The sequence below is a fragment of the Nicotiana tabacum genome, chromosome 19, assembly GCF_000715075.1.
Source record: "Nicotiana tabacum cultivar K326 chromosome 19, ASM71507v2, whole genome shotgun sequence".
NCBI classification, from domain to species: Eukaryota; Viridiplantae; Streptophyta; class Magnoliopsida; order Solanales; family Solanaceae; genus Nicotiana; species Nicotiana tabacum.
In genome coordinates this window covers 91765856-91835874 of record NC_134098.1, presented here as the reverse complement: position 1 = coordinate 91835874, position 70019 = coordinate 91765856, and the positions used below count along the sequence as shown (strand labels likewise).

Below are 70019 nucleotides of genomic sequence, written 5' to 3'. Positions count from 1 at the left end.
TAAATGAGTTGCATTCGTTTTTTTTCCAATCATATGAAGAGTCTAATAACAACTACTCCTACTAGTTTTTTTTAAAGATTTGTGAGTAAAATAATAAATGTTATTTGAAGACACTTTTTGTTTCACAATAATATTGTTTCTAGCATTCAGAATCAAAGTAGGGATTCATTCACTTTATTATATAGCTCATTAAAGTTAGCTTGGTAAAGTTTTGACATTTCGAAAGGTAAGATTTCTTTTCTGGACGAAAGAAAATTATTGTTGTATTGGGTAAAATATGTTACGATACGTGGCCACCAAAGAAGGGGACACATGGGATCAAAGCAGAAAATCGGGCATATCTACCTCGTGTGTCATCGAAAAAGGCAAGTCCATAAAGACATTAAGTATGCATGATGCGCCCGGTAGCATTTAATGAAGAATATTCTACAACATTAAAGAATATTGACTCATTACAGGAATTTGGGCATTTATATTTATTGTTAGGTTTCCATTATCGCACTTTGATAATTATCATTAGTGGTGGGCCCGACAATTACGCCCACTGAGCTATAAATAATAGGCTCAACTATCATTGTAAGACAGAATTTCCTCAAGATCAAAGAACATATTCTAATACAGCATCTTGATATTATTTCTCTCTTTAACTTGTTGTTCTTATCATCATCGTGCCCGGAAACCCTGTTCCTAGGCTATCCAAATCTTTCATTTTATCTACATTTGAGCTAAGTATCTTGCACGAAAATTGATTAATTTATTATCTTTTGGGATTAAATTGATTCATTTGTCTAGAAACCACGAACAAATTCAACGATACCATTTTTCGGGTAAACCGTTTGGCGTCCACTGTGGGGCCTAGACAGTCGTGCGATTAAAATTGGTCCTTGCTTTTTCTCCATAGACAAGCTTTGATCATTTTCTATCTTAGCAAAAAATGGCAATCGATACCATTAATAACACTCGCGATCCTGAGGCTCACGGGGAACATCCCCATTTTGAGGACTCAATCAACGACACTCGCAATGAGGGGGAAGATGCCACGCTGGTGTATGACGGGCAGTACCTCAGGCAAGTACGAGAAGCGACTCCAGATGATGATGACTAGGGGCGCGTAGCAGACGTGGTAAGGATCCTGTAAGAGCAACATGCAATCATTCTAGGCCACCTCATGCGACAGGATCATGTTATGACGGAGTTAAAGCAAGCGCTATTAGGCGCTTTAAATAATGCAAACAGGCGAGATCCAGTTCCTCCCGTGTTTCTGCGAACCAAACAACGCAGAAAATTGTCACAACCCGAAATTTTCTACCGACGGGACCGTGATGGCGCCTAACATTTCACTTGCTAGGTAAACCAACGTTAGAGAATTATTAAACCAATTCCTTATTTTCATTCAGTAATTAACAATAATTAACTAAGATGAAATATAATAAGAGCGAAATATCATAAAAACTATATTCATTACTACCACCCGGATCTAGAGTCACAATTTACAAGCATTCTAGAATTTACTACAAGTAATAGTCTGAAGAAATACAACTGTCTGAATGAAAGAAACAGTAGAACAGAAAAGATAGACGGGGACTTTAAGGTCTGTGAACGTCGACAGATCTACCTTGAGTCTCCGGACAGCGGACCAATAGCAAAATCTCAATCAACCCGAGCCGGTATCAAAATCTACACATGAAGTGCAAAATCAGTACAACCGATCCCATGTACTGGTAAGTGTCGAGCCTAACCTCGACGAAGTAGTGACGAGGCTAAGGCAAGACACCTACAAATCAACCAGTACAATTTAACAGTGTATATACAAATAACAGAAATGAAGAACTAAACAGAAAATGTCGGGAGGGGAAACATACTGAGGGGAATATAAGATAAAGAACTACAACAGAATAATCACCGGAGCAGTCAATATACCATGAATCAACAGGAATAGTGAATACAGTAAGGAAAAATGCACGATATTACCCTTTGTGCTTTTACTCTCAATCTCACCATAAAATTAATAGAAACGGCACGACATCACCCTTCGTGCATTAATTCTCATATCATAGCACGACATTACCCTTCGTGCATTAACACTCACAATATGGCACGGCATCACCCTTCGTGCATTAACTCTCATAATATGGCATGGCATCACCCTTCATGCATTAACACTCACAATATGACACAGCATCACCCTTCATGCATTAATACTCACAATATGGCACGACATCACCCTTCGTGCATTAACACTCTCCCTTACCATAATGCAATGCATAAATGACAACAGGGAGATAGAATAACAAGTACAAACCTTACTTCAATATTTGGTTCCATAATATCAATCTCAACTTTGAATTGAAAACTCAATTATCACCAGAAAATCCGTAAACATGATAAGAACGATAGATTGAACAACACTAGTATAACACGTAGCAATTTGGCATAGGAAAGAGACAATATAAGAAAAACAGAAAAACATGAAAAACAGGTAAATTGGCAGCGCATAAGTACTCGTCACCTCACATATACGCCGCTCACATGAATTTCACTTAGCAAGTAATCTAAGGTTCTTAATTCCCTCAAGTCAGGGTTAGACACAACACTTACCTCGCTCCGAAGGCCACTTAATTCTCAATCACAGCTTTTTCTTTGGAATTTACCTCCAAACTACTCTTATCTATTCAAAAATGACTCAATAATATCAAATATTGCTTAATAAATCAATTATATTACATAAATTAAATAGGTTGTTTGTCTTGTTGTTTACTCAATGAAATACAGTTTGTCCTTTTGTGTCATTTCATGCTTAGTTCTTTTCCCGCTAGTTTTAGTGATATGACATGCATGCGGAATTTTTGGCCAGATCTTAGAAAACTGATTTTAAGCTTGAATTGGATAAATGAGAAAAGGAACTTTTGAGGATGAATAAAGAGTTGAAACACTTTGGAATTAAGCTCGAATAAAATGACCCGTGGAGGTTAATGATCTTTACCTTCAAATCATTGTGAAGGTCGGGTTTGAGGAAGAATCAATTGAAGTTTATTGAAAAGTTTGACATTAATGGGTGAAAAGTATCTTCCGACCACGACACACCAAGAAGATAGACATGCTCATCAATGTTGTGATCACGAAAGGATACTATAATTGGCATTCTCGAGGCTAGGAGGCTTTTTTTTGCTATCCAAATACTTTATTCCCTTTGTTACCCCTTTTGAGCGTGTGTTATTTTCTTTGACCACCCTCTTTTGAAATTAAGTTTAGAGTCAAAAGTTCAAAAAAAAATGAAAAAAAATGAAAAGAAAAGTCCATGCCCCAAGAGACCAAACTGGGGCAACTCTTAGAAAGTACAAGTGAAACAAAAAAAATAGAAGTCGAAAAATCGACTTCGGGGCCGCTTGGTCAAAACCCGAGGTTCAGACCAAAATCCTTTTACCCATTCAACCCCGAGCCCGAATATGTAATTAGTTTTGGAGTCCGACCTCAAATTGAGGTCTAAATCCTCAAATTTCGAAATTCCTAAGTTCTACCAAAAAATCCTAATTTCACCATAAAAATTCTAGATTCTAGGTTGAAATCTTGTTATAAGATGTAAAAGATTGAAAGAAAAGAGTTAAGAATCACTTACCTATGATTTGGGGAAGATTTGGTCTTTGAAAAATCACCTCTTAAGGTTTAGGGTTTTGAAAATATGAAAAATGGATGAAACATCCCGTCTAAGTCCCTTTTACTCAGTTGCAGGTGTCGCAATTGCGACCTGAGCTTCGCAAATGCGAAGGAACAATCGCAATTGCGATGCCCTTTACAGTCCCGCTGCCTTCGCAAATGCGAGGAAAGTGTCGCATTTGCGACCACTAATTCTTCGCAAATGCGACTAATTGATCGCATTTGCGATCACTGCCTCTTCCCCGACTCTCTTCGCAAATGCGAACAAAAACTCGCAAATGTGAAAACTATTGGCCCAGCTTCTCTTCACATTTGCGATGAGAAGCTCGCAAATGCGAACCTCTCAGAGGTCGCAATTATGATGCATGATCTCGCAAATGCGAGTTCAGAGGCCTGCAATAATATCATATGCCTAGTAGTGTTTTTCAAGCCAAATCTCACTCCGTAGCCTATCCGAAACTCACCCGAGCCTTCACGGCTCCAAACCAAACATGCACACAAGTCTGAAAATATCATACGAACTTGCTCGCACGATCAAATCGCCAAAATAATGCCTAGAACTACGAATTTAGTACCAAATAAAATAAAATTCTCAAAAATACTTTAAAATTTCTATTTTCTTAGCTGGACGTCCGAATCACGTCAAATCAACTTCGTTTCTCACCAAATTTCACAGACAAGTCTTAAATATCATAATGAACCTGTAGCGGGCTCCGGAATCAAAATACAGACTCGATACTAACAATGACAAATATCAATCAATTCTTAAAAACAAATAATTTTCAAACTTTTAATTTTTATCAAAAATTCATAACTCAAGCTAGGAATCTCCAAATTCGATTTCGGACATACTCCCAGGTCCCATAATTCGATACGGACCTACTGGGACCATCAAAGTACGGATCCGGTCCCGTTTACCAAAAATATTGACTGAAGTCAACTAAAATTAACTTTTAAGGCAAAAATTCTTATTTTCATTAGTTTTCAACATAAATGCTTTCCGAAAACCTGCCCGGACTGCGTATGTAAATCGAGAAGGGAAAAGATGAGGTTTTTAAATCTTGAGAGCGCAGATTCAAGTTTTAAAACATTAGATGACCTTTTGGGTCATCATAAAAATCGACAACAACACCCCCAGGGGCGAAGTCTGGCCTCAACAACGATAACAATCCATTCAAGGAGGAACTCTTGCAGTTCATGAAGGAAGTAAACGCCCGCATGGACCAAATCCTGGGCGCACCCCAAATATTGAAAGTCCCGAGCTCGAAGAAGTACATCCAATTACCGTACAAACTGAGTGCGGCCCCGGAATTAATCCTAAAACAATTCAGGATGCCCGAAGTGCCAAAATACGATGGGACCTCAGATCCACATGAGTACATCACCACCTACACAACGGCGGTAAAAGGAAATGATCTGGATCCTCACGAAATTGAGTCTGTGTTATTGAAGAAATTCGGTGAGACTCTCACGAGGAGAGCCTTGACATGATACTCATTATTGCCCGAGCATTCCATAGATTCCTTCGAAATGCTCGCGGATTCGTTCATTAAGGCCCATGCCGGTGCCAGAAAGGTACAAGCCCGAAAAGTCGACATATTCAGGATCGCGCAAGGAGAATCAGAATTATTACGAAGATTTGTTAGCCGGTTAAAGAAGGAAAGGATGTTGTTACCGGCCGTCCCGAATGAATGGGCAGCTGAAGTGTTCACTAAGGGTTTGAACCCGAGGAGTTCAGATGCTTCCCGGAAGTTGAAGGAAAGTCTGCTCGTGTTTCAAGCAACAACTTGTGCAGATGTCCACAACTGGTACGAGTCAAAGATAAGGATCGAAGACGATCAGGTTGACTTCCCGTCATAAGCAAAGGGACGGGAGAAGAACAAAGAAAAAATGAAGGATGATGTCGACTCACATAGACAAGTTTCAAGGGGCCGTTTTCTGCCCTACGAGTGGACGGAAGGTCGTGACAAGAGCTTCCGGATATCGGACAAGTTCACCATTGACAGGAGGACCGATCGTGGGCAGAACAATAGATCGCTACAGGATAGAGAAATCTCGGGACCACGAGGTTCTTCTTATCCAAAGTTATCAGAGTATAATTTCAACATCAGCGTGGTGGAGTTAGTGTCGGCCATGAGAGATATCAAAGATGCACGATTCTCGACACCTATGTGGTCCGATCCCAGCCAGAGGGACCCAAATCTATGGTATGAATACCATGACACTATTGGCCATCGGACTGGGGACTGCCAGCACCCCCGGGAAGAAGTGGCAACACTGTTAAAGAATGGTCACCTGAGAGAACTATTGAGTGACTGAGCATCAAGTCTCTGGATACAGGTTTCCACCTGAGACATCTTCAAGAAATGTTTGAAACCTTAAGGGAGCATAATATGAAGCTTAACCCCAAGAAGTGAGCGTTCGGGGTCGGTTCAGGTAAATGTTTAGGATTCCTGGTCTCACAAAGAGGAATTGAGGTGAATCCCGACAAAATCAAGGCCATAGAAGACATCCCGGATCAACTATTCAACGTAAAGGTAGTATAGAGACTCACAGGCAGATTAGCGACTTTGAGCAGATTCATTTCCCGGTCATCGAAAAAGTGTCATTGCTTCTTTGCACAGCTCAAAAAGAAAAATAACTTCAAGTGGACGCAAGAGTATCGGCAAGCCTTGAAGGAATTGAAGAAATACTTGTCAAGCCCTCCGTTGCTCTCGAAACCTAAAGAAGGAGAAACATTGCTGGTCTACCTGGCGGTCTCAGAAGTTGCGGTAAGTGCAGTTTTAGTCCGGGAGGAAAAAAGTACGCAATTCCCCACATATTACTTAGCAAAATTTTAACGGGAGCAGAAATCCGCTACCCACATCTGGAAAAATTGGCCTTAACTCTCGTGGTAGCTGCCCGGAAGTTGAGGCCCTACTTCCAATGCCACCCGAAAATGATGGTGACTGCTTTTCCTTTGAGGAATATACTTCATAAATCCTAACTTTCGAGCAGATTGGCCAAATGGGCCGTTCAAATGAGCGAGTTCGACATAGAGTATAAACCGAGGACATCGATTAAATCACAAGTCCTGGCTGACTTCGTGGCCGATTTCAGCCCTGGACTATTGCCTCTGGCTACCAAAAAGGCAACAATGGTGTCAGAACCGGCACTGGGAGTTTGGACCTTATTCACGGATGGAGCTTCGAACGTGAAAGGGTCCCAACTCAGAATAGTCTTGATCACGCCTTCGGGGGAAACCTTAAGACAAGACATCAGAACGATCCATCTAACTAACAATGAGGCAGAGTATGAAGTTTTGATTGCAGGACTCGAATTGGCTCGGGGACTTGACTCCGAAGCCATCAAAGTAAAATGTGATTCACAGTTAGTGGTAAATCAGGTCTACGGAATTTTTAACACCAAAGATGAGCGCATGCAACAATACGTAGTAAAAATTCAGGCTTTACTGACAAGATTCCGGTAGTGGTCAATAACCCACATCCCAAGGGAAGAAAACACGGAAGAAGATGCATTAGCAAATCTAGGCTCATCAACAGAAGTCCGAGGACCGTAATTAGGTACGGTAGTACAACTAATGAACTCAGCCTTGTACACAGAGGGTTATTACGAGGTAAATTCGACCAGTCTGGTCTGGGACTGGAAAAATAGGATAATCGATTATCTCGAGCATGGAAAATTTCCCGAGGACCCCAAAGCATCAAGATCATTGTGCACCAAAGTTGTGCGGTATAGCTTCAGGAAAGGCCAGTTGTACAGAGAATCCTTTCAAGGCTCGTTGGCCCGGTGCCTAGGAGCATCAGAAGCCAATTATGTCATGAGAGAAGTCTATGAAGGGATATACGAAAATCACTCGGGTGCAGATTCTCTGGTGTTGAAGTTAGTCCGAGCAAGATATTACTGGCCCCGTATGAAACAAGATGCCAAAAACTTTGAACGAAAATGTGATAAGTTCCAACGCCACGCACCACTAATACATTAACCGGCAGAACCCCTGCATTCAGTTCTGTCCCCGTGGTCATTCATGAAATGGGGAATGGACATCATTGGACCATTACCACAGGATCCTGGAAAGGTAAAGTTCTTTTGATTCTGACTGACTATTTTTCAAAATCGGTGGAAGCAGGTCCTTATCAAAAGATCGGAGAACGCGAAGTGGTTGACTTCCTGTGGGAAAACATAATTTGCAAGTTCGGAATACCGAAAGAGATTGCATGTGACAACGGGGTACAATTTATCGGCTTAAAAGTTACTAAATTCCTTGAAGATTTAAAGATAAAAAAGATTACCTCTTCACCTTACCATCCGAGCGCAAACGGACAAGTGAAATCAACAAACAAAATAATTGTGCAAAATCTAAAGAAAAGGCAAGAAGCAGCAAAAGGCCTCTGGCCCGAAGAGTTACCGGGAGTGCTATGGGCCTACCGGACAACGGCTAAGTCAAGCACAGGAGAAACCCATTTTTTCCTTGTGTACGTCGCAGAAGCTTTAATACCGGTGGAAGTAGGGAGCCAACCTTAAGGTATTTCAAGGCAGACGAAGAATCAAATAACGAGGCGATGCTAATCAACTTGGAACTGCTCGAGGAACGCAGGGAATTAGCGCATGTAAGACTGGCAGCCCAAAAGCAGAGAATGGAGCGATGTTATAATCAAAGAACCAACCTTCGTTACTTCAAAGTAGAAGACTTGGTCTTGAGGAAGGTGACTCAAAACACCCGAGAACTCAACGCCGACAAGTTAACCTCTACATTGGAAGGCCCTTACTGGGTATCAGCTATCACCGGTAAAGGGTCATATGAGTTGGAAAACCATAACGAAGACAAGTTTCCCAGCAACTGGAACGTGGCTCATCTAAAAAAATATTACTGCTGACAAACAACAGTCAAACAACAGTCAGACGAAAAGTATGTGTTGCACTCTTTTATCCTTCGTTCTGCTTTTTATCCCAATTGGGTTTTTTCAGGCTAGGTTTTTAATGAGGCAGCGACCATAAGCATACTACAAAAACAAGAGTAATAAGACCTTTGATGACAAGGCAAAACAAACAAGTTTCCACTCGAGGACGATAAGGTAATCTTTTCTTCGGTAGCAAATTCCCACCGGGAAGTTAAGTTTGCTACCGAACAAGGTTACATGATTGTTCACGAGCACAAAACACTAGGAGATTTTCAGGTATTCTTTCACTCGACATCATGAATTCCTAAGGGGAAAGCAAAATATGTTACCGAGCGAAGGGTTACGTAGCAATTCATCGGTGGAACCTTCGAAGATACAAGACTTCCAGTGTTCCAACTCGCATTCTTCACATTAGAACACTGAGGGGGGAGGGGGGTAATGATATGATTACAAGGCAACACTGAATGCCACGTCAACCGAGAACCAAAATCCAGTAAGGCAACTCTGAATGCCATGCCAACAGGGAACAAAAATTCAGTAAGGCAACTATGAATGCCACATCAACCGGGAACAAAAATCCATCAAGGAAATACTGAATGCCACGTCAATCGGGAACAAAAATCCATCAAGGCAACACTGAATGCCACACACCGTAGGGACCGGGGACTGCACAGACAGCCCCATAGAAACAAGTTGTAAGAGATAGCCACAAGTCATGGCAACTTATTTTCTACGTAGCAAAATGCCTATGAAAACAGAAGGAATGAAATGAAATCCTTTTGTTTTTATCTTGTTTCTTGTCTGAACGATGAGCTAATTTTGTCATTTGAAAGTTAAACAAGTACTTCAAATGTTAGTGCCGTAATGAACAGGAGACATCCTCTTCTAGAGCATCGTAAACATAAGAAGGCCCTCTCTTATTAAAACCCCCATGCCAAAGGGTTTGTTACGGAAGAATATATGCCCGGAACCGAAAATGCAATCGGGGAAAAATACACCCGAAGCCACATATGAAAAAGATGCAGAAACCAAACTTGCGCAAATACTTATTGAAACCCTCATATAAAGGGGATAATTCTCGATAACAAAAGTGCATAAAAGAAAATGCACCCCAGACCATATGCAGAAAAATAGGAAGACATGCACAAGGGTTAAAAACTTGCACAGATATCCAAGCAAGGGAAAGAAAGATCTAATCTACAAAATCACTGGAATTGGGATGAAGAGAAGTATCCATATCCCCGGGAGCAGTAGGTGGTGCCACCGATGACTCAACATCTTCTCCAACTGGGTCTTCGGCATCATCGCCTTCCGATTCCTCTTCAGTATCAGAAATATCAGAACCAGAGTCAGAAGAACCGGGAGTGTCAGATAGCCTCAGGAGTTCATTCTTTGCAGCTAACTCAAGCTCGCGTGCCTTTGCAATTTCGGCATTAATATCAATAATGCCAGCTTTGGCTGTTTCTAAGGCTTTTCTCCTCATGCTGTATATGGCATAAGTTTTTTTTAACAACGAGGGAAGCCTCTCGGCGCCTGAGTTCTTTTTTGAACTGAGTGATCTCGGTAGAAAGATTGTCCTGGGCGGACCTAGCAGATCAAAGACTAACATCGAGATCATGGACAGTTGAACTATAGAGTCTGTTGTGCTCGATAATTTTCTTATACTTCTCCTCCAATCGGGCATGTCTCGCCCCCGCGGCAGCAAGTGCTTCGACCTTAGATTTCAAGGTTGCTTCTAAATTAGTTACCCTTTCAACAACAACAGCCTCACGATCATTGGTAGCAAGAATGGCATTTTGGACCTCAGCCTATTTAGCCTTGACTTCATCAAAATCGACCCTTAGCGGCCCAACTTCCTAGCCGAGGGTTACCACTTCTTGCTCACTTTGCTGCAAATGGGCTTCCAAAACATCGACCTCAATGGCCCTGGTTTCCAGTTTCGAGAGGCGAATAACAGTCCGATCTCGTTCCGCCAAAAGCTGATCCCGTTCAGAAAAAAGTTCCTCCTTCTTGCGGATTAACCTTTGTAGGCCCTCAGAAGCAAGAAAATTGGCCTGCGAGATAAAAAGAGGTAAAACTTAAAATGCACTCATTTAGAAGCTGGACAAAATAGTAGAGAAAGAAAGAAGCATATCGCTGCAGGATTATGCATGGTATTGTTCAACAAACACTCTCCCGAGAGTGTCTGAATCTTTTCCCAATCCTTCTCTGAAGCCAAGGGCTTCATATAATTTGCAAGCTCCACCGGTCGGAAAAGAAGATTTCACCTGGTAGAGACCGAGAGGGTAACATTCCTCCTCCTATGAGGATCTTCAGAAGGAGCAGCATAATTTTGCCCCAAATTCCCATGAACAGGAGACTGGGGAAGAGGAATGCCTTCAGCACGGTCAGGTGCGGCCGTTGGAGATGATGTTGTTGGGAGAAGCGAGGATGAAGATGGAAAAGAGGTAGCAGCCGCTGGTAGCGAAGTAGGTGGTGATAAAGCTGGTAAAGGAGAAGAACGGGAAGCAGTTACACCGTAGGCAGTACTGATTGTTGGGTTCTCACCAACCGAGGACGGCAAAGACCCAGTACTCTGCCTGCAGTACCGGGCACAACGATTAGGGCTCGGGAACGGGAGTTGGCATTTTTCACCAAATCAAACTTTCCCCAAAGTGACGAGACATCATCATCGGCGGGTGTGATTGCAACAGGTTGAGCATCCTGTTGAGAGGATAAAGATCGTTGTCTTCTATGAAGATAAATTCCCTCATCACTAGCTTCTTCATCATCAATCACTACGGTGTCTATGACCAATCCGGAGGGTGGACCGGCCAACATTGCCACCTGGGATGATTCGGGGGCATCAACCTTTGCCCTCTTATTCTTCTCCCTGGATGCAGAGGAACACCTACTTTTTGGTTGTTTGTTCTCTGACCGGGGACTCTGTGAAGTAATATTTGTGCCCGGAGTTGACCCGAGGCACCCGTTCGAGCAAGAGCCTCCTGGAGCAACCTCACCGCATCAGCAGGGTCGACCAAAACATCCTCTTCGGGGATCTCGACTGAGCCCGGGGGTAGACCTAATTTGACAAACAAGTCAGGAGATTCAGCCAAAATCCACATATGCAAAAACTAAAGCAAAGTGAATTTATAGTTACCATGATTTTTGGTCTTCCACCCGTATTTGATGGATAGTTCTTTCCACAAACGGATTTAGGGCATGGTGATGTCCAAAATCTTTTGAACCCACCGGTCCAAGCCTTCTGCCACCGGTGGGGCCCATAAGGTCGCTATAACATACAGAAGTTGAAAGATCAATATGGGCGTAAAAAAGCACTTTGAAGGGGAGAACGTATTGAAAGAAACTCACGGGAACGGTTCCAAGCAACCGGAAAGGATGAGGCCGTTGTTGGAATAATGTCACCGGAGGCAACTGCAACAAACCGTTCCATCCACCCTCGGTCATTGTCATCGTCCATGCTGGATATCAAAGCATGGTGACTACGCTTGCAAAGATTTATCATCACCCCTCCCACGCAGAAGATCTTGGGGGAATATAGATTCATCATGTGAGCCAGGGTCAGCTCTTCTCTGGTTTCAAAGCACAGGCGTCGAAGGCAGGCAACCGTCCTCCACACAGAGGGGCTTACCTGTGCCAAACATACATGGTAGCGGAGACAAAATTCCGATATCACGGAATCAAGCTCCCCACTCAAAGTAAACGTACCCAAGGTAAAAGGGTACATGCAAAAATATGTGAAACCCTCTCTCGGAAGGGTCACTCGCTCCGATAGGTCGGGAGAGATGATGTCCAAATTTGGGCAGCAACAGTCTTCTTTCACAGTAGGGATACTGGAAGGACGAATGGAAGATGGGTACCTGCTAACCACCCATGTATAGGGGTTATCAGTGAGAAATTTCTCCTCCAAATACTTCAAAGTACTGAGCCTTTTGGGGATTATGGAACTTACTGTTGGAGGAACAAAATCTTCGTTTTTGTTCTTATTCTTCGAAGAACCAGAACATATAGATGAAGAAGCCATTTGAAGAGGGGAAGAAAAAGTTACGTGCTTGGAAAAATTTAGAGAAAAGATGTAGAACAGAAATTCAGGTTGGAAGATCAAGCAACTGGTGAAACCCGAAGGAAAAGGGAGTTGATACGTATAGGTAAAATTTTGGGGCTGTTAAAATACTTGGCTCCAATTACCTCGATAACCGGTAAAAACGTGCTAAATCACAGGAGGACGCATGTTCTAGGCATTAAATGCGGAGGGACAAGCGTCTAATCAACCGTCAGTAACCTTCAAAAGGAATTATAGTAATTCCCGCCAAAAGAAGATTCTCACCAACTTCCCGGTAACACAAAGTTATGTCACCGGAAAGTAGAGGGACTATTTGTATTGGATAAAATATGTTACGATACGTGGCCACCAAAGAAGGGGACACATGATATCAAAGCCGAGAGGATAGAAAATCGGGCACGTCTACCTCGTGTGTCACCGAGAAAGGCAAGTCCATAAAGGCATTAAGCATGCTGCGCCCGGTAGCATTTAATGAAGAATATTCTACATTATTAAAGAATATTGGCCCATTACAGGAATTTGGGCATTTATGTTTACCGTTAGGTTTTCATTATCGCACTTCGATAATTGTCATTAGTGGTGGGCCCGACCATTACGCCTACTGAGCTATAAATAAAAGGTTCAACTATCATTGTAAGACAAGATTTTCTGGAGATCAAAGAACATATTTTAATACAGCATCTTGATACTATTTCTCTCTCTAGCTTGTTGTTCTTATTAACATCGTGCCCGAAAATCTTATTTCTGGACTCTCCAAATCTATCGTTTTATCTACATTTGAGCTAAGTATCTTGCACGAAAATTGATTAATTTATTATCTTTTGAGATCAAATTGATTCATCTGTCTAAAAACCACGAACAAATTCAACTGTAGTATTTTTCGGGTAAACAATTGTTTGATTTGATATTACATAATACCAAGCCGCTAAAAGAATCAAAACGAAAACGGAAATAGAAGAAAAATCAGAATTATTTTTCTCTTTGTAATTACTAGTATGATTGAAGACAAGGGTCAATGATAAAGAAGGATTAAAACAAAAAGTGCTAGAATACAAAACAAGACTAATTTTTTAAAAATTTATAATTGCTAGTATGATTAAAGGCAAAGGTCAATGATTTTTGATTTGACCTCCTCCAGACCCCACCCATTCAAAAGATTGACATAGTCCGATAAAAAAATTTAAAAACATTTAATTAACATAGGTAGATTGAGAAGGGCTAAATTGCAAGAACGCTGGAAATCATGGGACCCAAGTATAATAAAAACAACATTTGTCAAATTATAAATATTGGAGCCCATATATGAGCTGGATCAGACACAAGGTATTGGCACCTTTCTAATGAATGCCCCTCTGCCCCTTCACATTATTTCAACTTCAATGTGCTTTTGCTACTTGCACCTGCTACTTCTACTGGAAATTACCCCATTTTTAGGTAAAATAATTTCTTTAATCTTAGCTTCCTTGTTCTAATATTAGTAAGAATTGTAGATAGTCTAAATTTATGAACGAATAATAGATACGTTTGGATTTCGAGACAAATTGGAATTAATGTGTGTATTTGAATTTAGTTTTGGAAAACAACCATTTAGTTGTTTCTCCAAAAGAGAAAATCAAATTATTTTTCTTTTAAGAGCATGTTTGTTATAAATAATAAAACAGAAGTTAACTCTTTTATTTTTGTAAACAAATAGGAAGCAAGAATTTATTATATGAGTATTACAATCTCGAATTTTGAACGTTGGATATGACAAGGTAGCCCTGGAATTTTCATTACTTTATTTCTGATTAGTCGCATATCACAGGTTTAAATCTTATCACGAACAACACTTTTAATTTATGTTGGAAGGAAAGTTAGAGGGACAAGTTCATATTCTTCAAAGTTACAAAACTGTGCACCAACTAGTATATCTCCAATATTAAAAAGGAAAATTGAACATGACAAGGTGCATTGGCAAATTTACAGTTCAAAACACATCTTAAATCAGAGTACTTATCTGATTTCTATTTTTATATATTTGTGTTCAAGGTTTAGTCTTAATATTGACGAGTGATCCAAGAGGAAGAGCACATGATTTTGGGGCAGTGGTGGTGTCTGTGTGTGAGAAGTGAACTTTGAAAGCTTTGACTAAGACCAAGAAAAGAAACCAAATCCTCAAGCTAAGCAGAGGCCACCACATAAGCAAATTAATAGTAGAGCACACAGTCACAGAGGTTGCTCACGTTGGCCAAGTACACTGTTAGGGGTCGTTGGGTAGGGCGTATAAGAATAATGCTAAATAAGGTGTATTAGTAATGCATGGGTTAGTAATGCAATCATTAGTTATACAAAGATTATTTCTTATGCATTATTTGGTGTGGTGTATTAAAAATTAAAATACATTGCATAATTTTTAAGAAATTTAATTGTTTATAAAAATGCCCTCCATATTCTTTAACTTAAGGGACTTTAAGGATAATTTTATCTTTAACCATGCTAATGCATGCAATAATAGCCTTTGTATTGCTAATGCCATTTTTTTCTATGCATTAGCTATACATAGGATAATACCAAATAGAGTATATAACTAATATTTGTATTAATTATACATAAATTAAAAAGATGTACCAAACAAAGCATTACCAATACACAAAGTTAATGCATGCATTATTTTCTCTAATACACTCTACCAAACGACCTCTTACAGTAAATATTACTACCACAAAATCAGTATTTCATGTGCGCATTGACGCATTCTAATACTTCTGCTCATGTGTGCGTGGTTTGCACTATTCCCTAAGATACTTTCATGTGTCTTCTCGTTCCATTAAAATTATTTTCATTTTCTTTCCCTACTTTTGAACGTCATTTGATATTACAAATGATTTACTATGCATATCATAGTTGCATTCTTCACGTTTGTTTATTAACAGAGATGTTCCGGTTAACTTGTGATCAGCTTAACTATTTTATTTGTTATCTTCCGCTGTCTAGAGGATAGTTGCATTCTTGATAGTAGTATTGTCGATTTCTCTTGTATATTTTCTACTGAAATGGAATGGAGAGGAAGTAGGAATGTGGCCTAAAAGAGTGGTGGGAAAAGCCCTTTTTGTTGGTCCACACCTTTTGTTAAAAGAAGGGGAGTCTTGGAGCTAACGCTAATAAAGTTATTTCTCTGTGACCTATAGGTCAGAGGTTCGAGCCGTGGAATCAATCACTGATACCTGTATCAGACTAGGCTTTCTACATCACACATCTTGGGTGCAGTCCTTCCCCGAACCCTGCTTGAACGCAGAATGATTTGTGTATCGAGTTGACCTTTTATACTCTTTTTTTTAAGAAATCTATTTTTTAAAAGAGGTGATCTAATTCTCTTATTGAATTATCCCTATTTAAGCCAGAAAAGTTCCACTGCTATAACTGTGAAAGAGTTCACGAAGTGTTCTATAAAGAAAATTTCCTTTCCTATAAAATGTTCATAACTTTGCTTACTAGAATTTTAAGAGTTGTCATTTTAGCCGAGTATTTAACTTTGAAATGAAAGAAAAAAGTTAAGTTTGGGCTAGGGAAGAATCTTGTCCAATTTTTTGAAGTTGAGGGATGAGAATAAACAAGAAGTCAACATTGGAATGAGTAACAGAGAGCACACTCAACTTAACAGTATATTTAAACAAGCCAAGATTAAAGATTGAAGTGTGTGCGCACGTGCATACATGTGTGTATATCTGTTGGAAGCTCTCAAATAGCCATATGCACACGTGCGTACATGTGTGTGAGAGTTCGTGTAAAAATAAAAAGGAGGGCATGTGAATTCTTTGATACTAACACAGTCAAATGTCTAAGAGGACTTGTGAATTCTTTGATAAAAACAGTCATTTTAAGAAGAAAAAATCTATTCACGCTCAATGTTTATACTATCAATTTAATAAATATATAATATTTATTTTCACTAAGACTTTACGTATATTATTATCATTAAATCATAGTTAATTGATATATATATTATTTTATTATTTAATCATGTTAAATTAATATAGTTTGATGTAAACTTGAGATGTTGGTAAACTTTTACCGCTGACTAAGTGGCGTTTGGACATAAGATTTGTAAAATTTAAAAAAAAACTGATTTTTTTTTCAACTGAAAATAGTATTTGAAAATTAGAGTTGTGTTTGGACATGAATATAATTTTGGGTTTTTTTTGAATTTTTATGAGTGATCTGAGTGAAAATTTTGAAATAATGCTTTTTTGGAGTTTTTCAAATATTCGATAAATTTCAAAATTCATTAAATTCAAGTGAAAATTAAAAATTTTATGCCCAAACATTGATTTCGAAAAAAATAAAAAAATTCTTATGTCCAAACGGGCTCTAAGTCATCCCCAGAGCCCTCTTCAGACACTTCAGTCTTCAGTCTAAGAGTTTAAATTAAATTAGTTAATATATATAGTACTAAAGTGCAAACATAGAGTTAAAACCATGTTTACAGACATAATCTGATGTCTTAAGCATTCCACGTCAGATTCTTGTCTGATCATATGACCATTTGAACTTTTCAACACATTAATACTATTTATAAAATACACACTTGATTCAAGTTCCACTTGCTTTTTAAATACGAAGTGTACAAATTTTAATTACTTTTTCTGTCAAAAGAGCACGATACATTTCTGGAAAAACTAGTCAAATGTGGTACCTTAATTTTGACTTGACTAAACTGACCGCCAAGTTTTTTGATCCTATCCTTCTTTCTCTTAAACACTAGTTAATCACAACCCCACAGCTTCACCATATTGGATCCACATTTCTATTCATCCTAAGGTACCACTATACAAGATATTTCTGACCTAAATTAATATGGCACAAGATATTTTTGGCAAGTAAGTAACTCCTTAATACAATCCAGAATAAAAATACGTATCATTTCTCCATCGATCTAATAGTTCTCAGTAATTAGGGATTATTCATCTGTACAAGAAGAATTTAACAAGAATCTCTCCTTGGCCATAGCCAGCCCAACAATTGACATTCTTTATTTCTTTTCTTTTCGATTGTCCCACCAATTGCCATTTAACTAATAAGTCCGTGAAAAATGATATTCCACAAGTAGTATGTCCAGTTATTGGACCTTCACTTTATGTCAATATACAGAATTTTAAGTTAACTACTCTTATAATACGCGTGTTGCGCGTGAACCCATAATAATGAAGATAAATTTTTAAAATCAGATAAATTATTTTTAAAAATATATTTAAAATATAAAATAAAATTAAAATGTCATGAAAAAGATGAATATATTATCCGAAAATGACTAATAGTGAGTCAGTGTTCTAGACAAATTACTAAAAATTTATATTGATTAAATAAATTAAAGTAGATTACTATCTCCTTTAAGTTTCATTCGACTTCTCAACGTGAAAGTCAAGCTATTTAATTTTAATCTTAAGTTTTGAAAATGAAAATTTAATTTATGAATTTTAGATATTATACAAACAATATTTCTATAATTACGAGTATTTAAAAGAAGCAATTGAAAATCCTTAGCAAAAATATATTAAATTCGTCATCTTTTTTAACTATAAAATACATAAAATAAGAATTAGTAAGAAATAAATAAACACTATCAAATTTTAAATTTCATTCTTCCTGCTTTTATGGAAGAAATAACTAATTGGTAGATAACTAAAGAATAAATTAAAATTTCATAAAACTCAATTTGAATTAATCCGGGCAAAGTCAATTAATAATACACAAATAAGAACCTTTTTGTTTTATCAAGTTGTTGAAGATACATGCCACAAGAGAATACATTCAAGGTAGCAAATCTTAGAAAAACAATATATATTATAATTTTGAATGTATATAGTTCAATAAGAAAAGTACATTTATGTTACCTAAGATTTATGTGTAGTTTTTGCGTGCATATTATGTATATTTACACAAAATTACACAATATTTGTCATGGAGTTTCGTTGTTTGATAAGAATCTTACCTTTTACTTCTTTATTTTCTCTTCTATTTTTGTAATATTTTTTGTCCTTATTTAGTTGATTTGAACTCTTAAATATTAGGTAATAATTAAAATTTTACTTGATTTCAAAACCCTAAATATTAGGAAAGTAACTTAAATTACATATTCATCCAATGCAAAACTTATTTTAAAGGGTAAAAAAGGCGAACGATATTTCGCTAAGGGCCTTCGTACTTTTAATATACTACTAGTTTTAGGATATGCGCATTGCGCGTGTACCCTATCTCAACGAATACAAAATTTTAGAAAATTACATAAATATTATATTAAAATTTGTGTTTGAGTTATAAAATAAAAATTAATAAAAGATTAAGTTTCTAAAAATTATTGATCCTAATTAGCTAACTTCAATGAAGAAGGAAACTCTCAAGACCAAAATACAATTATTCTATTTCTATGATCAATAAGAAATATCATATCAATTGTTTTCAACATATTAGAAAATACTAAATTATTATTGCAAAATGTATTATTTAACTGGTACATTTTGATTAATCTACTATTTCTTCATTTTGGAGTGAGTTTTCTTTAGTTGTCCAAGCACATAATCATGCATCCGATATTTTCTTTTATGGAAGTAAGAGTCTAAGATTGTAATAGATTAATTACCGTTTATGAATTCTAGAAGGACCATGTTAATCTATGAGCCAAAAATATGGAGGTTATGTTAAAAAAAATCCTCTAAACTTTGCACGAAATCAGTTACACCCCTAAACAAATTGTAGTCTTAAGTACCACCGAAGTTGGCTATTTGATTGTTGTTACTCCTGACGTTAACGTGGTAAAGAGCGTAGATACATACACTCTCCTTTAGGCGCGTGAAAGTGAAAAAAAATAAAAAATTAACTTTGATAAGATGTAATATTTTTCAATCGTTAATATAATTCTTTATTTATTACAATATAATTATGTATTTTTCTTGCTTCATGTTAATATACAAACGTATATTTTATCCAATTTTATATTTTTAATTTCTTCTTTAGATATAATGTCTATTTGATCTAATGGTATATTTTATCTTTTCAGATCTAATTTATAAAAATTTTAGCTAGATAAAAATAGTTTTAGCTAAAATAATAAAGTACCAATTGTGTATTATTTGTTATTTTTTAGATGAAAATAACTATCTATTTTTATTATGTATTTTTATTTTGGGGTCAAATTAATAAAAAAAATTGGCTAGAACTTTATTATTTTCTTACTTAATTTAAAAGGTACAGCCAACATAGGAGTTGTAATTATTTTCAAAAATCCACAATATTTTTGAAATGCTACCTACTATGTTGTTTAAGTAAATAAAATAACTATTATAGTATATATATTTTTTTATTTCTTTGACAAGCCTACACGTTTTGTTTCCCATTCAAAAAAAAATTCTCAAAACTTGGATAACGACTTCTAAAGTCACCTAATTACTATTGTTTTAGAAGATATCGAAAAACTTAACTAATAATTCTTTTTTAAAAAATAATTTAAATAAGGAAAGAATCTTATATATAATTTCTACTAAGTATTGGGAGTTTTTACCTAACTCAAATAAAGAAAGATTTCATAGTCAAACTTTAAATTAATGTGAAAAGTCCAAATATTAGGAAAATAGTTAATGACTATTTTGTCTAGTGTGAACTCTATGTTAAAAGGGTAAAAAAGGCGAACGACATTTCGCTAAGAGCCTTCATGCTTTTAATATAGTATATAGATGTGTACGTCGACACTCATATATCTATATTGCGAATATAAATCAGTTGATACAATCATAAACGTTATCTGATTACATAATAATAAAAATTAACTAAACAAATGATCAACTTTTATAACCGAGTATAATGATATGAATCAAATATGAATACTAGATTGGAGTTTTACAAAGTTCCTTGTCGAATTTGAACTGATGACTTATGCCTAACCATGGCGTTACTCTACCCCGACACTATGCAAACTATTAATATTCTGTATTCAAAGCCAGAAAATCAGAGGACGTTAGTTTAAATAAACAAAAACAGAAAATTCTGAGCCCACAGTTTCTTGTGTGTCCTTAAGGAATTTAACCCCCTCATAGTTGTCCAAGGTTTGGGATTAATTCCTCTCAGCATAGAACGGAATAACTATTCCGTGATAGCGGCACTTCAAATCACGAAACTTCGGCGAACTCAAATGGCGGAGCAAATCACACAAAATGCTTACGTTTTTGCTTTGAACAAATGGGGAGAGATTTTCAGATTCGGTAGTGAAAAATGAGGTTAAGCCTCTAAATTTATAGATAATGAAAGGGTGAGATGAAGATGTGCAATTCAAAATGTGTCTTTTCCATTTCTCATTCACACCCTTTCGAAAAAACCCAACACAAACTAGTGACATTTGAAGTACAAACAATTTACTAAAATAAATGTTTCAGGAATAACACTCCTAACCTCGCAGCTTCAAACAAACATAATTTAGAAATGAGATATTTGGTTGTGTTTACTTTAATTGCTTAGGAGTAGGGTTGTCCGAATATTAAAAAATCGGCTAAATCGACCGTACCGTACCGTACCGAAACCGAACCGATTTTTAGGTTTCTTTTAATAAAACCGTAGGTTTTTATATAAATTTATAATCGTACCGATAATTAGGGTAAGTTTTTTATTTTATAAAAATAAACCGAAAAATACCGAAACGTACCGAATAAATTTACAATGTGAAAAATATATTTTTATGTTAAGTTTAAAAATAATAAAGCATTAAATTTTTTCTTAGGCTTTGGAATTATGAAGCAGTTACAAGTCAACAAGTAACTAAACTCAAAATCATAACTCACAGACCTATTATGCTACTCCTATTGAAATTAAATTATTTCTAGCATATTCACAAGTAAGTAACAATGTATTGTAGCGATTATGAATAGCAAACTACAATGTATTGAATATATTTCCTTTCGTATGCTTTAGATTTATCTTATTGAATTTTTGATCTTCTATAGACTTTATTCTTGAATCCTAGCTTGGTTAATATCTTTCCACTCGTGTGATTTACATTTTCTCTGTATTTGTTTAGTTTCTTTTACGTTGATGTAGAACAGTTGATGGATCTATACTCTATCCATCTTTCGTATTTTCTTAATTCATCGCCTTTTAAACTGTAAAAAATGTCTATAGAATTTTTTAAGCCCTATAAAAGTACGTATGTTATTGCATTTTACTACTACTAGTGATTTTTATATGACATTTTAAAAAATTACCGAACCGCACCGATATCAAAAAGAATTGACATAATTGAGACAGTTTCGAAAAACCTAAATTTAGTTATATATAATAGAATAATGAAAAATTAATATGATATAAATTTTATAAAATAATTGATCGAATCAAACCATTAACATTACTGTAATTGCTTAGGAGTATAGCCAAAAGTGCTAGTGGGAAGAAATTAAAAGAAAGGTGTCCAAATACTGAGGAAGTTGTACCTTGTTCTGTTACGACTTAAGAACGTACGCAGTGCCTCGCTGTCCAGCATGTGATAACGTTGTGGCTCCGTTCCCATCCATTCCATCAATTTCTTCTTTTCCCTCTCTTACAAATACGGCCATATTTACTTAATCCCCACAACACCTCCACCCCCCTTAACCCCCTACCCCTATAGAGCTCGATAGACCAATTAAACCCGTCATTTTCGACATAGAACATAGATATAGACGTAAAATATTTATAAATATTAAATTTTGAATTCATAATATAAAAAATACGATAGGCTTAGTATCCATCAAATTTAAATAATGAATCGGCTTTTGTACAACTCTCTCTCTCAATGCCCAACTGGCATTATCTGATTCATTCATATAGATAGTAGAATTGAGTGCTTGAGGACAAAACAGGTCTAGGATTTTCAGCCTTGATTCTCCTTTGGTCTTTTCCTATCTCCACTCTCATTTTGGCTTTTTCCTCTTAAAAAACCCCACTTTGTAAAAGGACTAAATAGATAGAGCTAGAGGGGTACAACTGTGACATATTCTTGGACTATTTAGTAAGAAGTTTGTGTCACTACTCACTACAATAGTTTTGTGCAGTGCTTTGGTCATCATTCCAAACTCAACTCCTATTCTTCTTAGCATACCCAAAAAAAAACCTCCCCATTTATTTTTCTTGGTTTTTAGACATACAAAAAATAAAATAAAAAATCAGAAAAAATGGATTATGGAATGTTGGCAGCTGATTCAGAATGTAGTAGTGGATGTGAGTCTGGTTGGACTTTGTACTTAGAAAATTCTTTTCTAACTCATGCTTCTTGTAAAGGCAAAAACTTTGAAGCTGACAAGAGTTTAAAGCAAAATCAAGAAGAGGAAGAAGAAGAGGAGGATTTGTCAATGGTTTCTGATGCATCTTCAGGACCTCCACATTTTCATCAAGAAGAAGAAGAATATGGACATAATATTAATGGTTGTCATTATTATGCACCCATTAATCCTACATTCCCTAAAAGCAATTCCAAAAGGCAGAAAGCTAAAGAAAAACAACATCTTTCTGTACTGGATGATACAGCTAGCTCACCTTTCTTCGACTTCTCCAATGTAAGTTTTAAGTACTATTGCATTAATTGAAGAATGTGACATTTTTTACCATTTGCGTGTTTACTTGTTACAGTGTTTCTACAAAATGATTCAATTAATTCTTTATTTTATTTTTACTTTGGTATTGTTAATAGAACAATTTCACTATGAACAAGAACACAAAGTCAGTGGAAAATGTGTTGGATTTTTCACAAGGTTACTCTACTACACACTTTCAGGTACTTGAGCAATTTGTTTTTGTGCATGTATGTCTAGTTATGACTTCGATTAATATTCCATAATATAAAATCTTAAAAAGAGATAAAACTAATGTGCTTATTATTTAATATGCAGGGGAGATCTGCTTACCAGGAACACTATGGTTATTTCCAGTCATCTCTGTTACCTGGAAACAAATTGCAAGAAAACCAGTTAAGTTCTTTTTTGGTTCTTTTTTTGTACTATTAATAAATTATTTGATGATTTAACTAACTAATTTTTTGTTTTAATTTGTTTTTGGACAGATGGTTTGAAGAGAAGAGGTGGGGATAAAAGCCAGCCATCAGTTTTAACTTTTAAACATGCTGATGGTGTCTGTTGCTAAGTGAATGTTTAGAGAGTGAGAATAAGTTAAAATTGTCCAAGCAAAAGGAATTGGATCTCTAAAGGGATTCTTGTTCCTTATCTCTTTTAGTTCTTTTCTGTTTTCTTTTTTTCTTTTCTTTTAGCTGTCAATGCATTTTGAAACAACTTGAAAAGAAAAAATGGGAATTCATTTCCTCTCTCTCAGAGAATTATCTTGTTGTCAATGAATGGTGCCTGCATTTAGTTTGCCTTTTTTTTTGTCGAGTTCTTGTCTATCTATTTCTAAAAATTTATTGGCTCGACTAATTCGAATAGTATCGGATAGACCATTACTATTGTATTATGTTTTTCTAATTTAATTATCTATTTTTAAAATTCACTGGTCAACTAATTCGAACCGCTTCGGATTGGTCATTGATGAAGGTGAATCACTCCTTATTAAGAAAATTAAATCTTAATGCTCTGTTGACTAGCTATTTATGAAGTAGTATTATTAATTGGACATGTCATCAGTTCTTAATTAAGTACATAAAGACTTCTAGAGAGGGAATTGGGACAAATAATCCTAGTCATTTAGGCCAACCAAATTTAGTTCTATTCCAAAAAACTGTTTCTAAACTATATATTCGCAATTTGCAAGACTTTAGTGGAGAAACTGGAAAATTAAGGACCTGTTTGGCAATAGATTTTTTTAAAGTTCTTCTAAATTTTTTTTGGTAAATACATATTTGTTCATAAATTTTATTCATATTTTGGCAAATTCCCAAAATTCAAATCCCCGCCCAAAATATTACTATTATATTTTTAAAAATTGCCCAAACTTTTGTATTTTATAAAAGAGCCCACCATTTATTATTTTGTAACAATGTAGTTTCGTCTTCTCAGTCATCTGATAGTATATTATGTAGTTCATTATAAAAATGATAATTTTATACCAAATTTATTTATGTTCGGGACTATAGCTTGTGATAATGATAATTAATGTTATTAATGAATGTATTGTTAGGTATTTGTAACAGCTGTTAGTACTTGTGGGTATAAGTCATGTTTCATGTTTTTTTAAAAAAAGGTGAAATATGTTTTGCAAACTGATGTCCAAACACATTTTTATCTTAAAACCAAATTTCACCCAAATTAGATTTTTCAAAAAAAAAAATAAAAATTTATGACAAAACACTAGCGAAGTAGCTAGAAGATAAAATCATAAGAACTTGTTATACTAAAAAAATGTATATCTGATTAGGTAGGATTTTGCTGAAATTCATTTTGAAAAGCAGTGGAAGCTGACCAAATCTTGGAAAAGGCTTGGCTATAATGTGGACAAGACCTTATTGTCTCTTAGTGTCCAGACAAGAGTACATTCTGATCATTCTTGTTCTCATATTGATTCAAAGATCTTACCATGTTAATATTAGGAAGGGAGGAAAAATCAATATGATTATCCTTTTTTTAATACAATAATGCAATTACTAAATAATTTTCTTTTTGTCAATACGGATGTAAAATTATCTTTCATTCAATAGAAAGTTCTTTCAATTCATTGTTCATTTACTCTAGATTTTATTACCGAGGTCTGTTTTAATTTAATTTGAGAAGTCAAGGAGACACAAAAAGCTAATACTAGTAGTGAATATGTTACAAGGGTAATGGGATAGTAAGAGAAAAAGTACAGAGATGAGGTGGGAAATGCCAAAATTAATATTTGGAATATTTCATAGGCAAAATTCATGATCCTTTTTCAAGTGCAGAGATCCTGCCTGAGATCTTCCTGAACCAGTTTTTACATGCCATCTTTAATTTAATAGGTGCCTCTTTATCTCTTTTAGAAGTTTCCTCAATATTCAAATGTTCTATATAAAATTGTTTATGGACTTAGTATGTTTACAATGATCTTTTAAGAAAAAGAAAGTAAAAAGAGTTAACATATTTGCATTCAAGATCGTATACATGAGTTTTCCTAGTCCAACAGCTGCTTTTTCGGGTTCTTTTTTCACTTTTTCCTACAAATATTTCATCTCCTTAAAATGATTTAAATGGAGCGACATGAAAAGATATACCCAACCTTAGATACGTTCAAGATCTTGGATATAATAATTTTCTTATTCCAACAGTTGTTTTTCATGAGGGGTTTTCTTTTTTCTTTTTTTTCAAATTTTCCTACAAAAGTTTCACATCCATCCAAAGCTAAGATAAGTTTAAATAGAGCAACATGAACAATGAAAATTCATATAACTGATCTTGACTTATTTGAGATTAAGGTATAGTTATTATTGTTATGTTTCACGTCCAACGGCGTCATCTAAGTAGCCAAAAAAGAAGGCAATAGAAAGTGTAACACTAAGAGAATAGTGAATTCACTTTCTGCTACATTGAATCATTGATGATATCACTATTGTTTGGCATACACAAGATCAATATTTGATTTCACCAGCTTCCAATTGTACACTTAATGTTCATTAGGGTCCTTTCAAAAAGATAAATAAATAAATAAGATAGTGAATTGGAGCTAAAGACAAAACAAAAATGGGCAGAAAAAGGAAATGATTAGGGGTTTGGTTCTTTAAGTAGATTATGGTAGATAGGAATCAAGAAAGTATGGGGCAAAATATTTTTGTCCTACCAACTACCATCAAAATAAAGCCTTAGAATTCAATCTTCTAAAAAGGCACAGAAATAGTACTAATATTAAAATTTTAAACATAAACTTAGATGGTCCTGAATTTAATTTTCACCTTGGACTGTTCCCAATTCTCATGACAACACTCTTCTCGTCCCAAGAAAAACCGTAAATGGCATCTAGCCCCCTTATCTTTCTGCCATTTTTCACTTTTGGTCAGGCCCACAGGCATGTGTTATATATCAGTGAGAGTGAACATGCACAAAACTGTACTTGAGATTCAGCCTTAGATCACAATTCTACAGCCCCGTACCAATACCATACACCACAAAATTACAAAAGCTGGTAACTTAAGTTGGCTGTAACAGGGCATGGATCTATCTCCTGCAAAAACTTTACTGTTTTTTTCTCAAGGTCCCCATTATTTTCCAGAGTTTAATCCAAGATGGAAGTGAATTTTGTTTGTCCAGTTTTTTCTTTTAGTAAATTTACAAAGAAGATAAGAAAAGAGATGGTTCAAGATTTTTCATTTTGCATGTATTGTCTGGACAGAAAATGAATATGGACATAATGGAGTAGGAATGGCTGTACTAAATAGAAAGATGTTGATGTGGAATATATTTCTGTTTTATATGGATTTATATATCTCAAAGTAAATGGAATGTGGTGTAATAGATAAGATTCTCGCACCTTTAATTAAATGAAAAACTCCTAATAAAGAGCGCTTCCATCATTAATTAGTCCTACGTATGAGGCGCGAATCTAAATTAGTCCGTCCAATGAATTTTGAATAACAGAATAGAAACAACTGGCATTACCATCATAAATATGAGGTAGTTACGAGGTCATGACATGAGTCCAAACAGGACCACAAGAAAGATCAGATCTGATTATTACTATCAGATCATTTAGGAAAAAGGTGAACTGAATCCAGCGCAGCTCCAATCTATAGTGGACTTGGCTTTAACTCTCACTGCCAACACTGCAATCTTTCATGTAAACATACAGCATTGGGGTTCACCAAACGATTTACTGCAACTTTTTACTAGTTTTTCTTCACCATTCAATACTAACTTTTGGCACAAGGTTTTTGACAAACAGTTTCTCAAGTTGCTGATGCATAAGGGCTATAATGGAGAGCCGAGAAGAATAATAGCAACAAAAAAGAGTGAAAGAAAAGAAATTGTGATTTTTGATGATCATTATGAACTTTATTAGTTTCAGTTGCAAGCACCAAATGAGAGAAGACAACCTAAATAATGAGAAACACAATTTCACATTCTTTTCTGAAATTCCGAGTCCAGTTTCTATCTTACGAGTTAAAACTACATTCATTTATTTGAGTATCTGGTATTTTCTTTTAACTCGTAATCATACTATCGTTCTAATTGAGGCACAATTGACTGGTAGACCCTTTCGGTTTTTATAGAAAACTGAAGCGCCTTTTGTCTTTCAACTCTTCTATGTAAATCTCCGGTTCCATCTCTTCTAAGTTCTAAATTTGCACCATGTACAATTAGCCTCATTTCCCATTTGTATAAATCCAAGATTTTGATTAGACAAGCAGAAGAAAGGAGCCAAGATAGATCCAAGCTTACTGTTTTTTTTTTTTTACCATTCTAAGGATGTATTTCGTCCCCTTTTCCTTTGAAATGTGGTCTCCAAATAGTAATGGTGCTCATGTTTTTTCCTTTTCATGCTGTCATACACTTGCAAAATGGTGAGATAAAGCTAGTGAATTTTGTTAAATTGCACAAAGAATCCATCAGTATGCTTGCGCGTAAAACAATTCCACAAGCTATTATCACTTGAAACAAATCATCCAACACGCTTGAGCTAAATACCTTTTCAAGTTGAATCATTACTTCGAAGCAACAGTGATGCTTGTAATATATAAAAACTATAGGGTATACTAGTGAATTCAGTTAGTACTTGGTTTTCATAGGTCATATTTAACTCTCCGCCAATATATTCACAATACTCGGCACTCACTCCAGCAATTGCTTGTGCTTACACCAGGCAATTGCAATCACATATAAGAAGAGACTGCCAGTGGCACCACCACCAATTGTCCATAAGAATTCTGGCATCCCAGCTTTAGCTTCGTCGAATAGTTCAATGGTAATATTCATGCCGAAAATTCCAGCCACAACAACAAAGGCGCTCACCACAAGAGTTGCTGTTGTTAACATGACGCCCATTTGTAAAAGATGGTTCTGCTTGTCATCCAGCATGATGTTGATGTAGTCCTCCGTGTCATCCACATACTCCCGCAGCTTTAAAGAAATGAAAATAGATTCATAAGAGAGATCATAACAGCGGAACAAACTAAACTCCAGCATAACTGTGTTATCCACGTTGCTACAAAATTAGATTAAATTTAAATCTGGAAAAGGTAAAAACAGAGACATTTATACAATAGTGAATGTAAAATTTTGACTTGTGCAGTCAATAATTCAATGAAGCAACAACTGGTACCAAAGAGAAACAGCCATAAACTAGAGGCTTGACATATTTGAAATATCATTTAATGGGCTGTTCGATCAAGTAAAGGTTCATCTCTGATAATACTATTTCAAAATCAATGTAGTTATTTGCAATTACAATCTATTCTAAATGCAATATTTTTAACCAATGGTAGTTTCATCTAGAATCTGAACTTTGAAAAGTCAAATAAAATATACTCCAAGTGAGAAGGGTTAGATTGAAGAGAAAGTCAAACTAGGATACGGCAATATCAAGAGATGACAAATTAGAAGAATGTTTGTGCATCATCTAGGTTGGATCATTACTAATGCACATGCGAAATATTTGTGCATCATCTAGGTTGTACCATTACAAATTATGAACGATAATATATCTGAAATGGTGTACCTGATGCTACTGTCATATAGGCTTAAATCTCTACGGAGCAGCATATCTGGGGTCTTCTCCTCCCTCTAAATATAGCTAAGTTTTTTTTCAAATGTAATTATAACTAGGTATTGATGCAGCTTTTAGTGGACTGGTCTTTCTAATTGGAAAGCTCATATCACAGAAAGAAATTAGAATACATAAAGCTTACTCATGTGATTTCTTCATCTGGTAAATATAACAGAATCAAAATGTTATTTGGATGTAAGGTAATTGTCTGAATTCCGAAACTTCGACGACTGTCAGGGTCTTAGTTTCTCCGCCTGCTACTCTTTATTAAAGATTGAATTTGAGAACAAACATCCGGTTCTAAAATTAACCATCAAAATCCTCTTTTTCGATAGGAGAGTTAGCCACAGTTGAATAAACATATGGCGCAAATCCTTACAGAAGTGCACAAGTATGGGGATATAATTTCGTAACTAACTGTCGGTCACCAGAGGGCAAAAATATTCTCAAAAGAGAGAGCTTCATACACTTAAAAAGTTCTTAGATAGGAGAGTGTTCTACAATTCAATCCATCTCAAGATCTGACCCTCTATTTCCTGTTTATCAGGGCATCACAATCACTGCCTATATTTGTTTCCTTTTCTTTTTCCTTTTCTTTAATCCTCTTTGAAGAAGTATTATCTACCTTCTTGAGCATCCCATCTCTATAAACCAATAGTTCATTTGAAGTAGACTCGCATCCTTCTAAAGCTTGGGTGATACCATTTTTGTTTCTGTCATTTGTCCTTCTCCATTCCTCAATATTACTGTAGCATCCTTCCCTATAAATGAATAGTTGATTTTGCAGTAGAGACTCATCCTTCTGAAGCTTGGCTGACCCCATTGTTCTGTTTCTGATCCATTCCTCAGTAGCACCATTGAGTTTGGGAACTATTGCCTTCTTTTGCTCTTTTACCATACTCTCAATTACTTAAACTTTGGAGCTAATTACCAATAATCCAAGTTGAATATGAGATGATCGATTGACAGCATTAATTTATTTATATGATCACGAAAATTCTTTCTGGATACTGCAGATTTAAAAGTAGTACCTACATATTTGCATAGATGTCCAGTCTTAGGTGGCTTATAGGAGATTTATTCAACTTCCAAGCCTTCTCTTTTTCTCCTCCCATCATATCATCCAAAATCCTTCACTTCTTCTCTCTGAAAAAATACCACTCAGGCGACATGCCATCAACTATATGAGCATCCTAGTTCGGTTCTAATTATTTTTAAGTTGATTAGACGAGTGTACCTCTAATTATAAAGCCTCCCTGGCATGGACCAAAAATAACAAGAACCTCCATATTTCTAAGTTTTTTTCTGACAAAGATAGTCTCTTTAGATGATCTAACCTATTTCCTGTTAAGAAATAAAAGTACAGCAATTAAAGTTGAAAAAAAATTGTACCTTCAAGGCCCGTTTGGTACGAGGGATAAGGGATAACCAGGATTAAATTTAAGATGAATTTATCCTATGTTTAGTTGGGATAAAATTGCGGTATAACTAATCCCGGGATTAGTTATCCCGGGATTGTAGTATTTTTTTATCCCTATGTGAGGGTAGAATAACTAATCCCGGAATAACTAATCCTAGAATAATTAATCCCGGGATAACTTGTTTCCAACCAAATGACCCCTCAATGTCTCTGGAAATCCTTAAGTGCTAATCATTAAGCGAAAAAAGAGACGGGCTTGGGGACTATGTCCCTTAAAACTATTAGACAACTTGAAGAAACATTAGATCGAAGAGTCCCTAAGGGACGGAAAACTCTTCTGTACAAATTTGGGGAAGATTCTTGGGTTTTTTTCTTCTTTTTGTGAACTTTCAGTCTAACCATGAGATTCTCATTAGCATAGATGATGGGTGAGATCCGTAAAGAATAAAATATATTTGTCTAAATTCTCTACTTTTTGTAGACAGCGATTCTCCCCCATATCAATAAAGTAATTACTTTATTTTAAAAAAAGTGGCTTATAGAGAAAATTGGAAAATGAAGTTTGAAGCAGCTAATGAAAGTTCCATGCAATCAGCAGTTCAAAATAAAAACTATAGGTTGTGGACAGAAGTAGTCAAATTTACATACTTTTACATAATAGTAGAAAGACAAGTCCAATAACATGGCAGTTGAATTTTAAGAAGTCTTAATGTGAAAAATTAGATTGTCTGAGTTTTTACCTTGGTAAATCGGGTACTAGATAGTTATGTGTAAATAGTCCTAGTCTCATATGTTATAGGGGTAGAATATGTCCTAGTCTCATATGTAATAGGAGTAGAATATGTCCTAGTCCCGTAGAATATGTATTATATATAGGTCTCATTATATCATTGTTAATAAAATATGTTTTACTCCCGTGCATTCTCACATGGTACCAGAGCTTCAATGAGAAAATCATCGTTGTGCGTCATTCCAGCGACATCCGGGAAGAAAGATCTCGTTGCCGTGCAATTTTCCGGCAACTTCGTCTTGTTCCCAGGGTTCATCACTGCTACATTGGTACTGTGCATATACCAGTACCACCATCAGATCCGAAACCCTTGTGCGACCAAACCCCAGAAATCTCAGTCCCATCGGAACAAAAAAGTCGGTCACCGTGGGTCTTTCCGGTTGATGACTAGCGTTATCTCCTCATCGCCAAGTGTTGTACGAAAACCAACACTACCATCTTGTTCGGAAAAGGCGACAAAACCCCAGACAATCGCTCCGGCAGAAAGTTCCTCATGCGCCTCCACGCGCTGCCAGAACTAGGGTTCCGGCGAGATACAGTAACTTTTTCCGGCGCGAGTGAGCTATACCAGCCACTTTTTGACAAAACTTCTTCAGGACAACTTACTTGTCCAGTGATTCCGTGCCTACCCATTTAAATTACATCAAATTCTGACTACTTCTAGTTTTGCTATGTGAACAGTAATTTCCGACGTAAACAGTAATTTCTAGAAAAGTTTATGGTGGTGTTTTAGAACCTATTTTGTAGTGTGGAATTTGGCTTAGTCTCACTATTTTCAAATTTTTCCGAAGACTTTTCGGCCAACTTCTGTTTATCAGCAACCACCTGGTTTTCTAGTGGCCTTGTATGTCAAATGATCAGCTTGCAGATATTTTCACCAAGTCCCTCACTGGCCCTCGTATTAGTTAGATATGTAACAAGCTTGATACATATGATTTGTATGCACTGGCTTGAAGGAGAGTGTTAGAATTTAGATAGTTATGTGTAAATAGTCCTAGTCCCATATGTAATAGGAGTGGAATATGTTCTACTCCCATATGTAATAGGAGTAGAATATGTCCTAGTCCCGTATGTAGTAGAAGTAGAGTATGTATTATATATATGACTCATTGTATCAATGTTAATAAAATAGATTTTTCTCCCGTGCATTCTCACAGATGCAATGATAATGGGCAACTCATGCACCTTTTCAAAAGAGGGTCAAGCATCCATATGAACATTTATTGCATCAACTACGCACCCGATTATCATTGTTAGCTAGAAACAACAAGGTACCGGTTCCAAAGTATGACATTAGATACCAAGTTCAGATCAAATTACTTTTCATAAAGCATTCTTTTCATAGAAAAACACGAATGAACCATATATTAATGATTTATATACTAGTGAAAGTAATTCAAGCATCTGGGAACATCACTCACCGTGTTCAATTTGTTCAATGTACCATCGATTTGAACAAAATATGCTTCTAAGAGCATTTCAAGCTCCTCCACGTCAAGATGTTTGCTTATAGCACTTCGAGTCGTACTAGTATGTGTCCCACGACTACCTCGGCTAAGAGCATTTGGACCACCAAACAACCGTTCCTGCTGGTTGTCAATATGTGGAATGTCCGCATCATAACTGGTGGAACCTGCATTTGCGTCCATTGAGATTTCCGCAGGAACCCTGAAATATCAAATAGCTTGAAATTTAGGAATAACATTGAAACAATGCATTGACATCAGCACCACCTCTCAGGGTCATGCAACTGCAATTTTAAAAGAAATAGCATTGATCAGCAGATGTCTCAGTATTCAGGACCAGATTTGAGGAAAAGCTTGTCGTAAGTTTAATCTAGGCATTGTTTTGAAAGTCAAGAAAATCCTCCACAGAAACCCATTTTCCCAGACTCTGGGATCCATTCGGTTTGATAGAAGTCTATAGAAGAGTTATAAGGCAGTAATATGCTGCAGGGACACTCATTTCAGGGAGAAGACATGATACATTGCTTCACAAGCTCAATGTGGTCAAATGTGGATGATGAAACAACAGAACAAAGAGAAATACAAGCACATTTAAGGACCAACAATATCTCAGTTTTTTCCCTCAGAAAATAAAGGACCAATAATATCTCTGCAGGTGGAAGCAGCATTAACACTATCATATGTACATGCTCTTCCGGCACATAAGATCAGCTAGAAATAGTAATGCGAATCATGATTATGTAAGCATCAAGGTAACTGACTCGATTGGAGAAGAAATTTTATTTAGTTACTCATACAAATCTGAAAAAACTCTGGAAGTAAAAGAAGCAGGGAAAAAGACTACAGACTGGAGATCCAGATCAGTGGTGAATGTGTAGATTCAGCTCCTCCGAAGATCTTTTATCATCTGTCAAGGCTATTTTTACTTGTTTACTTTTTGAATAGAAGAGAAGATGTGGATAAAGTAGCTCTTTGGTCAATTTATTGTAATGACTTGGCCATCCTGGCCTCTCCCCGGTGCATTTTAGTTATCTAATATCTACTAATGCAACAGCAGTTTTCCAGGAACAGTTTTGAAATTAGGAAAAGACTGCTCAGGCTCTCAACATGTTGATGACAGACTAATAGCCTGTTTGGCCAAGCCTCTAGAATCGGCTTATTTTGAAAAGCGTTTTTCTAAATAGTGCTTTTCAAAAAGAACTTTTGGTGAGAAGCAGTTTGGGTTTAGTTAATTAATTTAAAAAGGACTTTTGAACAACAATTAGTGTTTGGCCAAGTTTTTAAAACTGATTCTATGTGTATCTTCTCAAAAGTGCTTTTAGAAAAGTGCTTCGAGGGAGAAACTACTTTTTTTTGCTTCTCAAAAGTTATTTCTGCTTCTACCCAAAAATACTTTTTTCCTTCTAAAAGCTTGGCGAAACACCTTAACTTTAGGAAGATCCGTCTAGTTTTCAAATATGAGGAGGTTCTGAAACACAAAGGAAAGGGAAAAATATCAAGGCAAAACATCAAGGTATCATCAATATATAACATACCTATCATCCATGTTCAACTGAATAACTTCCTCATTGATGCCATCTTGCCCACTTATAGAGGAAACAGAAGAATTTTCAAGTTGTTCCATCAGCTTGTCAGTCAAATACATCTCAGCCATATCCTCATCATCATCCAGTAGATGCTCCAGTTCATCTCTGACCTACCAATGAACAAATGCCAATTTGAGTGCCAAAAAATGCGTAGATAGTACATTTCATAGCAACCACTCAAACAGAATGAATACAGTAGTTCATTTTGCAACCATTTGTCTATCAAAGTACCTGACGACATTGTAAGGAAAAAGAAACAAACTACAGCATTTCCTTAATTTTCTGAAATCAGCAAATGAGATTCTCTATGAGTGGCGCTGGAAATCAATTATGAGGCTTTGATGGTAGTGCATGTTGACCTTCTAACAGGAAAAATATTTTCTCAGTATCAGCCTTCCTAAAGAAATATACACATGGATAAACCTTGACATATACCTTGCAAATTTCCATGCCTTGAGGTTCGTTGGAATTATAGAAGAAGTATAGAATGAATAGACCGTCACAATATCAAAAGCATAAAATATACAGATAAAACTAGCATCTAAACTATTTGACTCCACTACAAATTTTCTCATGCCGTTATTCAGTAATAGTTAACCAACACCCCTAGTCTACCGAGAAATGCAGATTCTTTATCCACTTTATACCTTCTGAACACGTCCTGTAATAGCAACCAAGCGGCTTTTGATTTGACGAACACGTTCCAAGTTGAGAGTACTAATCTTTGATGTCAGCTTATCTAAAGCAGGATGAGCTTCTTGCTCCAATGTTCTAGCCTGCTTGAAATAGAAGCACACAAACAAAGACCAGAAAGAGAGAAGAAACTAAAAGTGAGCAACAACGAAAGTGGGAAAATAACCAAATCCAACAGAGCAATTAAGATCTAATGTGTTTAGCACATTCGAATAAATCAATAGAATTGTTCTTCACCTCATTATCCAAACAACTGCAAGCAGCCTCCAGGCATGCCTCCAAAGCAACAAACTCAAATGGGAGAAGCTTTGGCCCATCTCGGTTCTCACCAGCTTGCTGCTTCCCATCAGCCTTGTTCTCATCCTTTGCTCGGAAGCTAGCAGACAAGTTTGGAGGAGAAACTGCTCCGGATTGTGGCTCTTCCAGGTCATACAGATTTGTCCAGTCTGCATTATCACAACCCCCTCCAGCTTCCTTATTCACAATTACCACATTTTATCAGATCTACAGAGAACTAAAATCATGCGGATAAGTCCCCTCCCCTTCCCCCGGGGATCAAAGCAGCTATAAGCACAATGTTTTAATTTGAGCCCACATAAGTTATCCCAATTGAGATAGGTCATAATAACTAAAACTCTAAGCATCAAAAACCTGATGTTGCAAAAAACAGTCCACTATAAAATAGAATGAGAAGGCACTTAAAGCTTCTAGTTAGATGGTCTAGATACATATAGTTAGAGTCCCCAAGGGCATGATTGAGTGGTTGAATCATTGAGATCCCAGCTCATCTGCTACAGTCATGATTAACAGGTTTACCCAGCACATGTGCTTGTAGGCGATAATAGACTGCCCCGGTGGATTAGTTGGGGGCATAAGCTGGGCCGGACACCACAATCATAAAAAAGGTATACATACATACATTTTTCCATAGAAAGGAGGATAACTTCTTTACACCAATAAGCAACAATCGCGAAACTGGAAAACCGGAAATTCCAAATAGACAACTTCAAACATGACACTATCCAATAAAACTGCAGCAGTAACACGAGCAACGTACAAACTAGTAATAAAAGCTAAAAATTGGACATATTACAATATCATCAAATCATCAACTAAAGACCAAGAAGAGTAACAAATTTTATTCATTGATCTCTAAGTTGGACTCAGTAATATGGATCCTCTATATCCACTCCGCTTTGTTAGGTTTAAAGCACAGAAAAATATAAAATATCTAATAAATTCTTAGGGATAAATTTCTCATAGTATATAATCCGACGACAGAAAAACCTGGGACTTGGTAGCTTGATAATGGCGCAAAATTCTCCGTTGAAGCTCTTCAACGAAAGGAGAAACAGAGGGATCCCTAGCGTTGAGCAAGAGGACCTCCTGGCCCGTAATAATAGCCTTGATATGCTCCAAATTGATGACGATAGCCCGTTCACGGCCCAATACAGTAGACGGATACGATAGAAGCGGGTCCAATATGCGAAGATCACGGGCCGGAAGTCCAGTTCGGCGCATAATAGCATGTTTTCCGACTTCCACAACTTGAGTCTGCCCAGTTGAATCCAATAGAAGCCATGACCGTATTCCCGTCCCCTTCTTTCGCAACCCAGGGCCGACGTTTATGCCGCCGGGGATGGCGGTGTTTGGTCGGAGTATATCGGCTGCGTCATCTTCCGGCGACGGAACCGTGAACTTCGGCGGCGGAGTGATCCCTCTCATTATTTTCGTCGAATCTTCGAAAAGAAAAATATCCTCTTAATAAGTGATCCTCAAGGAATCTGTGTTGTGGCCACTTTTGTTCCGTCTTATTGTTTCGTCCTCTACATTTTGACCTTTTTTAAAAAAAATGTTTTTGTGGTCCATTGCAAATTTATTTTTTATTTTATAATTCTATTTTTTTTATATATAATGGGAAACTTGTTTTTAAACATAAAAATCTATTTTTTATACATAGGAGATTTAAAAAAAGATACTTTATTAAGTTCAACGTTGCAAAATAGTTCTAATTTTCCTTTTTTTTTACTTTCAAGTGATAATGATATAGTTCTAATTTTCCTTTTTCATGATATAATAATTAGATTTAGGTCATTTTCTTAATTTGAAATTTATAAAGGGGCATGATGTATAAATAGCACTTCTTAGACAATGGGGTTTGTGGCTTTTTACAGTTTATTTTAGTTTTATAACTCTACCTCTTTTTGACAAATGGAAAATTTATTTTTATACGTAAGATATAATGTCTTTTACACATAATATATCTAAAAAGGATATTTTCTTAATTTTAAAATTATAAAGAGGCACTTCTTATTTACAATAATGACAATTCAGATAGTTTTATAGCTTTTACAAACTTATTTTTAGTTTTATTACCCTTTTTTTTTAATAAAGAGGGGATTTACTATTACACATAAAATATCTCTCTCTTACATATAGCGATCTAAAAAGGGCATTCTTAATTTTAACATTGTAAATGGCGACGAAGGTTCGTTTTTTGCCTATATAATTGAGTTGGCAAATACCGTTAAATGCAAATTTTTCCCTTTTTTTTGTTCCTCTCTCGTGTACCATTCATTTCACGTTTGGTCGTTCAAATTTGTTCTATTTTTACTAAAAGATAAGGGTGGGCGTCCGGACAAATCGGATTGCATATGAAAATTTCGGTTTAGATTTTCAATTTTCGAATTGAAGAAATGACAATTCAAATCTAATCCAAATAAGTTCGAATTGGATCGGATTTTTTAAGTTCAGTTTCAGATTAATCGGTTTGGATATTTTGGATTTTTCGGTTTTGAATTTATAAGTTGCGATATTTCTTCTTTCTACAAAAATAAATATTCAAATGAAGTACTCATGTTAAATTACCTAAAAAGTTCCTCATTATCACCGCAATCATCCAAATGAAGTATTCTAGTAATGAAATTATTATATAAAAAAGTACATTAGAGATATTAATATGGCCGAGAAGTAGAAATAGTAAAACCATGTACAAATGAAAAGTATTTTCACAATAACTTAGTAATTAATATTGAATATATGAGATAATATTTAATGAGTAGGGTATTGAACTTATTACTATTGACATATAGATAATGAACTAAATATAAAGTATAAGAATTTCGGATTTTTGGATATCCAAAAATTCGAAGTACCAAATCCAATATCCAAAATTTTTAAAAATTAAATCTAAAATCCAATCCGTAATCCGAAAATCCAAACCAAAAATTCAAAAATTTCGAATTTCGGTTTGAATTTCGGGTTTGCCCAAACTATACCAATCCCTATTAAAAGATTTCCGTTTGTTTAAAGTTTTTTGTGCTTATTCTTCACTTTTATTTTACAGTTAATTAATTGTTTATCTTTTTTTATTAAGAAATGATTTTTCTAGTACCATTTTCGCAAGATGAATAAAAATAATATCTCCTAATGAATAATTTCCTTTAGTATATTATTGATGATACTAAGATCTTAAGTGATGATATAATTAGTACGTCTAAATGAACCAAATAATAGACGTATATTTACTTTGGTCTTGGGGCACCATGTTAGTTGACAGTCAGCCTTGCAAAAATACCAGTCAAAACAGATTAATCGAAAGAAAATAAGAATTTTAAATTAGATAAAGAAATTTGATATTTACTCTTTTAACGTTGCTTCCTAGTTCCTACCTTCTCTTTATTTGCCCATCAAGATATTTCTTACCATTGTCAGTCAATCTAGCTTGTAGTCAATACATTTACAAGCTTTTGGTTAATACTTTGAAAATGCTGCTAATCAGAAAAGCACAACTGCTGGAACATTAAAATAGTTAAGTTACTGTAACGACCCGGCCGGTCGTTTCGAGAGTTGTAGCCCTGTTCCCCCATTTTTCGCTCCTTTTGTGTTCTATAGCTGTTATATGACTTATCGGGTTAGTTGGTTCGGGTCCGGAGAGATTTCAGAGTGAATTGAGACACTTAGTCTCATAATGGAAAGTTTAAGTTGGAAAAGTTGATCGGATATTGATTTATGTATAAACGATCTCAGATTTGAATTTTGATGGTTCCGTTAGCTCCGTTAGGTGATTTTGAACTTAGGAGTGTGTCCAGATTGTGATTTGGAGGTCCGTAGTAGAATTAGGCTTGAAATGACGAAAGTTGAAATTTTAAAAAGTTTGACCGGGAGTGGACTTTTTGATATCGGGGTCGGATTAGATTTTCAGAAGCTGGAGTAGGTTCGCGGTGTCATTTCTTGTGTGCAAAATTTGAGATCAATCAGACATGATTTGATAGGCTTTGGTGTCGTTTGTAGAATTTAGAAATTTTAAAGTTCATTAGGCTTGAATCCGTGTGCAATTAGTGCTTTTGATGTTGTTTGAGGTGATTTGAGAGTTCGACTAAGTTTGTATCGTGTTTTAGGACTTGTTGGTATGTTTGGTTGAAGTTCCGGGGGCCTCAGGTGAGTTTCAGGTGGTTAACGAATTATTTTTGAACTTAGCTTGTTAGCTGAAGTTTTCTGGTTTTTGCTGGTTTTGATTTCCTCTTATGCGATCGCATGGGAAAGTCCGCGATCCCGTAAGCTTAGTTGTGCAGTAGAGGAATTTGTTCTACGTGATCGCAAGAAGTAGGCTGCGATCGCGTAGTTGTGGAATGCTGTGAACCGTGAACGCGTGGCCAGGATCGCGCTCGCGTAGAGTATTGGGTCAGGAGTTGAGATCATGTAATTTCCCTATGCGATCGCATAGGTATGGACGTGATCGCGTAACTTTGGGGAGTCAACTGTACGCGATCGAGGAGGCTGTTACGCGTTTGCGTAGTGTAAGTTGTGGGACAATTTGGTTTGTTTTATGCGAACGCAAAGATTCTTCCGCATTCGCGATTTAAGGCTTATCTGGGCAAAATATAAGATTCAAAAATGAGGGTTTTGAGTTCATAACATAAAATTTATTTGGGAGCTCGGTAGAAGGCGATTTTTGGAGAGATTCTTGCGTGGGTGTTTGAGGTAAGTGATTCCTATCTAATTTTGGTCAGATTCCATAATTTTGCCTTTAATTCCATCATCTAATTTGTGATTTGGGGTGGAAAATTGGGGAAAAAGAGGAAGAGTTTTTGTGCTAGATTTTTGAAGTTTTGAATGAGATTTTGTTATGGGATATGAGTAAATTTGGTATGGTTAGACTCGTGAGTGAATGAGCTTTCGGGTTTTGTGACTTTTATTGGATTTCGAAATGTGGGCCCAGGAGCCGGATTTTGGCTAATTTTCGGATTTTGGCTTATAAATTCGTATTTTTATTATGGAATTGATTCCTTTAGCCTATATTGATTGTATTGTACTGATTGTGGCTAGATTCGGGACGTTTGGAGACCTATTTTAGAGGCAAAGGCGTGTTGGAGTAGAGTTTTGTCCGGATTGAGGTAAGTAACACTTTCAAGCTTGGTTTTGAGGGTTCGAAACCCCGAATTATGTGTTATATGATTTGTATTGAGGTGACGCATATGCCAAGTGACGAGCGTGCGGGCGTGCACCGTGAGAATTATGACCTGGTCGATTCCATGGCATTGTATAGTGGCTCTATCTTGTTGATATCCGTGTTTTCATCATGTGATAAAGTACTTGAGCTGTCGATCATGCTAGATATCATGTTTAGGCTTTATGCCGGTACTGTGGGGACCCATAATGGTCGTTTCTTGTTGTTGTCTTACTGACTTCATTGATTTTTCGTACTCAGTCATATTCATGCATTTCATATCATATCTCAGTCTCTATGGTTATTTATTGATACATCATATCATTGTTTTCGGGATAGTTTCATGACATTGTGAGCCCGTGAGTGAGACTGGAGAGATTGATGACTGAGTAAGGCCAAGAGCCTGATTATGAGTAACAGTTATGGGATCGGGTTGCACGCCGCAGTGGTTATACTGATTTATGATAGCGCTTGGGCTGAAGGAGCCCCCCGGAGTCTACACACGCCCCTAGTGAACGCGGTTGATATTATTGAGGGATGGATCTTCCCTGGACATGGATCTTGTCCGAAGCATTATATACCTTGAGATGGATCTTCTCCACGGGCTGGATTGGCCCTACTCGGTACTGGGTGACTGATGGTCGGTGATATATATATTCCGGGATGGATCCTCCCTAGGCCCTTTGGGCCATATACAGTACTGAGTGATTGAGCATTTGAGAGTGTGAGCACATGAGACTGTCAGCATGGTGCATCACATACAATATGTGCATTGGCATGTAGAAGTAGAAGAGTTATATTCTCCCTTTCATTCAGATGTGATCTATTTTACTGTTTTGACCTATCTATTGAACTTGAAAGCATGCCTACATTTCTCCACTGTTATTTCTATATTGAATTGTGCCGGTTGAGTTTGTCACTACCTTTCAGTCCAAAGGTTGGATTTGTTACTTATTGAGTTGGTTGTACTCACGCTACACCTTGCACCTCGTGTGTAGATCCAGGTGCTTCTGGTCACGGCGACTGTTGATTGAGGAGTCGGATCTCGGAGACTATCGAGGTAGCTGCATGGCGTCCGCAGGCCTTGACTCTCCTTCATTATCTTTATCTGTATTTCAGTTCTTACTCCTTAGACATTATAGTAGACTGTATTCTGGCATAGATGGTCATGTACTCGGTGGCACCCCTGTTTTAGGATAGATTGTATTATGTTACAGATTTATTTCTGTTTCAAAACGGTTTTTCTTAAATATTAGTTGCTTCCGTCTATATTTTCAAAGCTTTTACTGTGTTAAGATGGTTGAGTAGTGGCTTGCCTAGTTTCACGATAGGCACCATCACGACGGTTGGTTTTGGGTCGTGACAAGTTGATATCAGAGCGTAGGTTACATAGGTCTCACGAGTCATGAGCAGGTTTAGTAGATGCTTGCGGATCGGTACAGAGACGTCTGTACTTATCTTCGAGAGACTGCCGAACCCTTAGGAAACTTTGTTGATACCCGATTTTGTCCTCATATATTTTTAAATAAGTGTATATACTTTCAAAATATCATTTTGCATCATTATTTAATTTACAAGATTTATGCAAACATTTTCTATAATTTTTTATAATTTTAAAGCTTTAAAATAAATTTTCTTGCATTTAAATTGTTCAAATATTTATTAATTACCCTTTAAATTATTTTGTGATGACTCAATCATCCAAATTTATTATCTTGCATCCATTAATATGCTTCATAATATTTTACTTTGTTTTATATAATTATATTTTGTATTTTTAGGCTATTTACATAATTTTGCAATAATAGCATATGCGCTATGCATAATTACATTTTTTACATTATTTGGGCTAAAATCACATTTTTATATTTTTATAATATTAAGTTATTATTTTTCAATCATTTTATTGCACAAGTAGTATTTTATTATCTATTAATTATTTTATAAATAATTTTTAAATAATTTTCGTGTATTTAATTACTGGCCCAATATAGGGCTAATTTTCGGACCAAAACCTTGGCCCAATGCCTTTAGCCCAGCATCAACAGCCCAAACCAAACAACCCCTTTAATTAACTCGGTCGGTACCCATTTCAAATGACCCGCCCCGCTTATCCCTTAATCTCGACCGTTGATCTTTCAAGATCAACGGTCTACAATCACCCCACCCTTATTTTATAACCCAAACCCCTGAAACCCTAACCCATTCCCCTTAACCCATCGTCCCTAAACGCTCTCAACCACCCATTATCTCTTCTGAAGAACCCTAGTCGCCTCTCCTAATCCCCTCTCCTAATCCCACTGGTAATGGGATTCGACCATTATTTGTTTACCATCTTTGGATCCCTTTGGTACTGGTCACACGGTTTTGGTATTACTTAGGTATTTGCCCAATTTTGGCAAATACCACCTCTATATCGGATGAGAATCAACTCAATCTTGGAGATTTGGACAATATCCCGTCCATATACACAAAGAGGAACTTGATTCTTCATACCAGTTGGCCGATTTTGAGTTTAAAACCCTAACTTGGGTTTGGGGTTTGATATTTTTTCCTTTCCTGTTACTCTACTGACTTGCATGCGAGATTTTACCTTTTTTTGTCCATGTTTATTTGATTTCTTTCCTTATTTTATGTTTAATCGGTTATTTCCCTTGTTTATTCATTCAATTTCAACACTATATAAATCCCTCTCTATTCCCCTTATGTACAGACTTTTCAATTACGAGATTCACTCAAAACTAAGGCCTGTCACTTTATTGTTCTCTCATTCTATTGTTCTATACTTTGGCTCTTGGCCGGCTGAAAGCCAAGGCCACCAGAATTTGATTTTTTAATTCTTCTTAGTGCGAGCACTACTCGGGGTTCATTTGAAGCTCTTGGGAACTCTGACGCATTAAGATCCTGTGTTTTATTGCTCTTTGTCGACATTCGGAGTATTGGGGAGTTTGTTCTTTCTTATTTGTCTATTTTTCAATCGATAACTGGTAAGTTCCTTAGCTTTTGCAATTCATTCTCCTGTGTTCATGATTTGCATATTCATACCTCTAAAATTTCATAACCTAATGTGTTTCTAGACCATCTCTATGTGCAACCTTGTTGGCATCGAATTTGTTTTGCGATTTGAACCTCTTTAGCATTTGATTATACCTAAACTGCTAGCTCTAAGATATGTTTATTCTTAACTTGAACAATTTAGACTCTCTTAAGTTCGTTTAGCCTAATGTGTTGGTACTTTGAATGTTTACATTGGTTGTTTGGCATGGGTTTGTTTCCTGCTTTGTCCTGGGTCCCTATAGTGATTGACTTGTATCTATAATGTGTCCTAATCTATGTTAAGACCTTCACTCTAGCTGTGACATGCTCATATGATTATTTTCATCACTCAGTATGTTTTTATTTTGCCCAATTCTGTATTCCCTAGTAATTAGTTGGGACCTTTAGAGTAGTTTCTTAACTTGTGTTTCCTTATAATGATTGACACTGTTTTGTCTTATTGATGTAAGTTGGCTTGTCTACTTTTTGGTGTTCAACATAATTTGGACCCTTAGGCTTTAAACCTTTTAAGTTAGTGCTCTATTTTTAATCTCGTTTGGCATAATGTACCTTTGTGTATTAATCTTGTAATCTCAGAAGACATGATTCCCCTGCTTCCTATAAAGTGTTTTCTGCCCTAATATGCTAAGTGTTTGAGCTTATGATATCAACCTGTCCTTTGAGTTTTTGTTGATTCCCTTTGCTTGTATGTTCATTATTTAATCACCCCTGCTATATCTGTTTCTAGAATACAAATGCACCTCTTCAAACTCCATCATTTGATCATTGTTCTCTCACTCTTATTTGTTACCTACACTATTCTGAACCTATCACTCTTGGCCGGCTGAAAGCCAAGGCCACCCAAACTCTCTATTGACTTCCCTAGTGTGAGCACTGCTCGAGGTCCATTTGAGACCCTTTTGAACTCTGATATACTACGATTTGGGATTCTTTGGTCACTCTCTTTGCTGCTGGAATTTGAGTTTGTCTCTGGCATTTAGTTTTTCCTCATATTGTTTGTGTAATCTGCCAACTGGGTGGTCATATGGTCAATTTGTGGTTGTTTGGTTTGGCTTGAGTTCCTCTATGACTTTTGGGATGTGCTGATGGGCATAGTCCCCTGTTTGGATCTGGGCATGCCATTCGCGAAGAAGGAGTTTATGAAGGCCCAGGTAATACTGAGTATCTCTTTTGGGCCTGCTGTAGGCCTACTATAGTTTCTTATGTAATATTTATACTTGTATCCCTCATCTTGTCTGTAATAATTTTGTAATAAACAATTGGGGTGTTAGTGAAATGGAGGAAACATGTATATTCTAAAGTCTGCATAAAAGGATAGAAAATATGCCTATTGGGTTCGTATGACTTTTTTGTTATTTTATCTAACCTTTCATGTATGCTAATCAAATTTCCATGCACACTAGTGGAAATCATGCCATTAGGGGAATCACACACTCACACAACTTGTTTATTGTCAAAGCATGAGCTTAAGTAATCTATTTATTCCCATATCTACTGCTATGTGTTATTAGACAACATTCCTATAGGAAGCAAATGCCATTAACTGCCCTTCAATTTGCATAACTGTAGCATATTCATTAGATGTCATGCCTACAGGGTTATACTAGCTTCTGTTCTACTGGTCCTCATCTAGATATCATGTCCACAGGTTCCTAATTGATTCACCAGCTACTGTTATATCTATCGCTCGCCTAGAAAACATGCTTATAGGGACGAAGTGTAATAAAATCGGTTTCCAACTGCCAATTATTAGAATTTAGCTATAAAATATAGCTACTCGCTTAGAAAGCATGCCAATAGGATCAAACACAAGTAATTCTGAGCGTTTCCAATGGTTTTCACTCCCCTTTATTACGTAGATCACTTAGAGATCATGTCTATAGGCTTTAATAACTTATAATTTGTAACCTCAACAAACAGCATTGCAGCATCAGATATTTTTAAACTGTGTAGCTGTTTAGAAATCATGTTTATAGGTTTAAAGTGGCGCCTTGCATTTAAAACTGTCTGAACGTTTGAAATTAGATCATATAGAAACCATGTCTATAGGGATTAATGACTCCAATTTGCGTAAATTCTGAACTGTCTAACGTAGAAACCTGTCTGCGTGCATTAGTTGTCTAATTGTGGAGGCTAACTTGAGCCTTTAACTATCCTTAGGTGCAATCCTATTTGTTTTGAATGTCGTTTAGTTTTTATCATTTTGAGCAGCCTAGGTAACATGTAGAACCACCCAAATAAAGGTCCAATGCCTCCCGGACCATAGGTATGGGACAGGTAGTACACACATAGGGTATGACTTATAATTGAATTAGAGCGCCTTTAGGTAAACAACTTTAACATAGTAATCGGGTAGCAGGAGATGATAGTCTGTGCCCGCTGAATAATATGAGCAACTCCCTATCTCAAGGAAGTTGCGAAGTACTATTTATGTTGCACGAGGTGATCTTTTAGGCTAAAAAACTTAGGACCCCCCCTCTTTTCTCTTTATACACTAAGTCATCTAGTATAGACTGTTATAACTATGCCCTTGTAGATTTGTATCAATTCTCCTTGTGTCATAATAAAATTCTTTGCCCTTTTTCTTTTGCATTTATTTGATCATCTTTGCCTAATTATAATCCACATAGTTTAAAGTTCGCCCGGGACCCATAGTTGTGGACCTCGAAGAGTGTCTAACACCTTCTCTTTGAGGTAATTTGAGCCCTTACCTGATCTTTGGTGGCGTTGACTAGTCAAACAGAGTTATTTGCAAATAGGTGCCCTAACGCACCTTAAAAATCGTTAGGTGGAGACTCTTCTCTTTTAATACCCATTTAAAAGAGTTGTCACATGTCGAAACCGGGTTTCACGAGAAAAAGGGGTGCGACAGCATGGCGACCATCCTGGGGAAATACTTAGGCTCTTACCGTAACGAATTTTGCTTGTGTGGATTATTGGATTGCTTGTTTGACTTCTTTCATGCACATCCCTTCCCTTCTCCAACTTTATTTGTTTAAATTTGCTATTATATGTACACCCTTTTCCCTATTCATCCTTATTCGTCTAAATCTGGCATGACATGCACTTCCCTTCCCCGTTCACCTCTATTTGCTATGACTGCTTTTCGTTGCTCTTCATTTTGTTTAAGACTGATATATCATGCCTCTCCCATCCCTACTCCCTTGCCTGCTTTATCACATTCTTGCACGTATTCCACGGATTAAACTTTGTCTTTCTTTTATGTTTTTCATGTTTTACCTTAATACTGTATTTACTGCTTTTTACATATTTATCATGCAAATACTTGGCAACGTGTTATTATCTCTGCATAAAGCATGCTCCACATCATACTCCACTCGTGCCAATTATCAACATAGCGGCACTTGATGAGTGCCCGCGCTCTTCCAAAATTACCCTTTTTAAATCAGAAAGGCTTATTTGCGGTAGACTAGTCGATCAGCGGTGCAGTCGACGGTCCCGTGCCTTTCCCTCCCAAGTTGCCCACTTGGGAGTACCAGTCTAGACCTTTCTAGAAATATTACTCCCATATCAAATGTACATGCATCATGTTGAACCTAGTACGGGTTAAAACGTCGTTAACGTAATAGCCCGCTAAGATAAGCCTTGTCCAAAGCCCGACGGGATTTCCATAATCCCAATGGGCACCGTCATGTTATGTGCATTACTTGGAGAAAATATGCCAATATGTTAATCGTTATTGTGTAAATGGTTGATTCTGGAGGAGGAAAGGGCTAACCTTTATTTGTTTGCAGAAAATGAAGCACGAAGTCCCCAGGTTCGGTATGGTCCAAAACATCCCACCTCTGCTACTTGACTGGTGGAAAGACCTTGCGCCTTGCGATAAGAATCATGTGAGAAGAGTACTTGGCAACCTGTCGTCTTTGCTCAATATCCAACTGAATAGAGCTTTGATCGAGGCTGCTACCATGTTCTGGGACGAGAAAAGAGCGGTATTGCTCTTTGTCGACATTCAGAGTATTGGGGAGTTTGTTCTTTATTGTTTGTCTATTTGTCAATCGATAACTCGTAAGTTCCTTAGCTTTTGCAATATTCATTCTCATGTGTTCCTGATTTGCATATTCATACCTCTAAAATTTCTTAACCTAATGTGCTTCTAGACCATCTCTATGTGCAACCTTGTTGGCATCGAATTTGTTTTGCGATTTGAACCTCTTTAGCATTTGATTATACCTAAACTGCAAGCTCTAAGATATGTTTATGCTTAACTTGAATAATTTAGACTCTCTTAAGTTCGTTTAGCCTAATGTGTTGGTACTTTGAATGTTTACATTGGCTGTTTGGCATGAGTTTATTTCCTGCTTTGTCCTGGGTCCCTATAGTGATTGACTCGTATCTATAATGTGTCCTAATCTATGTTAAGACCTTCACTCTAGCTGTGACATGCTCATATGATTATTTTCATCACTCAGTATGTTTTTATTTTGCCCAATTCTGTATTCCCTAGTAATTAGTTGGGACCTTTAGAGTAGTTTCTTAACTTGTGTTTCCTTATAATGTTTGACACTGTTTTGTCTTATTGATGTAAGTTGGCTTGTCTACTTTTTGGTGTTCAACATAGTTTGGACCCTTAGGCTTTAAACCTTTTAAGTTAGCGCTCTATTTTTAATCTCGTTTGGCATAGTGTACCTTTGTGTATTAATCTTGTAATCTCAGAAGACATGATTCCCCTGCTTCCTATAAAGTGTTTTCTGCCCTAATATGCTAAGTGTTTGAGCTTATGATATCAACCTGTCCTTTGAGTTTTTGTTGATTCTCTTTTCTTGTATGTTCATTGTTTAATCACCCCTACTATATCTGTTTCTAGAATACAAATGCACCTCTTCAAACTCCATCATTTGATCACTGTTCTCTCACTCTTATTTGTTACCTATACTATTCTGAACCTATCACTCTTGGCTAGCTAAAAGCTAACGCCACCCAAACTCTCTGTTGACCTCCCTAGTATGAGCACTGCTCGGGTTCCATTTGAGACTCTTGTGAACTCTGACACACTAGGATTTGGGATTCTTTGGTCACTCTCTTTGCTGCTGGAATTTGTGTTTGTCTCTGGCATTTAGTTTTTCCTCATATTGTTTGTGTAATCTGCCAACTGGGTGGTATAAGTGATTCTATGTCATATGATCAATTGTGGTTGTTTGGTTTGGCTTGAGTTCCTCTATGACTTTTGGCTGTGTTGATGGGCATAGTCCCCTGTTTGGATTTGGGCCTGCCATTCGCGAAGAAGGAGTTACTGAAGGCCCAGGCAATACTGGGTATCTCTTTTGGGCCTGCTGTAGGCCTACTATAGTTTCTTGTGTAATATTTATACTTGTATCCCTCATATGGTCTGTAATAATTTTGTAATAAATAATTGGGGTGTTAGTGAAATAGAGGAAACAAGTATATTCTAAAGTCTGTATGAAGGATAGAAAACATGCCTATAGGGTTCATATGACTTATTTGTTATTTTATCCAACCTGCCATGTATGCTAATCCAATTTCCATGCACACTAGTGGAAATCATGCCATTAGGGGAATCACACACTCACACAACTTGTTTATTGTCAAAGCATGAGCTTAAGTAATCTATTTATTCCCATATCTACTGCTATGTGTTATTAGACAACATTCCTATAGGAAGCAAATGCCATTAACTGCCCTTCAATTTGCATAACTGTAGCATATTCATTAGATGTCATGCCTACAGGGTTATACTAGCTTCTGTTCTACTGGTCCTCATCTAGATATCATGTCCATAGGTTCCTAATTGATTCACCAGCTACTGTTATATCTATCTCTCGCCTAGAAAACATGCCTATAGGGATGAAGTATAATAAAATCGGTTTCCAACTACCAATTATTAGAATTTAGCTATTAAATACAACAACTCGCTTAGAAAGCATGCCAATAGGATCAAACACGAGTAAATCTGAGCGTTTCCAATGGTTTTCACTCCCTTTTATTACGTAGATCACTTAGAGATCATGTCTATAGGCTTTAATAACTTATAATTTGTAACCTCAACAAACAACATTGCAGCATCAGATATTCTTAAACTGTGTAGCTGTTTAGAAATCATGTCTATAGGTTTAAAGTGGCGCCTTGCATCTGAAACTCTCTGAACGTTTGAAATCAGATCATATAGAAACCATGTCTATAGGGCTTAATGACTTCAATTTGCCTAAATTCTGAACTGTCTAATGTAGAAACCTGTTTGCGTGCATTAGTTGTCTAATTGCGGAGGCTAACTTGAGTCTATAACTGTCCTTAAGTGCAGTCCTATTTGTTTTGAATATCGTTTAGTTTTTATCAGTTTGAACAGCCTAGGTAAAGTTTAGAACCACCCAAATAGAGGTCCAATGCCTCATGGACCATAGGCATGGGACAGATAGTGTACGAATTGGGTACGACTTATAATTGAATTAGAGCGCCTTTAGGTAAACAACTTTAACATAGTAATCGGGTAGCAGGAGATGATAGTCTGTGCCCGCTGAATAATATGAGCAACTCCGAATTATTTATGTTGCATGGGGTGATCCTTTAGGCTAAAAAACTTAGGACCCCCCCTCTTTTCTCTTTATACACTTAGTCATCTAGTATAGACTGTTATAACTATGCCATTGTAGATATTTATCAATTCTCCTTATGTCATAATAAAATTCTTTGCCCTTTTCTTTTGCATTTATTTGATCATCTTTGCCTAGTTATAATCCACATAGTTTAAAGTTCGGCCGGGACTCACAGTTGTGGACCTCGAAGAGTGTCGAACACATTCTCTTTGAGGTAATTTGAGCCCTTACATGATCTTTGGTGGCGTTGACTAGTCAAACAGAGTTATCAACAAATAGGCACCCTAACGCACCTTAAAAATCGTTAGGTGGCGACTCTTCTCTTTTAATACCCATTTAAAAGAGCTGTCACATGTCGAAACCCGGTTTCACGAGAAAAAGGGGCGCGACAAACTTCACATTTTTGAATTCTTGTCGTGCAAATCTGTTGGCTCTGGTAACTAAACTTCTGTTATTGTATTCTCTCACAGATGGTGAGGACACGTACTACTGGGCAGGACGAACATCCACCAGTACCACTAGTCAGGGCCGCGAGGGATCGAGGTCGCGGTAGAGGCCGCAGTAGGGGCAGAGGTGCAGCTCGTACAGCAGCTAGGGCGGTACCTGCAAACCCACTAGTTGACCCAGTCCCGGAGCAGGTTCCAGTTGCGGGTGAGCTAGTGGGCCCAGCTCAGGCACCAGCTGTGCCTATTATGATTCCAGGCCTTCAGGAGGCCTTAGCTCAAATTCTGACAGTGTGCACCAGTCTCTCTTAGGCGGTCTATGTTCCGGTCGCAACAACCACTTCTCAGGTTGGGAGAAGTACTCAAACTCCCGTCGCCTATACACCAGAGCAGGTGATGCAGGGACTCCAAACCCCGGGGGCACCACCAGCCCAGCCGGTTGCAGTTGCTCAGGCCCAGGAGGTTCCTGCTATGACTAAGGATGAGCAGAGGAGACTAGTGTCACGACCCAATTTCACCTATAGGTCGTGATGGCGCCCAGCACTACGGCTAGGCAAACCAACTTAATAAATTAAGTATTCATTGACAATACTTAAAACCAAGAGAAATAATAAAACCCAAATTCTACCAATGTGTATGCCAAGACCTGGTGTCACAAGTGTATGAGCATCTAGTAGATTATACAAAATCTCAAATACTGTCTGAAATAAAAATAGACAGAATAAAAAATACAAAGAGAGACACTAGTAGTTGCAGAACGGATAAGAGAAACAGCTCACCACTATGCCCCTGGATAACGTGGGTGTAAGACGATAGGTCCCCCACTAGTACTTGCCTCAGTTCCTGCACAAAAAGTGCAGCAAGTGTAGTATGAGTACGTAAACAACGTGTACCCAGTAAGTATCAAGCCTAATCTCGAAGTGGTAGAGACGAGATGACCGACTTTGACACTCACTATGGGGCAATAATAATAATTGAAATACAACTAGGATATATAAATCAACATGATTTACAGAATTTTTAATAATTTATTTAATTAGCGAAAATAATCAAATTTCTTCAAATGCAACACTTCTCAATATATTAATTAAATTCCTTCAATTCAAATAATTTCCAATTTATCAATTAAATATCTCTTACAGGAATAACAATTAATTCTTTAACAAGCAAGAATAATAATTCATTAAATTCCAAGGATTTTTTAATTTATCAATTAGCTTCGCACGCTGAAATAAGCTATTAAAGTATCGTGTAATTATTATTATTATTAAGCACGATTTCTGCCGAGGACGTACGGCCCGATCGAGAGTGTCGTGTACACTGCCGAGGGACGTGCGACGCGATCCATAGATGCATCTATTCTGCCGAAGCGTTCAGCACGCTACACAAGAAAGGAGGACATTTTCTTATGTACCTCCGGAAGGAGAGTATATTTATTATGAGATAAATTCGGGAGAAAGAACAATTTCTTTTAGAAATTAATTGATTTAAACAGAAAATCAAGCATATGAGATTTCCATCCTTTAATATCTTTATCTAACAATTCACAATATATAATATATTTTAACAATTAATTGATTTAAACAGAAAATCAAGCATATGAGATTTCCATCCTTTAATATCTTTATCTAACAATTCACAATATATTCATATATATCAATTAATATTAATTAATCAAGGCATATAATTTACACAAGTAATTCATGCTTTGAGTCCTAAACTACCCGGAATTTAGCATTTATAGTAACTACGCACGGACTCTCATCACCTCGTGCGTATGAGATTTCCATCCTTTAATATCTTTATCTAACAATTCACAATATATTCATATATATCAAATATATAAATTTAATATTAATAAATCAGGAAATACAATTTACACAAGTAATTCATGCTTTGAGTCCTAAACTACCCGGACTTTAGCATTTATAGTAGCTACGCACGGACTATCGTCACCTAGTGCGTACGTAGCCCCCGTAATTAGCAAAAATTATTCAATTTAATCCCTATGGGGTAATTTACCCCTCACAAGATTAGACAATAGACTTACCTCGTCTCAAAGTCCACTTTCCGATTATCGCATCGCGTAAAATTCTCGATTCAATGCGTAAAAATCTGAAACTATCCAAAAGTTATATAAAATAATTAATATATGTTCAATAATTCATTCATCTATTAAATAAATTGCCCTATCCAAAATGGTAAAATTCCTAAAATTCACTCAGGGCCCACGTGCTCGGATTCTAAAAATTTTCGGATGAAAACGTTACCCATAATCTCAAGAATTCAAATATATAATTTCTACCCAATTCCATAACTATTTTCGTGGTTAAAATCTCATTTTTATAAAAATCTAGGTTTTTCACCTAAATCCTTGATTTCAAAGATTTACTAGTTATAATCTACCCATAATCTATGTATTTAACTCAAAGGGTATAGAATTAATTTACCTCAAAGTTGTTAGTTGAAATCTCCTCTCAAAAAGCTCCAAAATCGCTCAAGTATGGAAGAAAATGGGCAAAAATGGTGAATTCCCATTCTTTTAAGCTTTCTGCCAAATAGGTCTTTCCTACCTGCGGAAGTTGGAATGCACCTGCGGCTCCGCACCTGCGGAAAAATCCTCGCAGGTGCGAGTTTCACTTGCCTGGCCAATTCTCGCATTTGCGCACAAAGCTTCGCACTTGCGCGTTCGCAGGTGCGCAAATCGTCCGCATCTGCGGTGGATTTCCCCTTCCCTTTTCCACTTCTGCGCTCAAAATCTCGCATATGCGAGTGCCGCGCCTGCGAGCTTCTGTTGCATCTGCGAATGTCGCACCTGCGACTGGCCAAGCGCAGGTGCGATTCTGACAGTAGCTGGAAGCTTCAGTTTTGGCTCCCAACTTTCAACTTGGTCCGAGCCTCGTCCGATTGACACTCGGGGTCCCCGGGACCCTGCCCGAACATACCAACAGGTTTGAAATCATAAAACGGACTTTCTAGAACTCTCGGAAAGTGTAAAACATCATCAAATCTAAGAATCATGCCCTAAACCAAATTGATTCAAACTTAAGAATTTCAAGTTCTTTAGTTTACTTCCAATGCGCCAAAATATACTTAAACTACTCAGAATGACACGAAATTTTGCGTGCAAGTCTTAAATCATTATACGAAACTATTCCCAAACTCGGAATTCCAAACGGACTACAATTACTAAAAATCCTACTCCAAACCAAATTTAATGAAGTTTAAACCTTCAAATGGTTGATTTTTACTATTAAGCGTCAAAACGCTCCCGGGTTATCCAAAACCCGATTCGGACATACACCCAAGTCCAAAATCATCATACGAACCTATCGGAACCGTCAAATCCCGATTTCGGGGTCGTTTTCTCAAAATATTGACCGAAGTCAAACTTGGCCTTTTAAGGCAACTTAAGGAGCCAAGTGTTCCGATTTCAACCCAAACGCTTCCAAATCCCGAACCAACCATCCCCGCAAGTCATAAATTAATAAAAGCATGTTCGTGGAGTTTTATTTTAAGGAACGGGTTTTCTAAAAGTTAAAATGACCGGCTGGGTCATTACATTCTCCACCTCTTAAACAAACGTTCCCTCAAACGAGTTTAGAATAATACATGGAGTGCTAAATAAGTGTGGATATTTGCTCCGCATGTCTTCCTCAGCCTCCCAAGTCGCTTCCTCGACTGGTTGGCCCCTCCACTGGACCTTTACTGCAGAAATCCTCTTGGACCTCAACTGGCGAACTTGTTTATCAACAATGGTAAATGGCTCTTCTTCATAACCCAAACTCTTATCTAGCTGAACTGTGCTGAAGTCCAACACATATGATAGGTCAGTATGATACTTCCGGAGCATTGATACATGGAAAACCGGATAAACTCCCGATAGAACTGAGAGGCAATGCAAGCTCAAAAGCAACCTCCCTAACTTGTCTTAACACCTCAAATAGGCCTACAAACCTTGGGCTCAACTTGCCATTCTTCCCGATTCTCATAATTTCCTTCATCGGCGAAACCTTCAAGAGAACTTTTTCACCTACCATAAAGTATAAATCACGCGCTTTCTGATTCGCGTAACTCTTCTGTCTGGACTGTGCTGTACGAAGTCGCTCCTGAATCAACTCCACCTTTTCCAAGGCATCCTTTACCAAATCAGTACCATATAACTTAGCCTCACGGGGCTCAAACCATCCGATAGGTGAACGACATCGACGACCATATAAAGCCTCAAATGGAGCCATCTCGATGCTCGATTGGTAACTGTTATTATAAGAAAACTCGGCCAAAGGCAGGAAACTATCCCACTAACCTCCGAAGTCAATCACACATGTCCTCAGCATATCCTCCAAAATCTGAACTGTCCGCTCTGACTGCCCATCGGTCTGCGGATGAAAGGCTGTGCTGAGCTCTACACGGGTCCCTAATTCACTCTATACTGCTCTCCAGAAATGTGAAGTAAACTGAGGGCCTCTATCTGATATGATGGAAATAGGCACACCGTGCAACCGAACTATCTCCTGAATATAAATTTGGGCCAACCTCTCTAAAGTATACGTAGTCACAACAGGAATAAAATGTGCCGACTTGGTCAATCTGTCAACAATCACCCAAACTGCATCAAACTTCCTCAAGGTCCGCGACAACCCAACTACAAAGTCCATAGTGATGCGTTCCCATTTCCATTCTGGTATAGTCATCTACTGAAGTAGGCCACCTGGCCTATGGTGCTCCTATTTAACTTACTGGCAATTTAGACACCTAGCTACATACTCAACTATATCCTTTTTCATTCGTCGCCACCAATAATGCTGCCTCAAGTCAGGATACATCTTCGTAGCACCTGAATGAATAGAATACCGAGAACTATGTGCCTCCTCCAGGATCTTTTTCCTCAGTTCATCCACATTAGGAAAACACAGACGATCATGGAGTTGCAGAACACCATCTGCACCAATAGTGACTTCCTTGGCACCACCTCGTAGTACCGTTTCTTGAAGAACTATTAAGTGTGGGTCATCATACTGGCGAGCCTTGATCTGATCAAATAGTGAAGACTGAGCTACGACACATGAAAGAACTCGGTTGGGCTTTGAAATATCTAGCCGCACAAGTCTGTTGGCCAAGGACTGGATATCCAAATCTAATGGCCTCTCTTCTGCTGAAATGAAAGCCAAACTACCCATACTCTCCGCCTTTCTACTCAAGCCATATACAACTACATTTGCTTTACCTGGATGATATAGGATAGTAATATCATAATCTTTTAGTAATTCCAGCCATCTACGCTGCCTTAAATTTAAGTCCCTTTGCTTGAACAAATGCTCAAACTATGATGATCAGTATAAACTTTACAGGACACCCCATAAAGATAATGCCTCCAAATCTTAAGGGAGTGAACAATCGCAGCTAACTCCAAATCATATACCGGATAATTCTGCTCGTGGGGCTTCAACTGACGTAAAGCATATGCAATAACTCGCCCTTCCTGCATTAATACACAACCCAAACCAACTCGTGAAACATCGCAATACACTGTATACATCCCCGAACCGGAAGGTAACACTAACACTGGTACTGTAGTCAATGTTGTCTTGAGTTTCTGAAAGCTTGACTCACAATTATCGGACCATCGGAACTGAACACCCTTCTGGGTTAATTTGGTCAAAGGTGCTGCAATAGATGAAAAACCTTCCACAAACCGACGATAATAACCTGCTAAACCTAGAAAACTCCTGATCTCAGTCGCCGAAGTGGGACGATGCCAATTCTGAATTGCCTCAATCTTTTTGGGATCAACTTTAATACCTTCGCCCGATACAATATGTCCCAAAAATGCTATAGACTCTAGCCAAAACTCACATTTAGAGAACTTAGCATATAGCTTTTGTTCCCGCAATGTCTGAAGCACTACTCTCATATGCTGCTCATGTTCCTCCTTGCTGCGCGAGTAGATCAAAATGTCATCAATGAAGACAATGACAAACGAATCAATATATGGCCTGAATACCCTGTTCATCAGATACATAAACGCTACCGGGGCATTAGTCAAACCGAAAGACATTATCAGAAACTCATAATGACCATATCTAGTACGGAAAGCAGTTTTCGGAACATCCGAATCTCGAATCTTCAACTGATGATACCCCGACCTCAAGTCGATCTTAGAGAACACTCTAGCACCCTTCAACTCATCAAATAGATCATCAATACGTGGCAACGGGTATTTGTTCTTAATAGTGACTTTGTTCAATTGGCGATAATCAATACACATCCGCATTATTCCATCCATCTTTTTCACAAATAATACCGGTGCACCCCAAGGCGATACACTTGGTCTGACAAACCCTTTGGCTAGTAATTCTTTAAGTTGTTCTTTCAGTTCTTTTGGAGCCATGCGATACAGTGGGATAGATATAGGCTAGGTATCTGGAGCCAAGTCAATACAAAAATCAATATCACGATCAGGTGGCATACCTGGAAGATCTGAAGGAGATACATCGGAGAACTCCCGAACTACTGGCACTAAATCAATAGCCGGAGTCTCTGCAGTAGTATCCCAGACATAGGCTAGATAAGCCAAACAACCCTTCTCAACCATGTGTTGAGCCTTTATAAAAGAAACAACCCGATTAAATGAACTAACCGACGAACCTTTCCACTCCAGCCTAGGAAAAGATGGAATAGCCAAGGTAACAATTTTGGCATGACAATCTAGAACAACATGATATGGAGATAACCAGTCCATACCTAGAATAATTTTAAAATCGATCATCTCGAGCAATAAGAGATCTGCTCTAGTTTTATAACCACAGAATGTAATAATACAAAACCGTTAGATCCAATTCACAATAACAGAATCGCCTACAGGAGTGGACACATAAACAGGAGTACTCAAGGACTCACGAGAAACACCTAGGAATGGAGCAAATAGAGATGACACATATGAATACATGGATCCTGGATCAAATAATACTGAGGCATCTTTGCTGCAAATAGAAATAATACCTGTAATCACAGCATTTGAGGCCTCTACATCTGGTTTAGCCGGAAAAGCATAGAACCGAGCTGGAGCACCAACTGGCTGGCCTCCGCCTCGTTGACCTCCACCTCTAGGACGACCCCTACCCACCTGTCCTCCACCTCTTGGTGGTCGGACTACTGGTGGAGCAACTGGTCCGGTAAGTATAGGTTGTTGACCCTGCTATACTGGTCTACCCCGAAGCCTGGGGCAAAACCTCCGCATGTGACTGGGATCCCCGCACTCGTAACAACTCTTCGGTGCGATAGGCTGCTGACTAAGTGTCTGACCCTGGGGAACTGAATACCCACTGGGAGGACCCTGAATAGCTGGTGAGCGGTAGGAACTCTCTGGTATAGCACTGAGATAAGGTCGCACCGGGGCACCTCGAGGAGTTGGTGGTGCTGGAAATGTGGGTTTGCTAGACTGCCCCCTCACGAACTGACCTCTGCCCCCAGACGGATCACCTCTGAATTCTCCAGAGTACCTAAACCTCTTATCTCTCATAATCTTCTCTTGGCTCCACTGACGCACATCCTCAATCCTCTGGGCTACCTCTACAACTCGCTCATAAGAAGTACCCATCTCAACCTCTCGAGCCATAGTGGCCTGAATACCAGTATATAAACCGGCTACAAACCTTCCGCACTCTCTCCGCCTCAGTAGAGAGTATCATAAGTGCATGGCGAGATAATTCAGAAAACCTCACCTCATAATCAGTCACTGACATCTGACCCTGCTGGAGCTGCTCAAATTGAAACCGCAACTCTTCCCTCTGGGAGGGTAGAATATACCTGTCCAGGAAGATACGGGTAAACCTGTCCCAAGTCATGGGAGGAGAATCTGTTGGTCTGACAAGAACATAAGACTGCCACCATCTACGGGCTCTACCCTCTAGCTGAAAAGTAGCAAAGTTTACCCCATGAGACTCCAATATCCTCATGTTGTACAGTCTATCCTTGCACCGATCAATGAAGTCTTGTGGATCTTCATGTCACTAACCCCCAAAGATAGGAGAATGTAGTCTAGTCCATCGGTCCAATAGTTTCTGAGAATCGGTGGCTACAGCTGGCCTGGGCTCAGGTGTAGCTGCTACCACTGGCTGGGCTCCACCCACGGGTAGTGCACCCTGGGTCTGATATACAACAACTGCCTGTCCATGAGCCTGTGCAGTAGGGGTCTGTGATCCCCCACCCACTTGAGATATGGTTGGGTCTGCCAGAAATAAACTGGCTTGAGTCATATTATCCATGAACCGTAGCATACGACCCATAACATCCTGAAATCCCGGCGCAGATGTGAAATCCACCAGAGTTGGCTCTGCCACAGGCACTTCACCCTGCTCCTCAATAATGGGATTCTCTGCTGGACCCACTAGCAGCATGACTGGAACAGTCCTAGGACGTCCTCGCCCTCTACCACGGGCTGGAGCCCTCCCTCGGCCTCTGCCTCGGCCTCTAGCAACTGGGGGAGTAGCTCTTCCTTGGTCTGGAACTTCATTCGAGCATGTTTCTCACCATCTGTGAGAGAATAAGAGAAGAATATTTAGTACTGCATTAATTGCACGATGGAATATGAAGAAAGGTAGTTTTCCTAACACCCCATAGCCTCTCGAAGATAAGTACAGACGTCTCCGTACCGATCCGCAAGACTCTATTAGGTCTGCTCATAACTTGTGAGACCTACGTGAACCTAGTGCTTTGATACCATGTTTTCACGACCCAATTACACCTATAGGTCGTGATGGCGCCCAACACTACGGCTAGGAAAGCCAACGTGGGTGTAAGACGATAGGTCCCCCACTAGTACTTGCGTCAGTTCCTGCACAAAAAGTGCTGCAAGTGTAGTATGAGTACGTAAACAACGTGTACCTAGTAAGTATCAAGCCTAATCTCGAAGTAGTAGAGATGAGATGGCCGACTTTGACACTCACTATGAGTCAATAATAATAATTGAAATACAACTAGGATATTTAAATCAACATGATTTACAGAATTTAAAATAATTTATTTAATCAGCGGAAATAATCAAATTTCTTCAAATGCAACAATTCTCAATATATTAATTAAATTCCTTCAATTCAAATAATTTTTAATTTATCAATTAAATATCATTTACAGGAATAACAATTAATTCTTTAACAAGCAAGAATAATAATTCATTAAATTCCAAGGATTTTCTAATTTATAAATTAGCTTCGCAAGCTGAAATAATTTATCAAAGTATCGTGTAATTATTATTATTATTAAGCACGATTTCTGCCGAGGACGTACGACCCGATCCAGAGTGTCGTGTACACTGCCGAGGGACGTGTGGCGCGATCCATAGATGCATCTATCCTGCCAAGGCGTTCGGCCCGCTCCACAAGAAAGGATGACATTTTCTTATGTACCTCCGGAAGGAGAGTATATTTATTATGAGATAAATTCGGGAGGAAGAACAATTTCTTTTAATAATTAATTAATTTAAACAGAAAATCAAGCATATGAGATTTCCATCCTTTAATATCTTTATCTAACAATTCACAATATATTCATATATATAAATTTAATATTAATAAATCGGGGAATACAATTTACATAAGTAATTCATGCTTTGAGTCCTAAACTACCCAGACTTTAGCATTTATAGTAGTTACGCACAGACTCTCGTCACCTCGTGCGTACGAAGCCCCCGCAATTAGCAACAATTATTCAATTTAATCCCTATGGGGTAATTTTCCCCTCACAAGATTAGACAAGAGACTTACCTCGTCTCAAAGTCCACTTTTCGATTATCGCGTCGCGTAAAATTCTCAATTCAATGCCGAAAAATTTGAAACTATCCAAAAGTTATATAAAATAATTAATATATGTTCAATAATTCGAAATTAATCTATTAAATAAATTGCCCTATCCAAAATGGTAAAATTCCTAAAATTCACTCCGGGGCCACGTACTCGGATTCTAGAAAATTTTGGATGAAAACATTACTCATAATCTCAAGAACTTAAATATATAATTTCTACCCAATTCCATAACTATTTTCGTGGTTAAAATCTCATTTTTATAAAAATCTAAGCTTTTCACCTAAACCCTTGATTTCTAAGATTTACTAGTTATAATCTACCCATAATCTATGTATTTAACTCAAAGGGTATAGAATTAATTTACCTCAAAGTTGTTAGTCAAAATCTCCTCTAAAAAAGCTCCAAAATCGCTCAAATATGGAAGAAAATGAGCAAAAATGGTGAATTCCCGTTCTTTTAAGCTTTCTGCCAAACATGTCTTTCCCACCTGCGGAATTTGGAATGCACCTGCGGCTCCGCACCTACGGAAAAATCCTCGCAGGTGCGAGTTTCACTTGCCTGGCCAATTCTCGCATTTGCGTACAAAGCTTCGCACATGCGCGTTTGCAGGTGCACAAATTGTCCGCATCTGTGGTGGATTGCCCCCTTACCTTTTCCTCTTCTGCGCTCAAAATCTCGCATATGCGAGTGCCGCGCCTGCGAGCTTCTGTCGCATCTGCGAATGTCGCACCTGCGACTGGCCAAGCACAGGTACGATTCTGACAGTAGCTGGGAGCTTCAGTTTTGGCTCCCAACTTCCAACTTGGTTCGAGCCTTGTCCGATTGACACTCAGGGTCCCCGGGACCCCGCCCGAACATACCAACATGTTTGAAATCATAAAAAGGACTTGCTCAACCTCTCGGAACGTGTAAAACATCATCAAATCTAAGAATCATACCCTAAACCAAATTGATTCAAACTTAAGAATTTCAAGTTCTTCAGTTTACTTCCAATGCGCCGAAATATACTTAAACTACTCAGAATGACACGAAATTTTGCGTGCAAGTCTTAAATCATTATACGGAACTATTTTCAAACTTGGAATTCCAAACGGACTCCAATAAGTAAAAATCCTACTCCAAACCAAATTAAAAGAAGATTAAACCTTCAAATAGTTGATTTTTACTATTAAGCGTCAAAACGCTCCCGGGTTATCCAAAACCCGATTCGGACACACGCCTAAGTCCAAAATCATCATACGAACCTATCAGAACCATCAAATTTCGGTTCTGGGGTCATTTTCTTAAAATGTTGACCAAAGTCAAACTTGGCCTTTTAAGGCTAACTTAAGGAATCAAGTGTTCCGATTTCAACCCAAACGCTTCCAAATCCCGAACCAACCATCCCCTGCAAGTCATAAATTAATAAAAGCATGTCCGATGAGTTTTATTTTAAGGAACGAGTTTTCTAAAAGTTAAAATGACCGGTTGGGTCATTACAATTAGAGAGGTTGGGGAGACTTCGACCTGCATCTTTTAGTAGGGCAGATTCGGAGGATGCCCAGGGCTTCTCGGATAGGTGTTAGAGGATTCTACGTACAACAGATATTCTGGAGACTAGTGGGGTCTCGTTCACTACTTTTCAGTTCACTGGGGCTGCCTTCTATTGGTGGGAGGCTTATGAGAGGCGCAGGCCGGTTGGTGCAGCACCACTTACCTGGCAGGAGTTCTCCGTTCTCTTCTTGGAGAAGTTCGTGCCGCAGTCTCACAGAGAGGAGATGTGCAGATAGTTTGAGTAGTTATATCAGGATGATATATCTGTGACGTAGTATGAGATGATGTTTTCTAAGTTGGCTCGTCACGCAGTTTAGTTGGTTCCCACCGATAGGGAGAGGATTAGGAGGTTCATTGATGGCCTCACATTTCATTTGCGGTTGCTTATGACTAGAGAGAGGGTATCTGGTGCTACTTTCGATGAGGTTGTTGACATTGCTCGACAGATTGAGATGGTCTGCAATCAGGAGCGGGTAGAGAGAGAGGCCAAGAGGCCTCTTGGACCGGGTGGTTTCAGCGGTGTTCCTTCTGGGGGTCAGTTCCACCACGACATGGGTTGTCCTTATAGGCATGCTCAGACGGCTCGTCCAGTTCACCGTGGTGCATTATCCAGCCATGGTTCATACAATTCTCATCAGGGCCAGTCATCTCTCAGTGCCCTTCTAGCTTAGAGTTCGTCCCATACACCTTCAGTTCAGGGCTCATCGACACCGGGTTCTTCCAGTGGGTATCCTGGCGCTCGGGGCTCCCTTTAGTCCCCCACCGCCATTCGCGGTGAGGGGTTGTTTTGAGTGTGGAGATATGGGTCACATCAAGAGGCATTGTCTGTCACAACCCAAAATCCATTAAAGGTCGTGATGGCGCCGGACACCGCTGCCAGGCAAGCCAAAAATAAATACTTAATTCGGTCCTCTTTTTAATATTTCTGAAATCATATTTCCTTCAATTAAATAGTAAAAATGGAATTTACAGAGTAAATAATACTACTTTAACAATTTCATTATAGAACAACCTATAATCCCCCAAAACCCGATGTCACAAGTGCATGAGCATTTACTAGGAATACAAAATAAAACACAGCATCTGTCCAGAATACAAATTGGGCACGAAAAATATAGATACTATGAAGGAAACTCTGCCGGCTGCGGATCGTAATATGGAATGTAGCTTACCTAAGTCCCCGCATGCGTACACGCCTCTGCTCTCACAAGGCCACTAATCATATATGTACCTGCATAAAAATGTGTAGCAAGTGTAGTATGAATACGTAAACAATGTGTACCCAATAAGTATCTAGCCTAACCCCGGAGGATTAGTGATGAGGGATCGACGTCGACACTCACTAGTGGTCCAACAATATCAGGTTCAGTAAAGAGGTAAATAATCATGAGGCAGAGTAAATAAATGAAATAAATAAGCATAGAATACATGATACAAACTCCCCTCTTTACAATAAACTCAAGCTTCCCATTAGGATATTCCCTCCTTAACCGGAGCACACACATAGGTGTAGTGGATCTCATCAATTAGATTGTCATAATTCAAATCAGGAAAACTCATGGGTACACTGGCTTCTTGCCAAATATTACGCACGATTTCATGAGGACATGTTATAGGCAATGTCGAGGTGTACGATCCGATCCAACATAAAAGATTAAATTGTGCACTACCGAGGGTCGAATGGCACGAACCATTGATACATAAAATAAACTGCCGAGGCGAACGACCCGCTCTCATGAAAGTGTGGTACATAAATCCTGACGAGGCGAACGGCCCGATCCCATTAGAATGTGGTACATAAATCCTGCCAAGGCGAACGGCCCGATCCCATAAGAGTGGAAATATATAATCCTGCCGAGGCGAACAACCCGATCCCATTAGAATAAGAAGCTTTGACGGGTCCTTGACCCTACTCACGAATAAACGTGTGAGTTGAAATTTCTTTAATAAAAACCTTTCAATGAAGTGTGTGTGTGTGTGTCACGAATAAACGTGTGAGTTATAATTTCTTTAACAAAAACCTTTCAATGAAGTATATAAATCACGAAAACATGCCGTAAGAGGAGTAGAATTATTCGGTGACTAATCATGAACTCGTGAAGTCTCTACAATAACAAGTCTAGTCTCAAGTAGTAATGTAAAACAGAGGAATTTAATAGGCGAGAGACTGCTCAAATAGTATAGCTAAAGCATGATGTCAACCTATGTCTACCCGGACAATAATATGAATGTAGCTACGTACGAGCTCTCGTCACCTCGCGCGCACGTAGCCCCCACAACAAGCAACATACATCAATATACAATACCTAGGGGTAATTTCCCCCTTACAGAGTTAGACATGAGACTTACCTCGTCTCAAAGCTTACTTCCCGATCCATAATTGTGCTTTCAATCCTCGACTCGGTGCCAAATGACCGGAAGCTAGTCAAATGATATATAAAATAGTCAATACATGCTCAAGAGTTCACATCCTAACCATTAAGATGATTTTTCCAACCCAATTTGAAGAAATTCCTAAAATTCATCCTCGTGCCCACGTGTCCGGATTCCGGAAATTTTTGAAGATGAACATTACCCATGACATCATGAACTCAAATATATGATTTATTCTCAATTCCATGCCCAAATTCGTAGTCAAAATCCAAAAATATAATTTCTAGGGTTTTCTACTATAATCCCCATAATTTTTACTAATTTCTATATTTAAATCCTTATACAAACCATGTATTTAACTTGTAATAAACGAGAATCACTTACCTTGTGTTGCTTGATGAAAATCTCCCTTTGAAGCTCTCCAAACTCGCCCTAACCAAATGAAAAATGGAAGAAAAATGGGCCAAGTCCCGATCTTAAAACAATCTGCCCAGCCAACCTTCCACACGTGCAGTATACCAGCCGCACCTGCGGCAAGTCCATCGGAGGTGTGGTTCCCTCCAAGCCAGGCGAAATCCGCTTCTGCGGACCATTTTACGCTCCTACGCAATCGCTTCTGCGATTGACCATGCCCTTTTGAGCCTTCGCACATGCGGATTCCTTTCTGCTTCTGTGATCCAGCTGCCCCTCTCGCGTTCTGCTTCTACGAATCTTTCTTCGCACCTGCAGGCTCGCACCTGCGGCCCTTTTCATGCAAGTGCGATTGCACCAGATATCAGATGCTTTAGTATATCTCCCAAGTTCAAACTCGATCCGTTGACCATCCGGAATCCACCCGAGGCCCCCAGGACCTCAACCAATTATACCAACACGTACTAAAATACCATACAGATTTAGTCAAGCCTTCAAATCATATCAAACAATGCTGAAACCATGAATCACACCCCCAATTCAAGCTTAATGAATTTTAGAACTTCAAACTTCTATATTCGATGCCGAAACCTATCAAATCATGTCCGATTGACCTCAAAATTTGCACACAAGTCACATTCAACAATACAGACCTACTTCAACTCTCAAAATTGGATTCTGACCCTGATATCAAAAAGTCCACTCTCGGTCAAACTTTTCAAAAACCTTGAAATTTCCAACTTTCGCCCAATTATCTCGAAATGACCTACTAACCTCCAAATCCACTTCCGGACGTGCTCTCAATACCAGAATTACCATACAGAGCTATTCCCAGACTTGGAATCCCGAACGGACATCGATAACATTGAAATACACCTTAACCCAAATTTATGAAATTCTTCCAAAATGCCAACTTCCACAATAGGTGCCGAAATGTTCCCGGGTCATCCAAAACCCGATTCGGACATCCGCTCAAGTCCAAAATCATCATACGTACTTGTTGGAACCTTCAAATCCTGATTCCAAGGTCATTTACTTATAAATCATGCTTTAGTCAATTCCTCCAACTTAAGGCCTCCGAAATTAGAATTTTCTTTCCAAATCAATTCTGAACTTCCATAAATTCAATTCCGACCATGCGTACAAGTCATAATACCTGAAGTGTAGCTACTCAAGGCCTCAAACCACCGAATGATGCGCTAGAGATCAAACTGAATGGCCGGGTCGGTACATTGTCACTGCCTTTTGGGAGGTCCAGCTCAGAAAAAGAGTCAACCTATGACTTCAGCACCCGTTACTTCACCACCCGCCTAGCCAGCTCAGGGTGGAGGTTAGTTAGTTAGGGGTCGCCCTAGAGGGGGAGGCCGATCAAGTGGAGGTCAGCCCCGATTCTATGCTATTGCTTCAGATGTAGTGATCACAGATATTGTCTCAGTTTGCCACATGGATGCCTCTGTATTATTTGACCCTGGTTCCACTTATTCGTATATCTCATCATATTTTTCTCATTATCTAGATATGCCCCGTGAGTCCTTAGTTTTATCTGTTCACGCCTCTACGCCAGTGGGCGATACTATTATTGTGGACCATGTATATTGGTCGTGTGTAGTGACTATTGGGAGTCTGGAGACTAGAGTTAACCTCTTGATGCTTAGTATGGTCGATTTTGACGTGATCTTGGGTATGGATTAGTTGTCTCCATATCATGCTATTTTGGATTGTCACGCAACAACTGGGACGTTGGAGATGCCGGGGCTGCCACAGATTGAGTGGCGAGGTTCTCTAGACTATGTTCCCAGTAGAGTGATTTCATACTTGAAGGCCCCGCGGATGGTTGGGAAGTGTTGTTTATCTTATTTGGGCTTTGTGAGGGATGTTGGTGCTGATACCCCTACTATTGATTCTATTCCGGTGGTGCAAGATATTTTGGATGTGTTTCCTGCAGACCCGCCAGGCGGCAGCCCGACAGGGATATTGACTTTTGTATTGACTTGGTGCTGGGTACTCAGCCCATTTCTATTTCTCCGTACCGTATAACACCAGCGGAGTTGAAGGAGTTGAAGGAGCAGCTTCAGGAACTCCTTGATAAAGGGGTTTATTAGGCCTAGTGTGTTACCTTGCGGTGCACCTATTCTATTTGTGAATAAGAAAGATATTACTATGAGAATGTGCATTAATTATAGGCAGTTGAACAAGGTCACAATCAAGAACAAGTATCCTTTGTCGCGTATTGATGATCTATTTGACCAGCTTCAGGGAGCGAGGGTGTTCTCCAAGATTGATTTGAGGTCTGGGTATCACCAGTTGAAGATTCGGGACTTAGATATTCTAAAGACAGCTTTTAGGACATGTTATGGTCATTATGAGTTCCTCGTGATGTCTTTTGTGCTGACTAATGCCCCAGCAACATTCATGCGTCTGATGAACATTGTGTTTCAGCCTTATCTCGACTTGTTTGTTATTGTATTTATTGATGATATCCTGGTGTACTCTTATAGCCAAGAGGAGCACGCCCATCATTTTAGGGTTGTGTTGCAGTAGTTGAGGGAGGAGAAGCTTTATGCCAAGTTCTCTAAATGTGAGTTTTGGCTCAGTTCAGTGGCGTTCTTGGGGCACGTGGTGTCCAGTGAGGATATTCAGGTAGATCCGAAGAAGATAAAGACGGTTCAGAGTTGGCCCAGACCGTCCTCAGCTACGGAGATTCGGAGCTTTCTAGGGTTGGCTCGTTATTACTGTCGCTTCGTGCAGGGTTTATCGTCTATTGCATCACCCTTGATCAAATTGACCCAAAAGGGTGCTCCTTTCAGGTGGTCGGATGAGTGTGAGGAGAGCTTTCAGAAGCTCAAGACTGCCTTGACTACAACTCCAGTTCTAGTTCTACCTTCAACTTCTGGTTCTTATACAATATATTGTGATGCTTCTCGGATTGGTATTGGGTGTGTTTTGATGCAGGAGGGTATAGTGATTGCTTATGATTCGTGCCAGTTGAAGCCTCATGAGAAACACTACCATATTCATAATTTGGAGTTGGGTGCCATTGTTCATGCATTGAAGATTTGGAGGCACTATCTATATGGTGTGTCTTGTGAGGTATTTATTGATCATCGTAGCCTCCAGCACTTGTTCAAGTAGAAGGATCTAAATTTGAGGCAGCAGAGATGCTTGGAGCTGCTAAAGGATTATGATATCACTATTCTGTATCATCCAGGGAAGGCCAACGTGGTGGCCGATGCCTTGGGTAGGAAGATAGTGAGTATAGGTAGTCTTGCATTCATTCATGTTGGTGATAGACCCCTTGCAGTTGATGTTCAGGCCTTGGCCAACTAGTTCGTGAGATTAGATATTTTGGAGCCCAGTAGGGTTCTAGCCTGTGTGGTATCTCGATCTCCTTATTTGATCGCATCAGAGAGCACTAGTATGATGATCCTCATTTACTTGTCCTTAAGGAAAATGTTCAGCACGGTGATGCTAGAGATGTGACTATTGGAGATGAAGGGGTGTTGAGGATGCAGGGCCAAATATGTATGCCCAATATAGATGGGCTACGGGAGTTGATTCTTGAGGAAGCCCACAACTCGCGGTACTCTATCCATCCGGGTGCCGTGAAGATGTACCATGACCCGAGGCAACACTATTGGTGGAGGAGAATGAAGAAGGATATAGTTGGGTTTGTAGTTCGGTGTCGTAACTGTTAGCATGTAAAATATAAGCATCAGAGACCGGGTGGATTGCTTCAAAGGATAGAGATTCTTGAATAGTGGGAGCGAATCACCATGGATTTCGTAGTTAGGCTCCCACGAACTTCGAGGAAGTTCAATGCTACTTAGGTGATTGTGGATCAGCTGACCAAGTCCGCGCACTTCATTCCAGTTGGTACTACTTTTTCTTAAGAGCGGTTGGCTGAGATTTACATCCAAGAGATTGTTTGCCTCCATGGTGTGCCAACTTCAATCATTTCAGAGAGAGGTACACAGTTTACATCGCAGTTTTGGAGAGTCGTGCAGCGAGAGTTGGACACTCAGGTTGAGTTGAGCATAACATTTCACCTTCAGACGGACGAACAGTCCGAGCGCACTATTCAGATTGGAGGACATGCTACACGCTTGTGTCATTGATTTTGGGGGGTTCTTGGGATCAGTTCATGCCGCTCGCAGAGTTTGCCTACAACAACAGCTACCAGTCAAGCATTAAGATGGCTCCGTATGAGGCTTTGTATGGGAGACGATGTAGATCTCCGGTGGGTTGGTTTGAGCCGGGCTAGGCTAGGCTACTGGGTACTGACTTGGTTTAGGATGCTTTGGATAAGGTTAAATTGATTCAGGAGCGGCTGCGCACGACGCAGTCTAGACAGAAGAGTTATGCCGATAGGAAGGTCCGTGATGTGTCTTACATGGTTGGGGAGAAAGTTCTGCTGAAGGTTTCACCCATGAAGGGTGTTATGAGGTTCGGGAAGAAGGGCAAGTTGAGCCCTCGGTTCATTGGGCCTTTTGAGGTACTTCAGAGGATTGGGGAGGTGGCTTACAAGCTTGCCTTGCCACCTAGCCTGTCGAGTGTGCATCCAATATTTCATGTTTCTATGCTCCGGAAGTTTGTCGGCGATCAGTCTCATATTTTGGATTTCAGCACGGTTCAGTTGGATGGTGATTTGACTTATGATGTGGAGCCGGTGGCTATTTTAGGTCGGCAGGTTCGAAAGTTGAGGTCAAAGGATATAGCTTCAGTGAAGGTACAATGGAGAGGTCAGACCGTGAAGGAGTCTACTTGGGAGACCGAGCGGGATATGTGGAGCAGATATCCACACCTATTTATGACTCCAAGTATGTTTCTAGACCTATTCGAGGACAACCGTTTGTTTAAGAGGGGGAGGATGTAATGACATGGCCTGTCATTTTGAGAGTTGTAGCCCCATTACCCCTATTTTCTTCTCCTTTTGTGTTCCACAACTGTTATATGACTTACGGGGTTAGTTGGTTCGTGTCCGAAGAGATTTCAGAGTGAGTTGAGACAATTAGTCTCATAATGGAAAGTTTAAGTTGGAAAAATTGACCGGATATTGGCTTATGTGTAAAATTGGATTTGAATTTTGATGGTTCCGCTAGCTCCGTTAGGTGATTTTGGACTTAGGAACGTGTCCGGATTGTGATTTGGAGGT

The 70019-nt window shown here is 38.2% G+C and overlaps 2 protein-coding genes across 2 annotated transcripts; one reads left to right on the top strand and one right to left on the bottom strand.

The window, feature by feature from the left end:
* Positions 1-22601: 22601 nt before the first annotated feature.
* On the top strand, positions 22602-23942 carry LOC107797715 (protein SOB FIVE-LIKE 5-like). Its single transcript, XM_016620624.2, has 4 exons — positions 22602-23168; positions 23303-23386; positions 23502-23578; positions 23672-23942. Exons 1-4 carry the CDS (start codon positions 22788-22790, stop codon positions 23697-23699), a joined length of 570 nt encoding a protein of 189 aa, XP_016476110.1. The 5' UTR covers positions 22602-22787; the 3' UTR covers positions 23700-23942.
* Positions 23943-28075: 4133 nt separating this feature from the next.
* Positions 28076-37034, bottom strand: LOC107797716 (magnesium transporter MRS2-3). The gene is made up of 6 exons (XM_016620625.2): positions 36514-37034; positions 35464-35700; positions 35181-35309; positions 34483-34643; positions 32903-33149; positions 28076-28625 (listed from the first exon to the last, which is right to left on the bottom strand). Exons 1-6 carry the CDS (start codon positions 36949-36951, stop codon positions 28338-28340), a joined length of 1500 nt encoding a protein of 499 aa, XP_016476111.1. The 5' UTR covers positions 36952-37034; the 3' UTR covers positions 28076-28337.
* Positions 37035-70019: the final 32985 nt, after the last annotated feature.

Bases quoted from the DNA above. Each gene is read 5' to 3' on its own strand.
- LOC107797716 (XM_016620625.2), bottom strand. From the start codon at position 36,951: ATGAGAGGGATCACTCCGCCGCCGAAGTTCACGGTTCCGTCGCCGGAA. The intron at 35,701-36,513 runs GTTTTTCTGTCG...ATTGTGAATAAG, and splicing joins ATCAAGCTACCAAGTCCCAG to GAAGCTGGAGGGGGTTGTGA. The intron at 28,626-32,902 runs GTGAGTGATGTT...ATTTCTTTAAAG, and splicing joins CATTGAACAAATTGAACACG to CTGCGGGAGTATGTGGATGA.
- LOC107797715 (XM_016620624.2), top strand. From the start codon at position 22,788: ATGGATTATGGAATGTTGGCAGCTGATTCAGAATGTAGTAGTGGATGT. The intron at 23,169-23,302 runs GTAAGTTTTAAG...TATTGTTAATAG, and splicing joins CTTTCTTCGACTTCTCCAAT to AACAATTTCACTATGAACAA. The intron at 23,387-23,501 runs GTACTTGAGCAA...TTTAATATGCAG, and splicing joins ACTCTACTACACACTTTCAG to GGGAGATCTGCTTACCAGGA.